Source organism: Saccopteryx leptura, chromosome 5 (genome assembly GCF_036850995.1).
Source record: "Saccopteryx leptura isolate mSacLep1 chromosome 5, mSacLep1_pri_phased_curated, whole genome shotgun sequence".
NCBI classification, from domain to species: Eukaryota; Metazoa; Chordata; class Mammalia; order Chiroptera; family Emballonuridae; genus Saccopteryx; species Saccopteryx leptura.
In genome coordinates, this window is record NC_089507.1 from 57,240,877 (window position 1) to 57,312,182 (window position 71,306).

The 71,306-nt window shown below is 44.0% G+C and overlaps 2 protein-coding genes and 1 non-coding gene across 5 annotated transcripts in view; all 3 read right to left on the reverse strand.

The window, feature by feature from the left end:
* Window positions 1-465: 465 nt before the first annotated feature.
* Window positions 466-32,281, reverse strand: PPEF2 (protein phosphatase with EF-hand domain 2). Of its 3 annotated transcripts, XM_066384725.1 has the most exons (16): window positions 32,154-32,281; window positions 26,328-26,455; window positions 26,118-26,175; window positions 24,859-25,034; window positions 23,416-23,530; window positions 22,402-22,448; window positions 21,412-21,578; window positions 20,519-20,555; window positions 20,279-20,428; window positions 16,006-16,392; window positions 13,250-13,435; window positions 11,223-11,365; window positions 7,707-7,813; window positions 6,626-6,789; window positions 5,170-5,257; window positions 466-1,021 (listed from the first exon to the last, which is right to left on the reverse strand). In XM_066384725.1, exons 1-16 carry the CDS (start codon window positions 32,206-32,208, stop codon window positions 768-770), a joined length of 2,262 nt encoding a protein of 753 aa, XP_066240822.1. In that variant the 5' UTR covers window positions 32,209-32,281; the 3' UTR covers window positions 466-767. The 3 variants fall into 3 exon arrangements, with proteins under 3 accessions (XP_066240822.1, XP_066240823.1, XP_066240824.1); XM_066384726.1 differs by lacking the exon at window positions 26,328-26,455; XM_066384727.1 differs by lacking the exon at window positions 5,170-5,257 and having other exon boundaries at window positions 859-1,021.
* A 13,547-nt stretch (window positions 32,282-45,828) lies between these two features.
* Window positions 45,829-71,306, reverse strand: part of NAAA (N-acylethanolamine acid amidase) — a 26,265-nt gene continuing 787 nt past the window's right edge. Inside the window, exons 2-11 of the mRNA XM_066385135.1 lie at window positions 70,957-71,118; window positions 67,436-67,562; window positions 64,541-64,631; window positions 58,306-58,382; window positions 52,454-52,626; window positions 52,259-52,321; window positions 51,034-51,100; window positions 50,562-50,590; window positions 47,057-47,169; window positions 45,829-46,443 (exon numbers count right to left, since the gene is read on the reverse strand). Coding sequence (XP_066241232.1) covers window positions 47,094-47,169; window positions 50,562-50,590; window positions 51,034-51,100; window positions 52,259-52,321; window positions 52,454-52,626; window positions 58,306-58,382; window positions 64,541-64,631; window positions 67,436-67,562; window positions 70,957-71,118 — 865 coding nt within the window. The 3' untranslated portion in view covers window positions 45,829-46,443; window positions 47,057-47,093. The remainder of the gene's footprint in view (window positions 46,444-47,056; window positions 47,170-50,561; window positions 50,591-51,033; window positions 51,101-52,258; window positions 52,322-52,453; window positions 52,627-58,305; window positions 58,383-64,540; window positions 64,632-67,435; window positions 67,563-70,956; window positions 71,119-71,306) is intronic.
* TRNAS-UGA (transfer RNA serine (anticodon UGA)) lies at window positions 60,329-60,404 on the reverse strand. The gene has a single exon. It is a non-coding gene; the product is annotated as a tRNA-Ser (tRNA).

Here is a 71,306-nt window from a genome sequence, read left to right on the forward strand (position 1 = left end):
CCCAAAAAAGGCTGGGGACCACTGATTTAAAAGATTTTTGTGGAACAAGCTATATGCACAAAATTATTAGCCATGGTGTTATTTATAATAGAGAAAAACTGGAAACAGTACACATGTTGAACAATTCACAAATAGCTGAATAGATTATAGTGCATTCGTTTGAAGGAAAATTATGCAGCCATTAAACTAATAATCATGAAGATTATGTAGCAACATAAAAAAGAATTTATAATTAGATGTGAATTTATAAAAAATAGAACATTAAATATATAATACTATAGTTATGATAAGAAAAAGTAAATAATGAACAGAATCTATATGTTTGGGTCATGTGTTTCTTTGTAATTATGTAATTCTGATTACATCAATAATTTTTTATAACTTTCTTTTACCAATATAACATTTTAAAAACAATAAATAAAAGGTATAAAATGGAAACAAAAACAATGGAAACAGTTATTCATAACAGGCATAGACTTCAGCATTAAAAAATACTTATACCTGGGTCCCACTTTGTGAAAATTCTGAGATGGGGTTAAGTCACCTATCTATTTAAAAACATACGATACACACACATGCGCGGGCACACACACACACACACACACACACCACCTTCCACCCACAAATACACAGGTGATTCTGATGCATGTTGGTCAGCAAATTCTCAGTATAAAGTTTCACAAATCTGTGGAGAATAAGGGGACTATTCCAGTGACAAGTTTGGCATTGCTTATGAGGCAATTTGGGTAACAAACACCAGACTGTCTTTAGTGTGCTTCTGGCCTACTAAAGTGACTGTCATTAGTGTCTGTGGCATGTGGGCAATCTGAGGCGTGGCCGTCTGTGCAGGATTGCTCCACAAGGCGGAAGGCCTCCAGGAACTCATTGATGTCGATGTGGCCATCCTTGTTGAAGTCAATGCTCCGGGCAAGGTCACAGATACAGTCATCTGTGACATCAATCTTCATATGAGAACTGAACAGCTTCCAAGTCTGCCTGAACTCGTCCAGTGAGATGAACCCTTACCAGAGACAGGAAGTCACGTCAGTTAGTTAGCTTAGTTTTCAATGTTTATTTCCTCTAACATTATTATAGGAACACCTGCTCCTGACTTTTAAACAGAGATAACCAAGGCCTAATATCTAATTTAAACCCCAAGGAAAAAGCACAAAACCACTGGATCACTAGTGGCTTTCAACTTTGAAAGCAACTTTGCTCTTCTTCAGGACATTTGGCGATGTCTAGAGACATTTCGATTGTCATGACTGGGGTGAGGGTGGGGTGTTACTGATATCTAGTAGGTAAAGGCCAAAGATACTACTAATATAATCCTCTGCATTATAGGACGCACCTCAAAACAATAGTGCCATTGCTGAGAAACCCTGCAATATTTCATCCCAATCATATACTAATTTTTCCTGTTTATAAAAAGCCTTTGGATCTATATATCTATGGTCAATTTATTTTTTTTACAAGGGTTCCAAGGCCATTCAGTGGGGAAAGAATAGTTTTTCAACACATGGTAGTGGGCAACTGGATATCCACATGCAAAAGAATGACGCTAAACTCTACAAAAAAAAAAGAGCTCAAAATGGATCAAAGACCTAGTTGTAAGAGTGAGAACTATAAAACTTAGAAGAAAATATGTAGCCTGACCTGCAGTGGCGCAGTGGATAAAGTGTTGACCTGGAGCACTGAAGCTACCGGTTTGAAACCCCGGGCTTGCCTGGTCAAGGCACATATGGGAGTTGATGCTTCCTGCTCCTCCCCTCTTCTTCCTCTTTCTCTCTATCTCTCTCTTTCTCTCTTTCTTTCTTTCCCCTCTCTAAAATAAATAAATAAATAAATAAAATCTTTTTAAAAAGAAAGAAAAATTAGCTTCTAGAAGCTTAAAAAAAGAAAACATAGGCCCTGGCCGGTTGGCTCAGCGGTAGAGCGTCGGCCTGGCGTGCGGGGGACCCGGGTTCGATTTCCGGCCAGGGCACATAGGAGAAGCGCCCATTTGCTTCTCCGCCCCCTGCCCCCCTCCTTCCTCTCTGTCTCTCTCTTCCCTCCCGCAGCCAAGGCTCCCTCCATTGGAGCAAAGATAGCCCGGGCGCTGGGGATGGCTCCTTGGCCTCTGCCCCAGGCGCTAGAGTGGCTCTGGTCATGGCAGAGCGACGCCCCGGAGGGGCAGAGCATCGCCCCCTGGTGGGCAGAGCGTCGCCCCTAGTGGGCGTGCCGGGTGGATCCCAGTCAGGTGCATGTGGGAGTCTGACTGTCTCTCCCCGTTTCCAGCTTCAGAAAAATACAAAACAAAAATTAAAAAAAAAAAAAGAAAACATAGGTATAAAATTTCATAACTTTAAATTACATAACCTTTATTTGATATGATGACACCAAAAGCACAAACAACAACAAAAAGACAAAATGGATTTTTTTAAGTCATAAGCTTTTGTACATGAAAGGACACACCAAGAAAGCAAAAAGATAATCCATAATATCAGAGAAAATACTTGCAAATCATATCCCTGATAATGGTCTAGTATCCAGAATACATAAAGAACTCTTACAGCTCAACAATGAAAAGACAAATAACCCAATTAAAAGATGGGCAAAGAATTTGAATAGATATTTCTCCAAAAAAAAAAAAAAATTACAGATGCTCCTTGACTTACAATGGGGTTATGTTCTAATAAACCCATCATTAAATTGAAAATATGGTAAGTCAAAATGCATGAAATACACCTAGCCCACTGACATCAGAACTTAGCCAAGCTGACCTTAAATGTGCTCAGAACACTTACATTAGCCTACAGTTGAGCAAAATCACAGAATACAGTGTACACTACGGTACTGGTTGTTTACCCTCGTTATCACGTGGCTGACTGGGAGTGCAGCTCACCACTGCCCAGCGTCAGAGAGAGCTGCTAGCCCAGGAAAAGATGAAAACCCAAAATGTGAACCTCAGTTTCTACCAAACATGCATTGTTTGTCACACCATTACAAGTAAAAAAATTGTAAGTTGCACCATTCAGGACTGTCTGGCCAGTAGTCCCTCCCTTGCCCACAATTTCACTTTTCCACAGTTCTAGTACCCTTAGCCAACCATGGTCCAAAAATACTAAGTGAAAAATTCAGAAATAAACAGTTCTTAAGTAGTTTTGTTGTTTGTTTGTTTTTTACAGAGAGAGAGTCAGAGAGAGGGATAGATAGGGACAGACAGACAGGAATGGAGAGAGATGAGAAGCATCAATCATTAGTTTTTCGCTGCGACACCTTAGTTGTTCATTGATTGCTTTCTCATATGTGCCTTGACGGAAGGCTACAGCAGAGTGAGTGAATCCTTGCTTGAGCCAGCGACCTTGGGTCCAAGTTGGTGAGCTTTGCACAAACCAGATGAGCCCACACTCAAGCTGGCAACCTCGGGGTCCCGAACCTGCGTCCTCTGCATCCCAGTCTGACACTCTATCCACTGCGCCACTTCCTGGTCAGGCAACAATTCGTAAGTTTTAACATGCATGCCATTCTGACAAGCATAATGAACTCTCTTGCCATCTAGCTTTGTCCCATCCAGAACATGAATTACGCTTTTGTCCAGTGCATCCACACTGTGGACACTACCTGCCCGTTAGTCACTTAGTAGCCACCTGGGTTATCAGATTGACTGCCATGGTGTCACAGAGCTTGTGTTCAAGTAACCCTTATTTTACTTAATCATGGCCCCAAAGAGCAAGAGTAGTGATGCTGGCAATTTGGATATGCCAAAGAGAAGCCATAAAGTGCTTCCTTTAAGTGAAGGTATTTTTATATAGAGAGCAAAACACAGTATATATAGGGTAAGGTACTACCCATGGTCTCAGACATCCACTGAGGGCCTTGGAATATATTCCCTATGCATAAAGGGGGACTATTATACAAATTTCCAATAAGCATATGATAAGATGCTCAAAGTCATTAGTTATCAAGGAAATGCAAATCAAAACCATAATGAAATTCATACCCAGGAAGATAAAAAAAGAAAAAATGACAATTTTTGGTGAGGATTGGAAAAACTGGAACTGATACATTGTTGGTAGGAATGTAAAACAGTATAGCTACTGAGGAAAACAGTTTGGCAGTTCCTCAGAAGTTAAACATAGTTTTACTATATGATCCAGCAACTGTACACCGAGGAATATACCCTAAGAGAATTAAAAACAAATGTTCACACCAAAAGTTGAACATGAATGTACACAGCTGCATTATTCATAATGGCTAAAAAGTGGAAACAATCCAAATGTCTATCAACTAAGGAATAGGTAAATAAAATGAGGTCTCTTCATACAATAGAATATTACCCACTATAGAAAGTAATAAAGAGCTGACACATGATACAACATGGATGAACCTTGAAAGCATGCTAATAAGTGAAAGAAGCCAGGTACCAATGGCCACACATCACATGGATCCATTTATATAAAATGTCCAGAATAGACAAATCCATAGAGATGGAAAGCAACTTAACTGTTGCCAGGGGCTGGTGGAGAAGGAACAGGGAATAGAACGACTTCTAATGAGTTTCTTTTTAGAAGGTGATGCGAATGGTCTAAAATTAGATAGTGATGATGGTTACACACGTTTGTGAATATACTAAAAAAGTGCTGATCTGAACATTTTTAAGGTGTAAATTATATAGTATGTGAATTATACCTCAAAAAAAATAGAAGAGTAATAACATTGAAAAAAGGCCTGTGACCCACTGAGAGAACAGGGTGAGGGTAGATAGGAGCTCCCTGTACATTCTCTCTAACCTCTATGAATCTATACAGTAAATATTTCAAAATAAAGGTTTTTGAAAATACTTTGGGAGTTAGACTGTACAAGCCTTTCCGTTCTAGGCACTCTGAATTACTTTGTGACTATCTTAGATAGAACTATAAGGGATAGCACATCTATTCATAATTATTCTTCCAATAAGATTTTCTCATTCAGTTTGTCTTCATTCTTCTCCACCCAAACCCTCTTCTACATAGACTGCTGGTATTGTTCAAGGACTTTTCTAGTTTCTCCCACTTACAAGCATTGCCATTACTTACTTGACTCCCCAAGTGCTTGAGTAGAGAGCAAACTTATCAGGAAGGAGACCAAAGGGTGGGAGGTGTAATACTTGCTATGTGCCAGACGTGATAGGATAATGAGCGCCTTTACCTGAATGATCACTGTCTATGATCCTAAAAATGGTCTCCAGGTTGGATCGGTTCCGATACAGTGTTTCCAGCAAACTTGACTGTATGTTCTGCAAGAAAACAACTCATTTTCCTTCTATATATTATGTTTAGCTTGTCTTAATATATAATCAACACACAATCAATTCTGACAATAAGACACTCTTGAAAAAACCTGAAGATGTTTTACTGTCTCTTCACCCTCAACTCCCTTCAGCCTACCAAACAATTTAATGTAGCACATGATAAAAATGTTCTAAAATTGACCATGGTGATAGCTGCATATATCTGAATACTAAATATACTAAAACTCATTGAATTGTATACTTCGATGAATGAGTCACATAGAATGCAAATTATATTGCAATAAAGTAACTAGCCCACAACTTCACATACATTACACATTCAGTAAGTATTTACTGGATAAATACTTCTTTTTAATGGAGAAAGCAGCATGAAATCAAGGAAATCCGACCTGGGTTTGAGTCTCAGTTCTCTAACTTAGAAATTCTCTGATCCAAAGCAGGTAACTCAACCTCTGTGATCAGTGTTGTCATGGGTATAATGGGGCTGACAATATGTATCTCTTGGGTGATTTTAAGGATAAATTGAAGCAACATATGTAAATCTCTTAACCTAAAGTCTGACACAAGGAAACTCAGCAAATACACTGCTCACCAAAATTAGAGGATATTTGCCTGACTGGTCAATGGTGCAGTGGATAGTGTCGGACTGGGATGCGGAGGACCCAGGTTCAAGACCCAGAGGTCGCCAGCTTGAGCGTGGGCTCATCTGGTTTGAGCAAAAGCTCACCAGCTTGGACCCAAGGTTGCTGGCTCGAGCAAAGGGGTTACTTGGTCTGCTGTAGCCCCCCCCCCCCGTCAAGGCACATATGAGAAAGCAGTCAACGAACAACTAAAGGTGCTGCAACGAAGAATTTATGCTTCTCATCTCTCTCCCTTCCTGTCTGTCCCTCTCTCTGACTCTCTCTCCGTCACAAAATAAATAAATAAAAAAAATTAAAATGCTTTAAAAAAATTAGGGGATATTTAAAAATAAATATGAAACAAAATATCCCTTAATTTTTTAAGCAGTATAGCTATTCCCTTTTCTTTTTTAATCATTTTTTATTTATTTATTCATTTTTTAGAGGAGACAGAGAGAGGAGGAGGGGAGAGAGAGAGAGAGAGAGAAGAGGGGAGGAGCAGGAAGCATCAACTCCCATATGTGCTTTGACTGAGCCCAGGGTTTTCAACTGGCGACGTCAGCGTTCACGTCGACACTTGATCCACTGCGCCACCACAGGTCAGGCCGCTATTCCCTTTTCTCACCCCTTTTCCTTTTTGGGTTCTCAATACTTGGTTGTTTCTGACTCAAAGTTCTCCATAAGGGTTTTCATGGTTTACAATACACCTCATCCACCATCTTCTCATCGTTACCTCGTGACTCAGTTGTCCTTTGGCCAAGTCTTCCAGCCAGGACTTGTACTCCAGCATGTTATTGGTTGAGCTGTTTACCAGCTGTGGCCTCAGCATCCGCCACGGCAGTCCCAGATGCAACACGGACTCCACGGCCACTGCCCAGTCACTCAGGGTGATTAAATCTACAGGAAAGAGCTAACTTGTTGACCTGTCACCTACAAGTCCAGTTTCCTACCCAACAGTGCCTACCTTTTTATTCTGACATGCTTCTTACCATTTGTAGGTAATAGAAACTATGGGCACTGTCACTATTTTTGTTGGTCATAATAGAGAAAGTAGAGTTTCCAGATAAAATATGAGATATTCAGGTAAATCTGAATTTCAGACAGACCACAAGTATGTCCCAAATATTGCATGGGATATATAGTCATATTTTAAAATTGTTATCTGTCTGTAATTCAAATTTAATTAGGCATCTTGTTTTTACTTCCTAAATTTGGCAATACTACTAAAAATCACACAAGACCCTTACAAATAACAGTATAAACCATTATACGTCTACAATATCAGTTGTTCATTTGTATAAGAAAAGATATTGCTATGACTATGTGATGGTTAATTGCTACTTTTTAATATGGGTACATGTAGCCAATGTCCATTACACATTCCATTGAATTGAGAAAAGACAAAATTTTTAGCTTGAACAATAGAACCTAAAACAAGATAATTATACACTTGATACTTTGCTAATCTTGGATATACTCTTCTAACCTGCCCCACCCGCCACTTTTGCTTAGCTGTGGCCTTGTCAGCCTTCCCTGGCCTCCATTTCTTCTCACCATCTCCATCTATATTTAGCCAAGTTTATATTCTGTTAAGAGCATAGAATTTTAAAATTTAGAAAAGATAACTGGGACATTAAGTTGAATTAAAAAGAAGGAGGAAGTAGTCAAAGAGGTCTTTTTATCATATGTTCCTTCAACAAATATTTATTTGCTAAGTACTGTGAAACAAAGTATTATTTTGTTTCTGGCCAGCTTATTTCCCCTGTGAAGATTTCTAGTTTTATCTGGAAATAAAACAATTTGGTAAGTCTTACCAGTTTTATCTTTATCATGCTTCTTAAATGCATCGAGAAGATCTGAGGAATGAGCAAATAACTTTTCCCGCAGAGCTCTTAAAGCTGACTCCTCTACTCTGCTAATCCTAGGAAAGGAGGAAAGAAGGAACATTTTAAAAAATGAGTAGAGAAGAAACAGTCAGGAGCTTTTACTACATTTCACGTCTCTTTCTCTTAATGTCTCAGCCTCCTAAGGGCTCAGTTTTTAAGGAAAGAGCTCTGACTCTTACGTCCCCCCATGGCTCCCCCACTTTTCTCTGCTGTGTACAAATAGGATCAGTCTGTGAAATGCTGCTGTCCTTCACGGTACAGGATAGTGGTCAGAGCAGGAGTTCCAGAGAAAGGCCACAGAGTTATACAACTGTGCCGTATCTCAATTTACCCATCTGAAAGTAGGGATAAAAATGGTACTTAACTCACAGGATTATTGTGAAGAATAAATGAGAAAATTCATATATTGTTCTTTTTTTTTTTTTAATTTTTTTTTCTTTTCATTTTTCTGAAGCTGGAAACAGGGAGAGACAGTCAGACAGACTCCCGCATGCGCCCGACCGGAATCCACCCGGCATGCCCACCATGGGGCGACGCTCTGCCCACCAGGGGGCGATGCTCTGCCCATCCTGGGCGTCGCCATGTTGCGACCAGAGCCACTCTAGCGCCTGAGGCAGAGGCCACAGAGCCATCCCCAGCTCCCGGGCCATCTTTGCTCCAATGGAGCCTTGGCTGCGGGAGGGGAAGAGAGAGACAGAGAGGAAAGCGCGGCGGAGGGGTGGAGAAGCAAATGGGCACTTCTCCTGTGTGCCCTGGCCGGGAATCAAACCCGGGTCCTCCGCACGCTAGGCCGCCGCTCTACCGCTGAGCCAACCGGCCAGGGCATATATTGTTCTTAGAAGAAAGTCTGGCCAGATATTGCTCTTAAAAAAAAGCACTCAGGGCCTGGCCGGTTGGCTCAGTGGTAGAGCGTCGGCCTGGAGTGCAGAAGTCCCCGGTTCAATTTCCGGCCAGGGCACACAGGAGAAGCACCCATCTGCTTCTCCACCCCTACCCCTCTCCTTCCTCTCTGTCTCTCTCTTCCCCTCCCACAGCGAGGCTCTATTGGAGCAAAGATGGCCCGGGCGCTGGGGATGGCTCCTTGGCCTCTGCCCCAGGGGCTAGAGTGGCTCTGGTTGCAGTGGAGCGACGCCCGGAGGGGCAGAGCATCACCCCCTGGTGGGCAGAGCGTCGGCCCCTGGTGGGCGTGCCGGGTGGATCCCGGTCGGGCGCATGCGGGAGTCTGTCTGACTGTCTCTCCCCGTTTCCAGCTTCAGAAAAATACAAAAAAAAAAAAAAAAAAAAAAAAGGCACTCAATAACTGCCATTATCAAAACCACACTTTTCTTGTAATTTATTGTTCCGTTAAACAATCACAAGCCAAGATTTATGAACAGCAAAATAACCCTAATTTAGTCTTCTCGTTGTTACAATATGATGCACTGAAGTAGGTAGGAATATTATATTCATTATGAGTAAGTTACAGATCCAAAGTCACACAGCTAATAAGGACTGGGGCCAGGAATCAATCTTGCCAGCACTCCAGGCTGTGAGACATGGATTTAAACTGGAAGTAAATGAATTCCAAATAAGGGCTCCTTTAAGAAAAACACATGATCTTGAGTTCATGTACATTAAGACATCAACTATGATTGGTGGGAGACATTTTCCCCATTCCTTCCTAGTTTTCTATTGTGGTCCAGGTAATTGAAGCTGTTGGACAAGTGACTTCTAGAGCAATTAGGTGATGCTGCACTTGCTTTGATGCAATCAATAGATATTTCAAGAGCTGAGTGATCTTTATATTATTATACATGTTATTTATAGGATTCCCTACAGTGACTCCTTTTGTAGTGATGACATTGAAATCATATGAAGTCATGGCGTTTCAGGTACCTGGGCCCTCCTTGGACACTCTAATGTGGTAGACTGGGATGGAGCTCAGATGGCATATTTTTATAAAGCTCCACAGATGACTTTGCTGCACAGCAGGTTTAACTATTATTGATGAGTTTCAATTTTCACATATTATTTATTTTTAAGTAATGCTGGCCTTGATTTTTTAAAAATAACTTGAGTATTGAATAACTCAAATGTTTAATAACTCCTGAGTGTTTCATAACTTAAGAGTCATTGAAAATAATGTACTTTTATAGCACTCACACACAGAAGTTGCTAAATATTCACTTGTTCTTTCCACTGGATTTATGCTTACTTTGTTTTGACTTCTAGTTTAGTTCATCTGATAATATAAAAAGCTTGTTTAGTACCACTAACACCATATTTGTTAGTAGCTTTATATTCTTGGGTCATCCTCTTGGTGGGAGGCAGTATTGCATAGCCATTAAGTGTGAGAGTTCTGAAATAGGACTGCCTGGATCAAGGCTAACTTTCTTTTTCTTTTTTATTAAGTGAGAGGCAGGGAGGCAGAGGCAGGGAGGCAGAGAAAGACTCCCCCATGTACCCCAATCAGAATCCACCTGGCAAGCCCCCTACTGGGCAATGCTCTGCCCATCCGGGGCTGCTGCTTTGTTGCTTGGCAACTGAGCTATTTTAGCGACTGTGGCAAGGTCATTGAGACATCCTCAGCACCCAGGACCAACTTGCTTGACCATTCAAGCCATGGCTGTGGGAGGAGAAGAGAGTGGAAGAGAAGGGGTAGGAGGAAGGGTGGAGAAACAGATGGTCACTTCTCCTATGTGCCCTGACTGGGAATCGAAACCAAGACTTTCACATACCAGGCCGACGCCATACTGCTGAGCCAACTGGCCAAGGCCAAGGCTAACTTTCATTGCTTATTAGCTGTGTGACCATGGGCCAGCTGATTTAACCTCTCTTCCTTAGTGATCACATCTGTAAAACTGAAATTATTAACATTATGTATTTCATAAGTTCATTGTTAGACAATAAATTCTTTAAAATAACACTTAATGTGTGGTATGTTCCAATTAAGATTACAACTCAGAATCACTCAACAGAAGCTATTTAAGTAATATTATATACTTTTTTGCTTGTGAGGGAAGGGCCATTGTTAATAAACATGTGTACTGAAATCCATCAGCTAAATGCCCATGTAGTGAAAGGATCTTTGGCTAGGGTTTATGGGGTAGCACAAATTCTTTAAGGATGAGAGAGATCAGAAGAGTGATCCTGGAAAGACCTGATGGTTTGCTCTATGCACTTTACCCGAGATGCACCCACTGAGAATAATTTCAATAAAAGCAAATTTGCAGGAAGCGGATTTGTTCCTTCCATTAATGATGGGTAAGTAGAGATATTAGAGTGTGCGGAGAAGGAAGAGACCCCTGCCTATAATGTCTGTTACAGATCGACCTTACTGCTGACAAAGCTAAAATTCTGAATTCTCACTTAAAATTTAAATAAGTATAATAACATTGACACTTCAAAGATTCTATACACACTATAATTCTGTTTTTCTGAAAATCATACACAGGAAAGTCTTGCCTTTGCCTCATGGTCAGCATGTGAGTAGCCTTGTTCGCTTGATATTGCACGATGTGTGGAGTCAAGGCTGGCCCCAGTTTGACATAGGCCCCTCTGTTACTGCCAACTTCATAGTAGTTGGAGGCAGAAAAGATGGTTAACACCTAAATCAAAGGAGAAGAGAGACAAGAATTCAGGTTCACTGAAGAACTCTTTGCCCTCAATCCTAGAGGGCCCAACCCAATTTCAGAGGCTGCTATTTTGTCCTTGAGCTCACCAATGGGTATTTTTTAAGTCATTAATCCTACTAGGACAGTTAGTTGTGATCAAGTAATAAAAACTTGGATTCTTTTTTTTCTCTTTTTTTAGAGAGAGCAATAGAGAAGTATCAATTTGTTGCTTTACTTAGTTGTACATTGATTACTTCTATGTGCCTTGACCAGGGATCGAACTGGTGACCTGGAGCTCAAGTCAGCAACCTCTGGATTAAGCTGGTCACCACAGGGTTGAACCAGCAATGCTGGGCTCACGCCATCAACCTTTGGTTTTGAACTGGTGATCTTGGCATTCTGGGTCGATATTATATCCACTGTGCCACCACCAGTCAAGCAAAACTTGAATTCTGATCCACAATATATTTTCTTCACATTTTTATCCCAAGTAAAAATAGTAGGGGTCATAGAAAAAACTTCGTCGATTCACCTTAGAGGCAAACTAAGTCTAATAAACTGGGACAGCCATTACAACTAGCAAGCAAATCAGTTACTAGCTGGTGTGAGGCCTCAAAGCATTGTGCCCCATAAAGTTGTGCCCCCTGAGATGCTCTCTGGAAAAGTTTCCATTGTCAATACATTGGGAAATGCTAGACACTGTATCTTTTCTTGGAAATTTACAATGCATATAGGAAATTAAAGATTCCTAGAAGTCCTGCAATAAAGAAACTTATATAAGCATTTAACCAAACATTTCTTACATTACTTGATCTTAAAAAATATATATTTTTCATGGAAACCTCTTATTCGCCTGCCGAGTTAGTATTCCTAGGAATACTCTTACCCTACAGCGGTTCTCAACCTGTGGGTCGCAACCCCGGCAGGGGTCGAATGACCAAAACACAGGGGTTGTCTAAAGCCATCAGAAAATACATATTTCTGATGGCTTTAGCCGCTGAGAAGCCGCGCTACTGTCTGCAGCAGCGCTATTCAGCTTGAACGCACGCTGTTATGGACGTGCGTTCCAAACTGAATGCCTGCAGTCATGCGCAGACGTGATTGCATCATTGTCTGGGGCCTAAGGGGTGAGGGGAGCGGGGGGACACCCCACAGTCCATAGCAGCACATTACGTCCGGTGCTTGCTGACGTCATCAGTGGGCAGGTACAGCAAGCGCAGGACAGAAGCCTAGGAGGCGGAGAGGCAATGAGAATACATAATGCATATCAGGTATTTACATTCCAAATCATAACTGTAGCAAAATTACAGTTATGAAGTAGCCACCAAAATTATTTTTTGGTTTGGGGTCACCGCAACATGAGGAACTAATTGTATTACAGGGTCACGGCATTAGAAAGGTTGAGAACCACTGCCCTACTGGCATTAACCTAGGCAAACATTGCAAAATTTAGAGATGCCCAAAGATCAATCATGACATTAATAAGACTATGAGAAGACAACCCAGAGTCCCTGCCTGGGCGCAGTGCAGAAACCCTGGTGCCCTGGAGTGTTATTTGAGACACGTGACAGTGAGCAGTGTGACTTAAAGAACAGAGGTGTGGCTGGGAAAACTCCAGGCCACATCTCCGTCCCTGGAAGGGGAGCACACTTCCTCCTGCTCTCCTCTCAGGGTACTGGGGAGCAGTGACCTCAATCAAACCATGAGTTTTAAAGGGGCTATTTTCAGGGATCAATGACTGTGAGAGACTAGTTACTTGAGCAGGTGGATAAAAAATATAAGGCACAGTTGATTGCGAAACGCCTTCGTTCATCCAGGTCTGGAGGAGCAGCAGAGCAATAGGGAGCACCCTTGCGATACTGCAGAGCGTTTTCCCACCTTGCGATTGTGGCAGAATTCATAGCCTTCCGGTTTGCACTCGTGTGAGCGGATCAGATATTGGAGGTTGTATTTCTGTAACAACTCTTTTGTCACATTTGGCCCAAAATAACAGCCTCCTCCTCGAACAGTGTTGGCCTTGCAGCCCTCCTGAGCCATGGGATCACTCCACAGTATATCTACAACCTGGAGAGAACAAGAGATGGTGTCTTTCCTAAAAACTAGACAGATATTCATTCAATCATTCCTATAGAAAAGGAAGAGGGAGGAGAGGTGGAAGAGCAGGAGGAGCAGGAGAAGAGGAAGAAGGTAAAAATACTGGAATAAAAATAAGTGAATAAATGTTCTTACAATCAATAGTTGGCATACGTTTATATTTTGGACTTCTCTAGTTCCTGAATTTTTTATTACTCACAAAATGAACATGTGCATGTGCATATTATTTGACAAGTATATACCCACTCTCTTTAAAATAAATTTATTTGGGCCCTGGCCAGTTGGCTCAGCGGTAGAGTGTCAGCCTGGCGTGCAGGGGACCCGGGTTTGATTCCCGGCCAGGGCACATAGGAGAAGCGCCCATTTGCTTCTCCACCCCCACCCCCTCCTTCCTCTCTGTCTCTCTCTTCCCCTCCCGCAGCGAGGCTCCATTGGAGCAAAGATGGCCCGGGCGATGGGGATGGCTCCTTGGCCTCTGCCCCAGGCGCTAGAGTGGCTCTGGTCGCGGCAGAGCGACGCCCCGGAGGGGCAGAGCATCGTCCCCCTGGTGGTCAGAGCGTCACCCCTGGTGGGCGTGCCGGGTGGATCCCGGTCGGGCGCATGCGGGAGTCTGACTGTCCCTCCCCGTTTCCAGCTTCAGAAAATATAAATAAATAAATAAATAAATAAAATCTTATTTGAAAGCTCAATACATAAAAGAGATTTCTAAAAGGAGCTGCTCTGATAGAAGCTTTGACCTTGGCCAGTAGCCTTCAGTCAACACCAGTTCTCCAGGCTCCAGGACATTTGTCCCAAAGAGAAGGCAGAAGTCCTGGGACTGACAAGGGGGTCCCTCCTGCAGCCTTCACGGAACCCAGATGTGGTCCTGGTAAAGTACAATGGGACATTTTATTTCTTAAGTAATTTCAGAATCTATAAAAGAATTTGCAGAAGAACTGAACAATTTTCCTAGCAATCAGATTCCAATCTAGTCTATTGTTACCTCCCAGGAAACACTGGCAGCCAGTCTCACACAACTCATGAACTAATTGGGTGCATTTTGGTGGTTGACACCTAATACTTTCTGAAATGTATTTTTAAGGGAAAGAATGCATTTGATTTGTAAATATCAGTGCATTATTATTGAGTCATGTTTTGCAAAACAAGAAGCTTGCATTTCAGAATGTTGGTTCTAAGCGGATGTTGAAGGCCATGTTGATGACTCAGGGAGAGTGTAACTTAAACTCACCATCTCTCCTTCTGAGGTTTTCAGAGGCATTGTTGGCTGAAGCTCCACCTCTTTCTCACCATTCTCTACCCAATCAGCAAGTTCTATTCTTATTAGCCTTTAAATAATTCTGAATTCTTCCCTTTTTGTTATTGGAAGAACCATAAGAAATTACTGGTTGAATACTAGCAAGTTTACATAGTCCTATTAACCTACTACACAAGATCACCATCATCATCCTCACTTGGATTACAACAGTCTCTTATGAGGTCTCTGCCACAGTCCTGCCCTAGTGAAATGGGCCCCCACTTGGCTGCCAGTCAGCCGCAGGCCTACTTTAAAGACACTGCGTGTTTGGTTCTAGACTACCACAATGAATCAAGCTGTAATCTTTTTGCTGATGGAGGCTCTTGCCTTCAACTGGTAAAAAAAAAAGCAACATCTGTGGGGCACAATAAGGTGGAGTACACTAAAAATGAGGTGTGCCTCTATTTTGGCCAGCACTGTGAAGACCTCTTCAGTATCCATTCTTCTTCCTTTTTATTTTTTGTGACAGAGACAGAGAGAGGGACAGATAGGGACAGACAGGAAGGGAGAGAAATGAGAAACATCAATTCTTCATTGCGGCTCCTTAGTTGTTTATTGATTGCTTTCTCAAATGTGCCTTGACCAGGGGACTACAGCAGAGTGAGTGAGCCCTTGCTCAAGCCGGTGACCTCGGGGTTTCAAACCTGGGTCCTCTGCATCCCAGTTCGACACTCTATCCACTGCGCCACCGCCTGGTCAGGATTCGCTCTTCTTCCTTGCTAACAAAATTCTGGTTGTATGTTCAGGATGGCAATGTGCCAAGCTAAATACCTGCTTCTGCAGCCTCGCCTGCAGCTAGGGGTAGCCATGCGACAGGTTCTGCAGATTTGGCCTCCGGCTGCCTGGTTAGGAACAGAAGCTACTGACTTTGGCTTTGAGCTATAGCAGCCATCTTTCTGATATATTAAAACAAACCAACCAACCAACCAAAACCAAAACATATAATAGCATCCAAGAAATCTTGGCTTACCTTTTACTCCAGAGATGCTAGGTCACTAAGACAAGTTTATTCAGGCAACAGAGCCTACCTACTGTATCTTCCCACCCTTCATAAAACTCTAAGCTATATGAGCCAAATACTAAGTATCTTCTGGGTTGTTCTAACCCCAGGGATAGAGAAAAAGAGGCCAAAAAAATAATACCCTGAATTTACATGGAAAGATGGGATTTGATCTGTTTTTTTTTAAACCCATGGTCCCTCCTGATGGCAGCCAAATTCTAGGGAGCAGTGCCTGGCCACACCCACCTGCCTCCACTCCTCCTGAGTGGGCCCCAGCAGCTCCCCAGCCTCAGAGTCGGCTCCGGACGTGGACACCCAGGGCTCCTCCTTCTCCTTGATGGCGGGGAAGCCTGCCTGCTGCCGGCACCTCTCCAGCTCCAGGTCCACGGAGCGCCTCACCCGCCGGGAGAGCTCCCGGGGGTCCACGGGGCCGCTGCAGGGGACGCTGGAGGAGCGCCCGGCTTTGTGGGCCTTGTGGGCGCTGAGGCGAAGGGGCGAGGACGGGAGAGAGCGGCTTTGGGGGAGAAACCACGGGGCCGGTCTCGCTGCAGAGCTTGTCCGCTTGGCTTTTCCCTTCTTCTCCTCCTGCTTCTTGTTCTCTTTTCTTGTTTTGTACCTCAAGGTGGAAACAATCTACAAATAGCCAGAAGACACACAGATGGGGAATGAGACCAGAGGTCCCTTCTGAGGAGCACTTCGCCTCAGCTCACTGCTTCTCCCATTGGGGCCCACAGACAAGGGCTGGTCTGTGAGCAGCTTGCCCTCGCCCGGGACAAGACAGGCACAGAACGTGAGAGGGAGTCTTTAGAAACATTTATAGCCATTTGATATTGTTATGACATTCAAGCACATGATCAGTAGGCTTATAGTTTTTGTTTGAATTTCATTTTTCTAGTAATCACATATGTTGTAGTTTACAAAAGCCATCAACCTGGGACAAGTTAGAAATTTATAAAACCTGGTCCTTCACCACAGATGATGTGATACATGTAACCTACATCATGATTTCTCTCTGGGAGTCTAGTGAGTTTTAGACAAGGATGAGAAAGGGCGCCTCTCTCGGGAAAGCGAGCCCTTGCCACCTTTCTGTTGTTTCACAGACATTAAAGGAGAGGAGAAGAAATGCAGCTCATGGTTGGGAAATGTTGGAATAGGAAAATCTTGACACTTGCTATGGGGTCACATTTTACAGGAAGTGCTATCTTACCTGTTATCTCACCTGTTGAGGAAGGACAGGGCAGGGGAAGGGAATAATTCTTTTAGCCTAACCAGGAAAGGGGACTGGAGTACGGGCCCTCTCACTGACTCAGAGCCATCATGGTACTGAGACCAGGCTGAGTACATAAGGGACACAAGCAGAAAGAATTCTGACCACAGGAAAGAGAGGAGTCAGGCCACAGAGCAGAGATGTGGCATTAAGCAGCCATTCCTGGCATGTCTGAGTGCCACAGTGAAAACTGAGGGACACGACTTCCACAAGGGTATCAATGATAAAGGTCTGGTTCACAGCAGGATCTCTGTGCAAGCACATAATCAAAGAACAAGAACCTTCTGCAAAAAGATATAAGAACTGCCACACCACACCAGAAAGCCATGTCCTGGTGTAGACTGGCTTAGGGTAAGATCAGGGAAGCACACTCAGAGAGGGTCAGCAGAACCTGAGTGATGTGTGAAGGGAATTCAGAGCAAAGAGAATAGAACAGAGATTACTAACATTGGACAAGAGCTGCTTATTTCCTGAGCAGTTCCAGCCCTGGGCACTGAGAGAGAAAGGCCACAAAATGTGGACAGACTCATAATCACCTCATGCTCTTCTCACTGCCAACTTACATGGAGGGCCAGACCATCAGTCCCACCCCTTCTGACCCTCAGGTAACTTTACTTTAAGAATGTTATTATTTGCTCTAAGAGGCATCCTTAACTTTGAATCTTAAGGAGAATGACACTGTTAATATTGAGAGAGCTCTTTCCAAATAGGTGCTATCCTGGGGACTTTACATGAATTAATGGATAATCCCCAGGCCATCCCTATAAGACAGCATCCTTATTTATAGTTTTACCTGAATTAATTGATTAGTCCACACACGCCTATGAGATAGCATCCTTATTTATAGTAGAGATACGAAAATTGAGGCACAGAGATACCAAGACTGTACCAGGACTGAATCCAGATAAGCAACCCCATAACTAATTTTCTTTGTGCTTTCTTCTCAAGTGGTCCCTGGACTCTGTACAGATCACTACATCACCCCTCCCCAGAGATCTGCAAACTAACTGGTAGGCAGTTAGCTTTTTGCTAACTTACAGAAAACACACTGTCCTCTAGCATTCTTTGCCAAAATTCCTACTTCTCCTATGTTTACATAATTAAATATAATTCTTCCCATGAGATAATCTGCTCTGCTGTGACTTGTTGTCCCTACCTGGATGCAACTGAGTAGAACGGTTTGAATTGAAAAAAAAAAAAATTGAGGTGCCAGACAACATGCAGAATTGACAAAGGAAATCACTAAGAGCTGGTTTTATATCACCTGGGACCCTCCTTCTCTGTCAAGTACATGAAAGGGTTGAGGGGCTTTTGGAGAGAACTACTGAAAATTCAACAGGCCTCCCCTCTTCCACCTCTGCCAAGGGGTTCACCTTTTCCCTTTCTGACACTGAGTTTGGTATGCGGGGACACCTAACTCCTCTTTTAGTCATCAGACCATGAGGAGCCAGAGTCAAACCTAATAGATAGGACATGAATCCAGAAACCTCAGACCTGAAGCCGGATGCAAGTATTGGATGAGACTTGAGTGTAGACTCCCTTGGAAAAGGGATGAGCATGGCTCTATGTGTGGGAAGAAAAGCATGCATCAAAATCTGGGGAGCCACAGGAGAGACTAAGGAGTATTGCTACCCCAACATCTGTCTGCCCTTCTTCCTTAGAAATAGAAACCCACATTCTTACAGATACCGCCTGAAATAAAGATGACACTTTCCAACCTGCCTTTCAGCAAAGTGTTGACATATGACAAAGTTCTGAACAGAAATATGAACAGAAATCATGTGTACAAGTAACAGCCCTTAAAGGGAAGAAACATGCCTTTCTTCCGCTCTTTAATTTATGCTGGCTGGGATGGGGTCGTGATGGCTGGAGCTCAAGTAGCCATGTTGGTCCAGGATGCAACATGGTGTAGCAGCAACAGACCAGGAACCTGCAGCTCTAATAGCTTTGGGGTGTTATTCTACCAGGGCTGGACTACTTGCCTCCAGCTTTTATTTACATGAGAAAGAAATGAACATTAAGCCATTGTTATTTGAAGTTTTCTGCCACTTAAGCCAAATGCCATTAATATTATTTCCACTTCTTGAGTATAACTTTTGTAAGGCAGATATGCACATATATTTTCATTTTATTCTCACAACATCTATGATATAGTTATTCATATCCCTATTATACAGATTTGGAAACTGGGGTTACACTAAATTTAGTAACTTGTTCAGTTCACATAACTATAAGTAACAGAACAGTCTCCTTTGAATCTTAGACTCTTACATTTTAATAGTATCTTATGGCTTCGCTACTCCAGTTGTGATTGGATTGGGGATGAAAACACATGGCTCTAGTTCTCCACTATTGTATCCATAGCAAATACCACTAGTTGGTCATAGCACGCTTGCTCCCTGAGCCTGGCTGTGGATTCTCAGTCTTTCCTTTTTTAAATGGTCTAATGCAGTGATTTTCAACCGGTGTGCCACAAGAATTTTTAAACCATGCAATACGTGGCCCTGGCCGGTTGGCTCAGTGGTAGAGCATTGGCCTGGCGTGTAGAAGTCCCAGGTTCGATTCCCGGCCAGGGCACACAGGAGAAGCGCCCATTTGCTTCTCCACCCCTCCCCCTCTCCTTCCTCTCTGTCTCTCTCTTCCCCTCCCGCAGACGAGGCTCCATTGGAGCAAAGATGGCCCGGGCGCTGGGGATGGCTCCTTGGCCTCTGCCCCAGGCACTAGAGTGGCTCTGGTTGCGGCAGAGCGACGCCCCGGAGGGGCAGAGCATCGCCCCCTGGTGGGCAGAGCGTCGCCCCCTGGTGGGCGTGCCGGGTGGATCCCGGTCAGGCACATGCGGGAGTCTGTCTGACTGTCTCTCCCGGTTTCTAGCTTCAGAAAAATACAAAAAAAAAAAAAAACATGCAATACGTGACTATTTAGTCAGGGGTACTGACCTCTTTTTCCTTCCATTGTCAAATAAAGAAATGACAACAGCCAACCCAACAACAGCCTTCTAGTGTGAATGCATTAAAATTATACCTATTTTTTCTCAGATCAGTAAAAAATGTATTTTTTGGTGTGTTGCAGAATTTTATTAACTAGTTTATGTGTGCCATGAGATGAAAAAATTGAAAATCATTTGTCTAATGGTTTCTCTTAACAGCCCTTTTTAGTCAACTGGAGTCAGAATGCAAGTTGACATTTATTTTACGTTGATAGTGACACTGGGCATTTTGGTAAAATTTGCACTATTTCATTAGCAGGCAGTACCTTGTGCCTGTCTAGTTTAGACAAAAGCTCTAGGTCAGTCGTGTCTGACACTCCACCATGAAGAACCAGGACTTTCTCATCAACCAGAGTGGCCAGCGGAAGCCAGCAGAAAACATCTTGCAGTATCTTTAGTATTTTCTTGCCATGCGTCTGAAAAATGATATGAATAAGATATTAAATTAAATAATTCACTCAGCTTTTCTGAACTAAGAGAAGCTTTTGTTTTTAGTGGCAGCGCACCTTATATTTATGCATTACTTCCTTGGTGAAGCCGTATCTAGATTTAGAAGCAAAAATAGATATTAAATTTAGCGACAAGAGTTATGAGACAATTGCATTTTTATAAAATGCATATTCTATATACATGTACTTAACTATATAGAAAAACACTAATCACCAAAATGTTTACAATTATAACATTATCACTGGGTAGTCAAATTATCATACATTTTCATTTTCTTCCTTTTGTTTACTATATTTCTTATTTTTTCTATAGTTAACTTTTATTGTTTCTATAATGAAGAGTAGGGATATGTGAAAAAATTTAATGGTTTTATTTGAATAGTAGGATAATGTATACATTTTTAAAAAATATTTTTAAATGTTATATGTTGTGTATTATATTTTACAAAATTGAAAAAGTACTTTTAAAAACATCCAACATAGCCCTGGTCAGTTGGCTCCGCAGTAGAGTGTTGACCCAGTGTGTGGAAATTCTAGGTTCAATTCCCAGTCAGGGCACACAGGAGAAGTGACCATCTACTTCTCCACCCTTCACCCTCCTCCTCCTTCTCTCTCTCTCTCCTTTCTTCTCCCCAGCCATGGCTTGAATGGTTTGAGAGAGCTAGTCCTGGGCACTGGGGATGGGTCCATGGTGTCACCTCAGGGTGCTAAAATAGCTTGGTTGCCAAGCAACAGAGCAGTGACCCCAGATGGACAGAGCATAACCTCCTAGTGGGCATGCCAGGTGAATCCCAGTTGGAGCACATGTGGGAGTCTGTCTCTCTGACTCCCTGCTTCTCACTTAATATTTTTTAAAAAAAGCATCCAACATATAAGAAGCTGTGACAAAAATAACTTTTAACAATTGCAACAAGTAAATATCAAATACCCAAGCTTGTTTTTGTTTGTACCGTAAGTTCACCATATGGTCTTCATGGTTTCCTCGGTTAAGATGGAACTCTTTTGGGTAAACCAACATGAAGGCAAAAAGAACCATCAGGATCTCTACAGAATCCTTGCCTCGATCCACAAAATCACCGTTGAACACATAGGCTCGCTCTGGTGATGGGAGGCCATTCTTCCCAACAAGGAGGTAAGTCCAAGAAGAGGCAGAGAAAGAAGGGAGTAGGAAATCAGATTAAGCCAACATGTAGCTGACGGTTACATCTTATCTAACACCAGTTCTGAGTTTTCTGGCTCTCCTCCAAACGTGAAGTATCAATAGAAACTGGAAATATTTTCATTAGTCTTATATCAATATTTCCTTTTCAACCAGACTTAGGTTATGACATGCTCATCAAAATAAACGCTGTATACAAAGCGAGAGTGTTGCCATGCGGTATGTGCAAAGGGCACTGAACTTGTGATCCAAAAGTCAATTTTAAGTTCCAGCTGCACTATCTTTAATTAACAATAACAATTGCCATAAATTTCTTCAGGATTAAATAAGACAATAAATGGCAAGATGCTTTGGGAAATAAAGTATCTATGTGAAGTTATATTACATTAATATAATATTCATATGTACTATTATATGCTCTACATTTCAAAATTAAAAATGATACAAAAATAACTTTCAATTGCTTTGATAACAAGTAATTTTCTTAATTTGAAAAAAAGGAAATCAATTGTTGAATAATGGTTCTTTCTCTTTATTAACCTCAGATTTTGTATTTTTTGAACAGTTTACAAAAATACAGTAGAATATAATGCAATGCTGGCTTTTATATTATATATTTGCTACTATGTATTCTAATATTTCCTATATGTAAAAATATACTATGTATATTTAATATTTTTTAAATCCTAGCAATACTTAATAATTTATTCAATAGAAGCTATAATACAAGTACTAAATTAAACCTCAGAGCAAGACAGGAACTTAAACTGAACATTCATACCTTATAAAATATAAATATTAAGTCATCCAACTGGCCGTGTAGATCTCCTAACAAAAACAGAAAAAGAATAGCAGTTTTGATTGGTCCTTACCACTGTTTCTCAATTTTTACTATAAAAAAGGAAATACCCAGAAAAATATGGCAAGTTTAAGAAACGTATGGTTCCTCACTTTTTCATGTTTCCTTGTTGCAAGGATAGTTAATATTGAAAGCAGAAAGCACAATAATTTTCCTGTGTGATTATCCTAAACAGTAAACAACCTATGTTCTTATGAAGCAAAGATGGGACGGGACAGCACAGGGTTGCAAATCCAGGTGAGAACGGGGGACATTTTGCCCTATTCAATACAGGATGCTACAACTCACTGATGGGCCGGTCTGACAAGATATTTCAGGAGAAGTTGGAAATCTGGATTTTAAATGAAATCCTTTAATTTTCAAATATTGAAAACTAATTTTAAATTTTTTAGACCATTTCAGGACCAACCTATAGGCTGTATATAGCCTAGAAGGGCCTTATTATGACCCCTGATGTACCCCAGTCGGCCTCCCTTAAGTTCCAGTTTGGGGCGTCAATCTCTAAGGGATGTAAAAACATCACTGAAGGTATAAGGAGATGGAGAAAATTGTCAGTACCAGGATTTCTGCCTGGGCAAACATATGTGAATGGCAGGAATAATTCACTAGGCCTTCGGCCTGGTCAACTAACAGTAAATAAAACTGTTCTAACAAGGGAGGGCCTGGCTATTTGCAGGGCTTTTGTTCTGAATGAAGAACATGAGTTTGGGGTCAGATACGAATTGCTTGGGACAATCAAGCAGAGGCTGGGCCCTGTGGCCTCACAGTCCTTCAGTGCACCACCTCTACATCAGTGGAGCAAACACGGGATTGCTCTCGGTGTGAAGGAGGGCACTGGGCTATTGAGCCCCCCCATCCTCTTCCCTCCTCCCCATCACAGGCAGAGATTTCCTGTTCGCGTCTAGCATATGAATCCATTTCAGAAACAGCTCTTACCGCACACTGTGATCTCCTCGCTGTAGCAGGTCGAGACCCGGTTGATGTTCGGCAGTTGCATCAGATGTTTTCTGGTTTCATGCAAAAGATTCAAGACGTAGCGAGCATGTAGCTGCTACTAGGAGGAAGAAGAGGAGGCAATACAGCACTGATATTTCTGAGGGAAGATGGGCCCCACAATCATCTAAGACCCCAAAAGTGACCCTAGTCAACTGCCCCTGGGACCCTAAGGCCAGATCTTTTCTTCCACCTTGTTTCTGCTTTTCACCATCACACAAACGTTGAACTAATTTCCTTTATCTGCTCTATGAAAGCTTCCCTTGCCTTCAGCTGGGGGGAAGCACATGATTGTCTCAGCGAAGAACGAATAAGTATATGCATGTTGATGGTACTGAGCCATGCTGACATGAGTGGGGAAATCTCCCCAACTCCTCCTGCAGTGAATAAATTCATATGAAAGAGAAGGATTAGAATCTGGCCTAGAGCCAGAATCTGACCGCTTCTCACCCCCTCTGCCTCTACCACCAGCGTTTTAAGCCGCTTCACCTTTTGCCTGGACTATGCAGTCAGTAGTCTCCTGATTGGTCTCCCTGCTCTAGCCCTTACTCTCTATGCTCAGAATGATTATTTTAAAAAGAAAGCTGGAAGATAGCATTCCTGTGCTCAATGTCTCTCCATCTCTTTCAGAATAAAAGTTCACTCCCTTTCCTCTTTGTCTCCACCTGCAGTCACAGTGGCCTTCCCGAGGTCCCTGGGCAGTCCAGGCAAGGTCCTGCCTTGTTGTTGTTCCCTTTCCAGTTGTTCCCTCTGCCTGAAAGCTCTTCCTCACGCGTCCACCCGCGCACTCCCTCACCACCTTGGACCTCTGCTCAGAAACCGCCTTCTCAGTGCCGGTTCCCAGACCGCTCTGCAAAATCGCCATCTCCCACCCAGACCTTACTTTATTCTTCTGCATAGCTCTTACTACTTCCTAATACACATAATTTACTTGGAGGCTGGTGAAGTAACAATAAGTACACTGTTCTAACAAGGGAGGCTCTGGCTATTAACAGGGATTCTGTTCTGAATGGAGAGAATGAGTATATAATTTATTCATTTATTGTTGTTTTTATTTGTGTGTCTGTCCACTAGAATGTCAGTCCCATGAGGGCAGGGATTTGTGTCTGTCTTGCTCACTGCTGTATTCCCAGTGCCCAGACAGTGCCGGCTCACAGTGGTGCTCAATAATTGTCTGCAGGATGAATGAACAGAGGAGATTAAATGACTAGGAGAAGTTTTCAGTGCACAGGAACTGGTCCTGGCTAAGCAAAGGGGGAGCAGAATCTCTCTAGTGGACCCATGACATAAACACCCTAAATTCAGGGCCATTCCCTCTGCGCTGGTCTGCTCTCCCTCTGCACATGCTGTGGAGTTGGGGTAGCTCAGGTTCTCAGGTGAGCTTACTTGTTTCAATCTGAAAGCTTCCACCAGGGCAGTTGCATGGTCAGGAAGGAGTGGGAAGGAGAGGCGTGGCCCTGGGTAATTGTCCGGCACCTCTATGGATTCATAGTCGCTGTATTTCTCCATCTCGGAGTCTCGGGGGACTCTCTCCTCAGTGAACATGCGGTTCAGGAAGTCCCCTAGTCAGGACAGAAAGGGTGGCCGGCTTACAATCAGGCTCGCAATCAGTCCACAAGCAGGACAGAACAGTCTTGGACTGTACGGTAAGTCCTCACTTAATGTTGTCGATAGGTTCAGTGACTTTCAGTGAAACATACAAGAAAACCAGTTTTACTATAGGCTAATTGAAATAAATACGAGTTAAGTTCCTACAGAATCTTCTCAACCTTATTTCAAAAGGACATTAAATGAAACAACATTATTTGAGGACCTGCTGTACTTAAGGTGGGACCCGGCCAGTCTGGCATCAGCCCCCACACAGGAACAGGAGAGAAAAGGGGAAAGTGATGACACGTTAGGATGGGCAGGGGCAAAGGTTATGTCCGATGGCAATTCCATTCTACTTTTGTTTGTAAAGATTGAGATTTGTCAGACTTAGAAAGGGAGGACATTTAGGGACCTGGGTTTGTTAAGAAAGGGGAAAGTCATGGTGGGAAAGTTCGCAGTGAATGTGGCAGGTGCCTCCCTCCTCTCAGTGCCCTTCAGGCAATTCCCACTGCCTGGCCCTGCATCTCCAGCCTGAGGGGTTTTTCCCGGATCCACAGGGAGTCCTCCTGTCTGTCCCTCCCAGCAGCCTTCAACCAATGACTTTCAGGAGCTGCCATATAAAGTTTCCAGTTCCCTCTGCCTTCAGGTGGGATCATTCCCAGGCTCTATTACACTATTTCCCAGGCAGACTGACTTGCTGGCTTAGTAGCCCACCCTTGCTTGGCTCCCTTCCCTTCCCTTCCCTTCCCTTCCCTTCCCTTCCCTTCCCTTCCCTTCCCTTCCCTTCCCTTCCCAGAATCCCTTCCTACTCCCTCCCCACCCACCTTGTTTCTTAAATTTAACAAATAAAATCCTTGCACTCAAAACCGTTGGTCTTCAGGTGTGCTTCTGGGAGAACCCAGGATACAAGTCCACTCTACCATTGATTTGTTGTCCTTCCTGCTGTGCTGGACTGTCCCCAGATTCACTTTTTCACTCCCTGTGCACGCCCCACCGCACCTGCAGATCTGTGACCCAGAGAGAGGAGGACATGCCGTGTGGCAGCTCATACTCACTCTCATTGTGGCTGCTGGGGGTGAAGCGATCCACCAGGTAGCTGAAGAAATCGTGCAGCTGCGGAAGAAACCAAGGAGACACGGCGTTAGAGATGAGTGAGAAGAGCACCCAGGAGTGAGCGGTCCAGACTGGCTGCGCCTGGGCCTTGCCGCCCAGGGGCTGGAGGCAGAGCTGGGGGCAGCCCCACCGCACACCCGCCTCCGCCGCACCTGGCCCTGGTCCTGCTGCACAGCGTACTCGATGGACTGGAAGATGCTCCAGGTGCACTGCCGCCTCATCTCCAGGCGTGCCATGTAGCGCCGGTACCACCGCTGGATCAGGGCCGCTGCCTTGAAGGCTGTGTGTGACACGGAGGGAGAAGCAACCCTGTGAGCTGGGCTCCTGGGCCTGGGGGGAGGTGAGGGGCGCCTCCCCGCTGTGATGTGGGGACGAGGTGGTGGGGGAGCACTACGCGTTGCCGCCGGTAGGGAGACCGTGCCTTCCTACTGGCCGGGGTGCTCTGTGCCCTATTCATGCCTCCCCCACTTCCATTCTGACCTCTTATACTCATATCCCTGCAGGGTTATTGGAATTCCCACTTTTCAATGAGAACATTTATGAGTAGAGGTAAAAAGGTTGGACCGTCAGGACTGTGAGGCTATGAAAACTGGAGAGATTGCAAGGATGCAGCATCCCTGAAGAGCGGGATAATGCAGGGCTTGGGGTAGGGGACATGCTGACATTATAACAACAGACTGGCTGTCAGGAGGTCTGAGTTCTGCGTCTGAAACTGTTCGGACCCTCTATGTGGCCTCAGGTGAGGCACCCTCATGGGCTTCAATGTCCTCATCTGGAAAAGGTGATGAGCTAGGTGATGACTGGGGAAAACAAAGAATAAAAACACCCAAAGTACTACATGCCGTCAGGTCGGGTGGTGGTAAGTCCTTGCTGGGCTCTGCGCTGGATGTCCTACACCCTGTGGCTGCCCTGCACCCTGTGGCTGCCCTGCACCCTGTGGCTGTCCTACACCCTGTGGCTGCCCTACACCCCTACACCCTGCGGCTGTCCTGCACCCTGCGGCTGTCCTGCACCCTGCGGCTGTCCTACACCCTGTGGCTGTCCTACACCCCTACACCCTGTGGCTGTTCTACACCCTGTGGCTGCCCTGCACCCTGCGGCTGTCCTACACACTGTGGCTGTCCTACACCCTGTGGCTGTCCTACACCCCTACACCCTGTGGCTGTCCTACACCCTGTGGCTGCCCTATACCCCTACACCCTATGGCTGCCCTACACCGTGTGGCTGCCCTACACCGTGTGGCTGCCCTACACCGTGTGGCTGCCCTGCACCCTGTGGCTGTCCTGCACCCTGTGGCTGTCCTACACCCTGTGGCTGCCCTACACCGTGTGGCTGCCCTACACCCTGTGGCTGTCCTACACCCCTACACCCTGTGGCTGCCCTACACCCTGTGGCTGTCCTATACCCCTACACCCTGTGGCTGTCCTACACCCTGTGGCTGTCCTACACCCTGTGGCTGTCCTACACCCCTACAACCTGTGGCTGCCCTACACCCTGTGGCTGCCCTGCACCCTGTGGCTGCCCTACACCCTGACATCCCTGCAGGCGGGAAGTGTCCCCGTCGCAGCACTTCCATGACTGGGCTGACTTCAAGCACATGGCAGCCTTTGTGCTTCTCCTTTTGTCAGGACCTGGTTTAGGTGACTCTTACCACAGGAGGGCATGAGTACCTGTAACTCTTCATGTGGACTTTAGGACCCGTGGTCCAAAGAAGAGGACTGCTAAATACTAAATAACTAGAGTCTTCCTAAGCTCCAAGGCCTGGGTGTGTCACCACTGATAAATGAAGTATTTGTGATAAAGCTGGATTACAAAAGAAAGCCTGCAGGTTCACTCAGGTCAACCTCATGGACAGTAGACAGATTGATTTAATATATTTAGCTTGCATTAGAGAGCTAATACAATTCTTGCTGATTTCCCTAAGAAGGAAGGTGATGGTGGGATGGGGGGGAGGAACCTGGGAGGAATTTAAGCAAAGCTGTAGCTGAATTTGATTTCTTTTTTTTAAATTTTTTTTTGTATTTATTCATTTTTGAGAGAAGAGAGAGTGAGTGAGAGACAGAGGGAGAGAGAGAGAATGGGCGAGGAGCAGGAAGCATCAACTCCCATATGTGCCTTGACCAGGCAGGCCCAGGGTTTTGAACCAGCAACCTCAGTGTTTCAGGTCGATGTTTTATCCACTGCACCACCACAGGTCAGGCTGAATTTGATTTCTTATGAAAAAAAATAACAATGTTCTGCTGTAAATCTTTCTCAAAAGCACTTACTAAATAATAAGTGGTGAGGCTAAAGCTCTATCAATTGAATTCTGTAAATCCATGATCAAATAGTGGAAGAAACACCCAGGATAAGTGCTACAGACTCTTTAGGAACTTGTGGGAAACACACAGATACCTGGACCTCGCCCTAGACTTACAGCACCAGAATCTCTACAGGGAACCCAGAAATTTGCAGTTTTAACAAGCTCCACTTGTGGCTCTTACTTACACTAAAGTGTGAGTGACACTGAGAAATACCACGTCATCAAGGTTCCCAGAAAATGTTGTTTGCTAACAACTTGCCTCAAGCATGTTAGGCAAGGGGAACAGGCAAAACCTCTCTTTCCCTCTTTCTTCTCCCTCCAGGTCTCTCCCTGGGGCCTGGGTTATCTTTAACTGAGATAGGCACTGTGAGGGACAGGATGGTTTTAGATCCTCTACCCCATTCTGCCTTCCCCACAGCACAATACAATACACTTGAGCTCCTCTTGCTCCGGCCATGTGCATACTAAATGCAAGGGTGCAAGTTATAAATGCACCCAGTTGCTAAAACCCCAGATTAAGAACAAGGCAACTACCCGGGGAGAGAGAGGCCAAAGGGCACCAGAGCATCAGATACTGAGTGAAGAGCTGTCTTAGAAATAGAGCCTCCAGCCCCTGAGAATCAGACAAATAACCTGGCTGGGCCCTTTGCAAATCAGACCCACAAAATCATGAGTTTTAGGAGAGTTGGCTATGCAGCATTAGATATTTGGAATAGATATAATAAAAATGTTTTATAAAATTATAAAACAAACAAATCAAAGTAAAAAACATCAATCTCTAAAAATCAAAAGCAAAAGTTAAACCAGTGAATCTGACCATGTATGTGAGTTGGCAGCCACACTGCACAGAAAGGAGTTATTTCAAATGACTTAAAAATTCAGTAATTTGTACATCCCTAGTGGATCTATCTGAAGAACCAGAGAACTATAAGGAAATCTTAAAAAGTTTTCAGTAATCATATTGCTTATAGTATTATTATTATTATTATACTGAAATGATTTTTTATATATTATGGGATAAAGTATATATTCATTCATTAAGGATAAAGAGAAAAGAGATATAAAAGCAATATCAAAGTTGTTAAGTAAAAATATTGTGATCCTAAATATAAATTGGTCATGATAATTTTTTTCCTTTATTTTTTTAATTTTAATTTACTTTTTGTATTTTTCTGAAGTGAGAAGCAGGGAGACAGAAAGACTCCTGCATGTGCCCAACCAGGATCCATCTGGCATGCCCACGGGGGGGGGGGGGGATGATGCTCTGCCCATCTGGGCCGTTGCTCTGTTGCAACTGGAGCCATTCTAGTGCCTGAGGTGGAAGCCATGGAGCCATCCTCAGTGCCTGGGCCAACTTTGCTCCAATGGAGCCTTGGCTGTGAAAGGGGAAGAGAGAGATAGAGAGAAAGGAGAGGGGGAAGGATGGAGAAGCAGATGGGTGCTTCTCCTGTGTGCCTTGGCTGGGAATCGAACCCAGGATTTCCACACGCCAGGTGGACACTCTACCACTGAGCTAGCCGGCCAGGGCCATTTCCATTAAATAATATATATATTGATTTTTTTTCTGGATCTGTCACTAAAATAATGTAGAAACAATAACCAACCAGTAGCAATGAATATCCTACACCTTGGAGAAATAGCTATTCTTGGTATGGGGCCAACAATGTACAAGTTGAGCCTGGAACATGTTGCCAGACTAGGAAAAAAGGACGCCACAAGCTTTCAGAGATGTTCTCATGTAAACAAGGTGCTGTCACCATTTCCTCCCACACCTGTGGCTGCCTCTCCTTGGCCTCCTTTGCTGGCTTAACCTCTTCTACCTGATGCTTAAGTACTGGCTTAAGCACGGCTCTGTCCTAGGCCCTGGTCTCAGATCTGGCTTTACTCTCACCTAGGCTACTTCAGTGACCCTCATGGCTTCAACCACCACCTACACTCTAATGCCTTCCAAATGCACATATCTCTATCCCAATGTTTCCCCCAATTCCAGATTTGAATATGCATATCTGAATATGCCTGTTGAGCACATCCACCTGCATGTCTCATGGGCACCTCAAACCCAGCATGTGTAAACTCATCACCAGTGTGTATAAACTCATCATCTTTCCTCTAGTCAAACTTGGTTCTTCTCCAGCATCAGTAATTTGTAATATTATCATCTGCCCAGTTTTGCTAGCCAGAAAACTGGAGGTCATTCTTGATGCATTCTGCTCCTTCATCCCATACATCCAATCAGTTGGCTTCTGTCAATTCCACCTCCTGAATATTGTGGGAATTTACCCTATTCTCACCATCTCTCCTGCCACCAACTCAAGACATCATCACCTCTAGCTTAGATGACTTTGGTAGCTTCTAAACCAGCGGTAGTCAACCTGGTCCCTTCCGCCCACTTTCCAGCTTTCATGGTGGGCAGTAGCGGAGGAACCAAAGTATAATAAAAAGATAGATTTAACTATAGTAAGTTGTTTTATAAAGATTTATTCTGCCGGCCCTGGCCGGTTGGCTCAGTGGTAGAGCATTGGCCTGGCGTGCAGAAGTCCCAGGTTCGATTCCCGGCCAGGGCACACAGGAGAGGCGCCCATCTGCTTCTCCACCCCTCCCCCTCTCCTTCCTCTCTGTCTCTCTCTTCCCCTCCCGCAGCCGAGGCTCCACTGGAGCAGAGATGGCCCAGGCGCTGGGGATGGCTCCTTGGCCAATGCCCCAGGTGCTAGAGTGGCTCTGGTAGCAGCAGAGCGATGCCCCGGAGGGGCAGAGCATCGCCCCCTGGTGGGCAAAGCATTGCCCCCTGGTGGGCATGCTGGGTGGATCCTGGTCAGGCGCATGCGGGAGTCTGTCTGACTGTCTCTCCCTGTTTCCAGCTTCATAAAAAAAAATTCAAAAAAAAAAAATTTATTCTGCAAAACTTAGCGAAAATCCAACATAAAGTACTTGGTAAGTAATTATTATTATATGCTTTAACTTGCTGTAACTCTGCTTTATAAATTTTATAAAGTAAAGTTACTTCCCTACTTTATAAATCACCATTACTGTGGAACTGGTGGGCGGTTAGAAAATTTTACTACTAACAGAGATACAAAAGTGGGTGGTATGTATAAAAAGGTTGACTACCCCTGGTCTAAACTGTTCTTCCATCTTCTCTATACCCACTCTAATCCTTTCTTTATGGAAACCAGCAGGATCTTTTAAATAAGTGTCTTTTAAATATGAAAATCTTATTATAGAACCCCTATTTTGAATTCTCCAGTGGTTCTTCATGCTTTTAGAATAAAGTTTAAAATTTTACAAGATCTCAGTGATCTGGGCTCTGCCTACCTCAGAGCCTCATGTCATGCCATCCTATCCCATTCACTTCAAACCACTCAGTTCCTTGAATATGCCTCTCTCTTTCCTACCTCGTAACCGTTGTAAGTGCTGTGCCCTCTCCCTGGAGTGCTCTTATGTCCCACTTTTGCCCAACCTATTCCGCTCGCTTGTCCTTGAGTAAATTTTAATTCTGTCAAATACACTTCACCAAGTCCTAAGATACTCAGCTGAATATTCTGCTATTCACATCACAAGAAGAAGCTAATTTTCAAGAATAAGGACAAAAATGTGGTTTCTTGCTTCTGTCCTTCCGTCTTATGCAACATGAGCTTTGGAATACCCAGAGCTAGTTTGGGAGGTGAGAAACACATACCTTTCTCTGCATTCGGGAAAGCAGGATGATGTTGGGTTGAGGTGCCACTTCCCATGGTGTAAGGACAATGTTTCTTAAGGACACAGGTAGCAGGTCCAAGGGAAAGTGAATTGTTTGCTGACGGAAGAGGGAATCTGCAATAGGGAGATTCAGGCAGAGTATTACTAGTTCAGGTGGAGCAAATTATCTATGGACCTTGTCTTCCACATCCTAAAAATATTTGAGACTATCACCTCTCCAGGCTCAGTGCATGAGGTGTTTCTCACCTGAAAATTCCGTTTGTCATTGCATATCACCTATGTTTTCAACCTTTCTGCTAGCTTTCCCCCTTACTGTCTAGAAGCATACTGAAGTCTCTTCTCTTCCCAAAGCAATTCATCCCCATCCTCCTTTGATCTCCCACATCCCTCTACCTATAACTCAGACTCTCTTTTCTTCTCCTTCAGGAGTAGACTTTATGTTTTTTTCCTTATTTCCTCTTCAGACCACTTTTTACATCCTCACTGTTAATCAAAACTTTTCGTGCTGATGTCTCCAATGCCTTCATCTTTTCATTCCTGACCTTGTCAGAAGTGCAAGGCCATCCGCCTCCACAAGTCACCCCTTGGCCTTCCACGATGCCAGACTCCCTTGTATGTACTCCTGCCTCCCTGACTACTTACTTTCTCTCCTTCTTGAGTTCATTTTTCTTTGTCTCATTCTCAAAGATTGATTTTTATTTGTTTTCTAGTTTCAGATGTCAGCTCTTACTCTGTATAAACTCCCTGGTTGATTTAATCAATTCTTATTTTCAGCTATCATTTCCCACCTCTCAAATCTGTACATCATCCCAGGCCATCCCTAAACGTCAGCCCCATGTACCCAGCTTCCTGCCAGACGTTCACTGGAGCACCTCGGATTCCATGTACTGCAAATAGAACTAACTCATCTTCTCAAAAGCCTACTTTTCGCCCTGGCCAGTTGGCTCAGCGGTAGAGCGTCGGCCTAGCGTGCGGAGGACCCGGGTTCGATTCCTGGCCAGGGCACACAGGAGAAGCGCCCATTTTTGCTTCTCCACCCCTCCGCCGCGCTTTCCTCTCTGTCTCTCTCTTCCCCTCCCGCAGCCAAGCCTCCATTGGAGCAAAAATGGCCCCGGGCGCTGGAGATGGCTCTGTGGCCTCTGCCTCAGGCGCTAGAGTGGCTCTGGTCGCAACATGGCGACCCCCAGGATGGGCAGAGCATCGCCCCCTGGTGGGCAGAGCCTCGCCCCTGGTGGGCGTGCCGGGTGGATCCCGGTCGGGTGCATGCGGGAGTCTGTCAGACTGTCTCTCCCTGTTTCCAGCTTCAGAAAAAAAAAAAAAAAAAAAGCCTACTTTTCTAGCCTTGTCTCTCTTCTCTCCTTTCTTCAAACTTGGCTTTTTGATCACTATGACTGTGTGTTTTTGCTCTTAGCTAAAATATTCTTCCTATTCCACTCCTCCTAACTTGGCTAACTACTCATTCCTTATGGCTCACTTTAGGCATCACCTTTTCTAAGGAAGCTAGTTTGACACGCCCCCTCTGAGCTCTTGAGTGTCCTATTCACATCTCCATCACTGCAACATCACATCAAAGTTTTCTACCATTAGACTGTGAGTTCTTTGAAGCAAAGACCCTGTGTAAACAAAGCCACCATTTTTATATTCTGACACACAATAGGGATTCAATAACTATTAATTGAATTAACTTTATGCCGTATTTATTTTTACACAACAAAGATGAATCTTTCTCTAGCTCTTCTTTAGGAAGCAACATGAGATGTACTGGCAATGTCAATGGTGGATTCTATTTCAATCTCCCCCCAACCCCTTTTCTTCTACCTCACTCTCCTTCCCCTATTTTTGAGGGTATTATATTGGGGATTGTCAATGAATTGTTATCTTTTCTCTTGCAAATCCAAATGAAAGGCCCACCTTACTTTTGCTGATTCACTTTTTAAAAATACATAGTCAAAGAAAAAAAGATTAATTTTTTTCTTGTGGGCAAAATAGTTTCCAGATGTAAAAGATGCCATGTCACCAGAATCTGAGCATAAGATCAAGTGACAAGCCATCATGAACAAATCAACCAAACTCCCACACAGTTTTAGAGCTGGAAGAGACATCAGCGAAGACTGAGCCCCCAGTGACTGCTAAATTGCTTTGATAATTAGTAAACTGCCTATAGAGTCATGTTGTATATTGAAGCGTTTGGATTTTGGAAGTATATAGATAAGTGGAGAATTCTCACTCAGCTTCCTACTGGATCTTTCTACTTAACTTCTCATAGACTCTGTTTCCTCATTTATATGTCTCAGAGAATAATAAACAATATATTTAAAGTGCTCTCAGAGGCCCTGGCAGGTTGGCTCAGCGGTAGAGCGTCGTCCTGGCGTGCGGGGGACCCGGGTTCGATTCCCGGCCAGGGCACATAGGAGAAGCGCCCATTTGCTTCTCCACCCCCCCCCCTCCTTCTTCTCTGTCTCTCTCTTCCCCTCCCGCAGCCAAGGCTCCATTGGAGCAAAGATGGCCCGGGCGCTGGGGATGGCTCCTTGGCCTCTGCCCCAGGCGCTAGAGTGGCTCTGGTCGCGGCAGAGCGACGCCCCGGAGGGGTAGAGCATCGCCCCCTGGTGGGCAGAGCGTTGCCCCTGGTGGGCGTGCCGGGTGGATCCCGGTCGGGCGCTTGCGGGAGTCTGTCTGACTGTCTCTCCCCGTTTCCTGCTTCAGAAAAATACAAAAAAAAAAAAAAAAAAAGAGATAAAGTGCTCTCAGAATATAGTAGACTCTCAATATATGTTGATGGACTGAATTTGACATCGTATTTATTTAAAATATCAAGAATCAAAAACATGTCCTTGGCTCAAATTTAGCAGGCAGTAAAACACATACTATTTTAATACAGAATTGTTATGAGCTGAATATGTCCCCCTAAACCCACATGTTGATGTCCTAGCCTCCAATATGATGGTATTTGAAGGTGGGGCCTTTGGGAGGTAGTTAGGTTTAGATAAGGTCATGAAGGTAGAGCCCGCAAGATGGGATTAGTATCCTTATAAGAACAGGAAGAGAGACCAGAGCTCTCTCTCTCTTTGCCATGTGAAGGTGGCTCTCTGCAAGACAGGAAGAGGTTCTCATCAGGAACCAAATTACTGGCACCTTGATCTTGGAATACTCAGCCTCCAGAACTTTGAGAAATAAATGTTTGTTGTCTAAGCCACCCAGTCTATGGTATTTCGTCACAGCAGCCTGAGCTAAGACAAGCATAACCATGGGATGGCTACCGATTATTGCTGGGTCAAGAATTATTGTTATTATCTAAGTTCTCCTTTACCTGTCAGGTACTTTGTTTCTTATGCATTTTTTTTTTTTTAAGATTTTACTTATTGACTTTTTAGAGAAGAGAGAAAGGGGGGCAGGGGAGGAGTGGGAAGGATCAACTCATAGTAGTTGCTTCTTGTATGTGCCCTGACTGGGCAAGCCTAGGGTTTTGAACTGGTAACCTCAGCATTCCAGGTCGATACTTTATCCACTGCACCACCACAGGTCAGGTGTATTTATAAATCCAAATACAGTGGTAGAATAAGACAACCTTATCAAATCATCTGCCCTATAAAAGAGTGTTGAAGGTAGAAATATGACACTGCTATAGAGTGAGAAAGATATACTATCATGGGCCAATAAGCAATTTAAAACAACCTCCTGGGAGTGGAAGAAATAAAGTTTCCCATTACGCAGCATATCCAGTTGTAACTAACTGGGTCCCCAAGGACAAAAAGGATGTATTTTGATATATCTGGGGAAGGGGAAGGGGCACCCAGCTATCACTGTAACAGCACAGATGCCCAGGATCTGCCCTGGGGCTCCGTAGCCTTGTCTGTTTCTCTATTGTGTAAGGATCATGGTGACTCCATTACAAGGTTGTCATGAGGGTGAAATGAGGTGACAAACTTTGCAAATGTTTGTCATTGTCATGAAAAACATAAAGGAACTTCTTAAGTGATTCTTCAAAATTGTCTTCCTTCAAAATAAAAAGCACCTTAAATATTTATCAGTATAGAGTTGACAAAATACATCATTTTACATTGAAAACAATGAGATAGCATTTAACCATGATCAGCCATGACAAAAATATCTATATGTAATAGTACAAAAAATTTCCAATATTATATTGCCACATGAAGAAAAGCAAATTGCAGAACAGTATGCTTGATGTGATCACATCTCTATAAAAACAAGTCAATAACTGCATAATCAAAAGCATACACTCAACTGTTAACAGTGATTACCTCTGGAAAATGAGGTTGGGTGGAAATTTTCACTGTTAACTTATATAGTTCTCTTATAACTGTTTATAATTAAAAATCTGTAAATTATATTTTGCAAAATTTTATGGATAAGAAAGAAATTAGAAAGTAACTGACTCTATAGGTATCATATTCACTGCCTTAAGAAAGAGGTGTAGTGTGAAGATCAGCTGAGAATGTTTTAGAAGTCTTTAAGAAAGATGAATAGCCTGACCAGGCGGTGGCACAGTGGATAGAGCGCTGGACTGGGAGGCAGAGGATCCAGGTTTGAGACCCCGAGGTTGCCAGATTGAGCGCGGGCTCATCTGGTTTGAGCAAAAAGCCCACCAGCTTGAGCCCAAGGTTGCTGGCTCCAGCAAGGGGTTACTCAGTCTGCTGAAGGCCCGCGGTCAAGGCACATGTGAGAAAGCAATCAATGAACAACTAAGGTGTTGCAACGCACAATGAAAAACTAATGATTGATGCTTCTCATCTCTCTCTCCGTTCCTGTCTGTCCCTGTCTATCCCTCTCTCTCTCTCTGGAAAAAAAAAAAAAAAGAAAGATGAATAAAAAAGAGAAATAAAATAATTCTTAGGGCAAAAAGTAAAACATGAAAAATTAGCTGATGTAGCCTTAGACTGTTGAATTGTTTGGCACTTTTCAGTAACAAACAACTAGCTGCTTCTGCTGGTGGGACCCCAGCTGAGCCTGTTTCTCCACTAACCAGCCTGTCTACACTGCATAGGTGAGAATCGCGGTCCCTCTAGGATTTGACTTAGCATCATACATGTCTGACATTATCATTAAAAAATGTAGGTAACTGTTTCTCTTTCCACTAAGTGAATCCCAAAAATAGAAGGAAGATTCAGCACCAAGGCCTTAAAGACACTTTGCTGGGTCTGTCAATGAGATAACAAAGGGGCTTTCTCTGTCCCAAAACCAAATTTATGTGTATTTCCTGTATGAAAATATATTTGCTACCCTCATGGTCTCACTCATTTCTGTACTTCAGGCTAGAAAGAAAGCTCTTACCTTCTTTGGTATTTTTTACTATAAGACGCGAGGCGGGAAGCCCTTTAACACACAGGTGTGGTCCACAACCTGTTTTCAGAGTTGGCTGAAGGGTCCAGGGATTGATCTAATTTCTTCCAGATCTAGAGTCCAATAAATGAAGTGCAGACCTCGTCTGACATACCTCCTGCCGGAAAGGCAATGATGACGTGCAGCGCCCGGGCCAGGAGGCAGGGCTCCCCGCGGCATGGCAGCAGGCGGCCCTGGGCCCGTCAGCCCGGCCGGGAGGGAGGGTCTGCAAGGGGACACTGCACAGTCGGTCCCGCCCTCACACTCAGGCGCAGCTCCCGGGACAGCTTCCCCGCCGCTGGCTCCGCCCGCGCAGAGTTCTAAGCCTGTTTACCCTCCTGGATTAGGAGGCTGAGTTTCTCAAGCCACGTCTGAGCAGCCTGAGCTCCTTAACCCAGAAATAGAAGGGTGCTGACGAGGCAGACGCTCTGGGGGCTCCGGAAACGGAGCCGGAGGGGTCCACGCCGAGGCCGAGCGGGAACCGCGGCGTTCTTCCTCGTGGCTGGCTTTTCTCTGTTTGCAAAACTTGAGTAAAGCATCCTGCCCTTTCTCATTTACTTCTGTCATGGATACTTTTTCCACTGTTGTACATCACTAGTCCCAGACAACATAGTTTTAAAATATATCTAAGATGTCTATATATGTTCTGGTAGGTACTAAAAGTTCTATGGGAATTTGCAAAGAAACGGATACTCTACTTACTTATATGTAGGTCAAGCTTGTTAATTATGTTATCCAAATCCTCTTCATTCTTAGTTACTTTTCCTGATTTTCCCATCTTTGAAAAAAAAATGTTTTAAAGATTTCTATAAGTACAGATTTAGCAAGTTATCCTTGTATTTCTGAATCTTTGCATTATATATTGAAGCTATGTAATTAAATAATTAGATTAAACCATATGAAATTGCCATAGGCAAATATATAATTATAATATATAAATATAAAGGTTTATGGTTGCTTTATTTCTTGGTAGAAAATGACTTATCAAAATAAAATAAAACCCTTAAGTATCTTTTTGTCCTGAATTCTCTTTTGTCTGTTGTTAACATTTTCACATTGTCTCACTGCTTGTTAGTGGTTGACTAATAACATTATTTTCTCTAAATTGACTAAAAGTTAAAAGACTAATACAATGCCCTATTATTATTGAGAGTATGAGAAAATGGGCCCTTTCATACACTACTGGTAGGAATGTAAATTGTTTTTACCTTTTTTGGAATTAAACTTGATTAACTTTTGTGACTTATTAGATTATTTCACTTCTTTATTAAGTTACAAATTTGAAATATGTAAGCCCTTTGGTCCATAAATTTCCCTTAGAATTTGAAGTATCTCAGAAAACTATATAATACACACAAAAACGTATATCAAGAGTTTCCTTCCTTGCCTGACCAGGCAGTGGCGCAGTGGGTAGTGCATCAGACTGCGATGCAGAGGACTCGGGTTCGAGACCCCAAGGTCGCCAGCTTGAGTGCGGGCTCATCTGGTTTGAGGAAAAGCCCACCAGCTTGAACCCAGGGTCGCTGGCTCCAGCAAGGGGTTACTCAGTCTGCTGAAGGCCCGCGGTCAAGGCACATATGAGAAAGCAATCAATGAACAACTAAGGTGTTGCAACGCGCAATGAAAAACTAATGATTGATGCTTCTCATCTCTCTCCGTTCCTGTCTGTCCCTGTCTATCCCTCTCTCTGACTCACTCTCTGTCTCTGTAAAAAATAAGTAAATAAATAAAAATTTTTTAAAAAAAGAAAGACTTTCCTTAACATAGTTTGTGGTCATAAAATAATAGAAACAACTTAAAAGTTCAAAAATTGTAGAATGGTTAAATAAGTTAATACAAAAGAATACTAGAGTCTTTTTTTTAAGTAGATCAGTATCCTGTCATGCTAAGATGCTCACATTTTTTAAGTGAGAAGGCAAGCTGCTGAAATACAGGGGTGGCAAAGTAGGTTTACAGTGGTAGTACAAATAACACATAATGAATGAATAATAATACAAGAATAAACTGTGTGTTTTGGGTACTCATAACTATAAACTTACTTTTGCCAACCCTCATATTACTGCATAAGCCTTGTCAATTATCTATTGACTATATCTCAATGATGGTAATTTTTTTTTAAAAGCTTCAAATGTTTCCTGTTGGGCACAAGCACAGAAGCTGGGCCTACTGTTATTCGCATGCTCATCCAATTGACTTTAATGGAGATAAAATAACCATTAGGACCATTTCCAGGCCCTTGAGTGTCAAATGAAATAAATTTTTTTTTTTTTTGCAAGTAATGCAGCAGTAGCTTTTGAAGTCCCTGCAGCCATAAGTTTGACTTGAAGCAGCTGATTACTTTCTATATTAGATTAGATGACTTCTGTGTGTTTCTTATAATCACATGAGTTTTTGTTGTTTTTATTTTTTTGTAGATCTTCATTTATTCAAGGTCTTCTTGATAACTTGCCTCAGCCAGAATTGGCTATTAGGTTTCACCTTGTAGACAACTTGGTATACTGGGTTGAGATCGTGAGATCACATTTTGCTCGGTGAAAAACGATATCCTGCTCAATTAGTGATGTCTGCCATGGAAAAGAATGGGTACCAGTGATGGGATGTGCATCTGCCATCAAGAAAGCACAATAGCCTGACTAGGCGGTGGCGCAGTGGATAGAGTGTCGGACTGGGATGTGGAGGACCCAGGTTTGAGACCCCAAGGTCACCAGCTTGAGTGTGGGCTCATCTGGTTTGAGCAAAAAACTCACCAGCTTGAGTCCAAGGTACCTGGCTCAAGCAAGAGATCACTCAGTCTGGTGTAGCGCCCCACCCCCCACCCCCCGGTCAAGGCACATACAAACTTAGCGAAAGTCTGACATCAAATACTTGATGAGTAATTATTATTATATGCTTTAACTTGCTGTAACTCTGCTTTATAAATTTTATAAAGTAAAGTTACTTTCCTACTTTATAAATCACCATTACTGTGGAACCGGTAGGTGGTTAGAAAATTTTACTACTAACAGAGATACAAAAGTGAGCGGTAGGTATAAAAAGGTTGACTACCCCTGGTCTAGACTAAGGTTGGGGGCTTATATACCATCTTAAAGGAAAAAGGATTATAAAGTGTAGAGAAGTGACTGGGAAATTTATGGGAGAACGAATGAAAGATAAGGATTATTTCAGTCAAGTCTGTGTATGCAAACTCACCTCTCTGTCAACTCTGGGTCCCTGGTGACAGGGGCGCTCTTCTCTTCTTGGCGCAGTGCAGTGTGGGAACAGCTTCTCAAAGGGGAAGCTATGCCCTGCCTTCAGGCAGGTAAGGGGAAGGCAGAGAACTCTCTCTGTAGCTGTTGATGCTCAGTTGCCTTCAGCTCAACATAATCCTCACAGCAAAGTGGCATGTTTTGGGAGGCACATTCTGACATTCTGATCCCTGTTGAATGCTAACCCCTTTTTCAGAGTAGAAGGTTGCAGAAAACAAGTAAAAGTAATTGTTTCCCCAGTTCTTTAACTTCAATTTTAAGAATTTTTTCTAAGATAGCCCTTGAAAGTCAGCAAGTTTATAGAGCAAATGGATTAACTTGCATTTCTAAGTTTCCTGTCTCACTGCAGGAGTTTTTGTGATGTTTAAGGCTCTGAAGGACTAAGGGTCATTCCAACCAGGAAAGGGCCCCGTGAAACCTCCGGGCTGCTGTTTGCCCAGCTGCCCTTTCTCTTCCTTACCTCCCAGGTACCGTCCCATTCCAGCGCGTGCTCTGGTGAAGACAGCCCGTCTGTCTGAGAATTTCCTTTTACGTTTTCCTTCTGGATTCTTTACAAACATTCATGCTTTCCCACATGCAGTGCAGTGTGGAAAAGTCCCTGTGGTACTTTACAACTGTAATCACCATGATTTCTGTTGGAATTCGTGGGAGTCCGAAAGACCAGAGTAACAGGCTTTAGTGAAAGGAAGAAGGGAACCCTGCCGGGCACTTCTCCGGGGGAGGAGAAGAGTACAGGTTACAGACTAGGGGCGAATTATATAGCATTTGGGAGAGCCTGAGGGGATACTGAGGCAAAAGTTCTGGTATGTTCCCTTTTACGGTTTTAGGATTTCAGCTTTCTGGAATGCTCCTTCTTGGGATATGTTGACCAGCTTCTTGGAATTCCTCTGTCTCAGGGGCAAATAGTCCAGTAAGGGTGAGGTCTGACAGATAAGCGGAACATCAAGAGGGCAGTTTGGAATTCCTGTATCTATCAATTTCTATTTCTCCTTCTATTTTACAACTTTTCTTAATGTTTCCGTGCTATGTCTAGAACTACAATACACCCATGCTTGCTGCACAGTTCCTGTGTGTGCCTCTGTCTTCTGATTTCATCTTCGTGCCTACTGGTGGGCTGGAGCTGACTGCTAATCTTTCAGGGATTCCGAGGGTCGGTTTATTTATTTTATATGTAATGCAAAATAGTACCTGCCAGGCTACTCTAAGATCCCTCACTTTTGACATTTAGAGACAGCAAAGAAGCTGACTTTGTGTGGCCACTCAGAAAGCTGGCTGGAGGACAGGAAGAGAGCCCCTGGCTTGTCAGCCACACAGAGAGAGGTGTGAGCGAGCAAGTGTTTTTCATGCTTCACCTGTAGGGAAGTGGACAGCAGTTGGCCTTTCCACAGGGCATCAGTCCTGAATCTTAGAAGCCCACAGATTTCTAGAAGTTCTGCTTAAAATTTTATGCAAAGTGTATGTGTGGGTGTGGAAGAGCCACTGGTGGGCAAATGAGTTTGTAAAATCTGTATTTTGTGAGTTTGCTCACTTTTAGTGTTAAAAAGTGGCGCTGGGCGGTGCCAGGTATGTGATCTGTGAAACTGCAAATTACCTTCCTGCTTGGGAAGGGCCACTGTCTTGCTAAGTGTGCTGGAGGACAGATTTTTGCACCAGAAAAGTTTTAAAAAGAAAGGAGAGGAAGGAGGAGAAGGAGAAAGAAGCCAACATGTTGGCAGAGCAAGAGAAGCCAGCTTTGCAGAGTAAGAAGCCATGCTGGCAGAGGGGGAACCAGAAGTGAGGCGCTTGGGGACTGGTGAGGCCTTTGATTCTAGGAAAAACCAGAGAAGATTCTCCTGGTTGTGGAACTGGATAATGTGTCAGTGGCTTTGGGAGTCCTGTGTGTGTGTTTGCTCGTCGGCTGGTGCGAGTATTAAATAAGGGAATGGCCCACCATGTTTTGGGTCCACTGTTTCTTTACCGTCTGCCTGAATCTAATGAGAACCTGCGTGTGCATGGCCACGACAGCGGCGACTACTGGCCTTACAGCTGCATGGAGCCCCAGAGGGGTGTGCTGACTCTGACAGAGGTGGAGAGAGTGGCCGGAGCACCTCAGATAGCCCTGGCCCTCACCATGTCCTCAGACCCTATGTGGTGCCCCCAAAGCGCTTCCTGCCGATTCTTCCCACGATGACCAGAATGAAGAGCCTGGACTTGACACGAGCGAAGGCTCAGTGAGTGAGTGAACCCGTGAACTAGGAGGTGCTCAGCTGCCCAGTTTCACCGCAGAACCCTTATTTCCTTATCTAGCAGAAAGAGGAGAGGCATCTGTGCTTTATTCACTCTGTGCCTTTAAAGGATATTTTAAAAAAGAGAATATAATCATGTTTCAATACAAACATAAAGGGAATAAGTATCAAGAATTATATTTAACTCATTAATTAATGAGGGAACTGGCAAGATGTTGCAAGTTTTAATTTTTTTTATTTTATTTTTTTTAGTGAGAGAGACAGAGAGAAACAGATAGGGACAGGAAAGAGAGAGATGAGAACCATCAATTCTTCACTGCGGCACCCTAGTTGTTCATTGATTGCTTTCTCATATGTGCCTTCACGGGGTAGGAGTGGGGCTTCAGCAGAATGAGTGACCCCTTGCTCAAGCCAGCAACCTTGGGCTCAAGCCAGTGACCTTGGGCTCAAGCCAGTGACCTTTGGGCTCAAGCTAGGGACCATGGGGTCATGTCTATGATCCCATGCTCAAGCTGGTGAGCCTGTGCTCAAGCCTGTGATCTCGGGGTTTTGAACTTTGGTCCTCTGTGTCTCATTCCAACACTCTGTCCACTGCACCACTGCCTGGTCAGGTGCAACAGTTTTAAATTTTAAAGTTCTGTTTTAGTTAGCTCAGGCTACAATAACAAAATACTATAGATTGGATGGCTTACATGACAAAATTTTATTTTCAGTTCTGCAAGTGGGAAGTCCAAGATCAAGGTGTTGGAAAGGTCGGTTTTCCTCTAAGGCCTCTTCTCTTGGTCTGTAGGCAGCTGCAATCTTGCTGTGTACCTAACTTATACTACCTGATATACCTGATAAATCATAGCCAAGAAATTAGCAAACACATATCTTGTCTGGGGGCAGTGTACAATCACCCCAGGCCTTTAAGATTTCCAGGGAACCAAGAGTTCATAATTCAAAATTACAAAACACCATGAAAGCCTCCATAAGGAGAGTCAGCAAAAACAAACAGCAAAACTGGACACCTGAGGACTTGATGATGGAATTTAGAAGCAGGATGTAATATAAGTATGGGGTGGGTGAGAAGCTTAACAAAAGATATCAAAGCAAGGAACAAGATGCTATATAAAAAAAATAAAAAGATCCTGGCAAGTTTGAAAAAGTCCATTTAAAATAAAAAATATATTATCTTTGATAATAAAAATTCAATAAAACCATTGAAGAAATATTTTTGATTTACAGGTAAATTAATTTTTTTTTTTTCTTCTTTTTTTTTTTTTTTTTTTTCTTTCATTTTTCTGAAGCTGGAAACAGGGAGAGACAGTCAGACAGACTCCCGCATGCGCCCGACCGGGATCCACCCGGCACGCCCACCAGGGGCGATGCTCTGCCCACCAGGGGGCGATGCTCTGCCCATCCTGGGCGTCGCCATGTTGCGACCAGAGCCACTCTAGCGCCTGAGGCAGAGGCCACAGAGCCATCCCCAGCGCCCGGGCCATCTTTGCTCCAATGGAGCCTTGGCTGCGGGAGGGGAAGAGAGAGACAGAGAGGAAAGCGCGGCAGAGGGGTGGAGAAGCAAATGGGCGCTTCTCCTGTGTGCCCTGGCCGGGAATCGAACCCGGGTCCTCCGCACGCTAGGCCGACACTCTACCGCTGAGCCAACCGGCCAGGGCCTAATTTTTTTTTTTGAGAGGGGCAGGGAGAGAGAAAAATGAGAAGCATCAACTTGTAGTTGCGTCATTTTAGTTGTTCATTGATTGACTCTCATACGTGCCTTGACCAGGGGGCTCCAGCCAAGCCAGTGACCCCTTGCTTAAGCCAGCAACCTTGGCCTCAAGATCTTGGGATCATGTCAATGATCCCGCCCTCAAGCCAGTGACCTTGGGGTTTCAAATCAGGGACCTTAGCTTCCCAGGTTGATACTCTCTTCACTGTGCCACCATTGGTCAGGGATGGGGGAAAAATCTTTAAATAAATACCTGAAATACATCATTGAGAGAGAAATCCGCTCCTGTCACAACCCTCACCCCTGCAAATTCCAGAGAAGTTAAGAGACAGGACAGAGGTGTCGCATACAAACTTAGAGTTCAGGAGAAGACACTGGAGAATGTAATTCTTAGGTGATAACTGAGCGTTTTCCAAAATTGAATCAAAGCAATAAATTTGAACTTGAGAGAGCACGACAAATCCTAAGCAGACTAAAATACCAGCAATCTATGTCTAGGCACATCACAGTGAAACCATGTGGCAAAGGACAAAGATCTTAGAAGCAACGGAGATTTAGATTCTTCAGTGACTGTCCTACCTCAGAGCTCTCAAGGGCTTCATTTCACATGGTTAAACTTAGGGTCTTCCCCAAATTTCCATCTAAAAGTCACAGTATATTTTGAAGAAAACAAGAATGAAATGTGACTGATGAGTAAAATTTCTGGTCTCAATTGCAGTGTGATGTGTCTGGCAAGAGGAAACTACTCTTGATATTTGATTTTTAAAAGGGCACTGGATGACAGAAATTTAACAGTGTTGATGTAACAATGTCCATTGGCAAGAATATTCTGGGTGTGGTAGGACGGGGCAGGGATGATCTGTCCTGGCTAACATTTCCCTTCCTTTCGCTGGTCCACGAAACAAGAATAGCCAATCAACTCCGCTGCTCAGACTTTTAGCCTTTTCTGACTTTGTCCCAAGGAAGTTTCTTTCATATACATGTGAAAAAAAAATCAAATTCTACAAAGTGACTGTATACTCCTCTGAATCCTGATACAACACCTACAAGAGCTGCTTCCTGAAGATAGCTATTCAGAATTTAGGCAGAATACGGCCCTAAATACCTTGGAAATTTTTATTTTTCTTGCCCACATCTTTTTCAGCATTTTATTAACTAAAGATAAGTGACCATCAGAAATGATTTGGTTGCATATTACTTTCAAAAACAGTAAGAAAATAGCTATTTAGAAAAACGAGGTACATCAGGTTATAAACCTTATAAAAAATAAGAATCCCACATCATAGAAATATATGATCAAAGGTTAGACTAACAAACATTCAAACAGGCTCTATTCAAATGAGAGCTCTACATTTTTTTTAAGATAATTTTTTTATCAGACTCTTCCAGAACACTTCATAATGAACAAAGAGCTCGCTTCTTTCAAAGCTGGGGTAGGCAACATAGCTATGTCACAGTACGAGGCTGAGAGACGGTCTGACCTCCGGGACCAGTTAGCTCGGAGTCAGTTGCTCAGGCCAGACAGACGAGGCTTGGGCAGGGAAGCGAACGCCAGGCGCCTGTTACCCGCCTTATCAAAACGAGCTCCAAAGGGATCCTCCTGCCCCACCGGCCACTTCATGAGGTTGAAAAGTGTAATGAGGAAAGAGCCTGCGTTGTTCATAAAATAATACGATCCTTCCGCTTTGTTTTATTTTTAAGGCGCAACTCTTCAAGAATTTCATTTTTTTATATAAAACAAAAAATCACCTGTAAAGGAAAGAAAAAAAAATGCACTCAATTCAAACACTAATTTTTAACATTCCTATGACAAGTGAATGACCAAAACATCAGGCCAGGTGTACAAACACCAGCAGATCCCGGCAGCAGGGAAAGGTGTCCTCGCAGTAGGTCCTGCCCAGAAGGTTTCCATAACAGCTAAAGGACTTCTGCTTTCTCCCTAGGTCCTTCCTCTCATCCACGAGCTCCCTGAAGCCTACAGTAAATTCTGGAAGTGTCCTTTACCCTCTGTACCTGTCTTATGCTGCAGAGGGGATGGGGCCACCTCACTATTATTCTGGGGACACGTAGGTCTTGCCAGATAGTTTCCTCTCTGTATCAGTGGAGAGCTAGCACCTTGCCCTGAGAGTAGGTTTTCATAAGGGAGCAACCAGCACTGGGCACCAGATTAGCTCTCATACAAATAATTCAAAATAAATACTTAACAGTGACATTCGTCTGATGCAAATGACAATCATATGTCAGATGCCTGTCCAAAAATATCAACTATGTATAAATGTTATGTTGCCATCTTCTGTGAGAAATACCAGCACACACCCACCCTTTGCTCCCATTCCCCCTCCCCCAAACAAACTTTATCAACCTTTTGTAGCTGGTGAATTCATTCTGCTTACTTCCTTTTAACCCAGGTTCCTGATCCTCGTCATGTACTTGTCTGGGTTGGCAGCACTCATTACTGTAGTATAAACTGTGTAGCTGAAAATAATGAGAAATTTTTACATACGCATCATTTTCTCTAATATCGCGAAGAAAAAAAAAATACCATTCCCTTCCTTAACACTTGAGACCTAGGACAATAATACAAATAGAGGCCACAGGTGTCAGAATATTTAACATTTATAGTTCAAGCGACCACACACTCGAGTGCTTTTTTTCTTATTTTGACGACACGGTGAAAGGCGCTGTGAGCACATGCAGAGCTTATCCAAGCATACTGGCTGTTCCCTGAATAAGCACCTTGGCTGCTTATTTACCTTGTCATAATTCTATTCATCATGGTTTGAAAATGTCTCTGCTTTTAGCCACAGCAGAGGATGGAGTTCTGTTGCAGGTGATTGTAATTTTGTAGCACAGCACGAGGGGGCAGCATAGAGGCAAATTCTGTTCAGACATGTCTATTAACCTCATACATGTTACAGGCCTCAGAGTCAGGGATCTATCTGCGTTAATTCTGGTTCAGTGGTGATTATCCTGTAAATGCAATTCCTCTTGAGCTTTCAATTATACAACAGAGAAAAATGCTACTCTAAACTGTTTATAATTTCTAACAATTCTATTTCAACTAAACATTTCAGATGCCATTTAAACCTTAATAGCCTTTGACTCATAACCCCACGTCTGGGAATTCAGGCAAAAGAAATATTCAGTAGCAGGGTTGGGGGTGGGGGGGTGGGGAAGAATGAACAAACATGTTCACTTCATAGCTTTCATAGAGAAAAACTAACAACTGGAGAATGCTTTACTGAGCTATACTACATTCAAGTGGCTATGCAGCTATTTAAAATTATAAGGCTTATCCACAGCATGGAAATGCTTTATCAAAATAAATGTAAGTATTTGGGGGAGGAGGGAGTTAGGGGGAAGGGGGGCAACGGGGGAGTAATGGGGAACAAGGGGGTGGGGTTGAGGGAGTTATATTGAGTGGGACACTTGAATCCATGTTAACACAATAAATTAAAATTAATAAAAATTTTTAAAAAAAGAGAAAGCTTCCTCTAACTTTTGTAATAATTACTTCCCTCTGGTTTCTATAAAATAATGACAGAATCCAGAATCTTCCTTTCAAGAACATCTGTGTGTGCTTATTAGAAGAAAAAATAAATTTAAAATGTATTCATAAAATTTCAAATGCAAGCTATATATTTCTAAATAGAGCCACAGGTATATTAAAAATACCAAAAAATTAAATAAATAAATAAAGTATTTTATTATAACACTAATTTGAAAATATATATTCACAATTTATATAATTGTTTTCAAAACTATGGGAACACAGAAACAAGCTTTTATCCTTTATTTTCATATAAATATTAAAAGGGCGAAATCTTGTCCAACCAGAAGGGGTCCCATCAGTGTTGCATTTGGAGCTGGCTCCACGGGCTAGTGAGAGCCAGTTGTTAAATATGTGGGACGTCTGTGAGCCAACTGTAAGCTTGAACTAGGCCAGGTAAGTGTGTACACCATGGAAGCTAAAAATACTGCAGATCAAGGGGGTCTTTTGTTTACTGCTCCCGCAAACAGCCAGTTTACTAGCCTCACACCTGTCCCCCAAGTGGCTCATTTAGTAGAGTGGTATAACACTAGGTTATTTGGTTTTTCTGTATTTGGCTATTAGAATATTGTTTATGGAATAAACTTTTTAGCATTTAAAAGAAAAAAACTTTCAAAGGGGTATTTTGAAGATATATTCCTATTACTATGAAAAGTAAAAAAAAAAAAGTAACATCAGTTTTGAGCATGTCATTGTACATAGCAAATCTTAAAGCACCCAAATATACCATCAGAAAAACTCCTATTTTGTGTTTCTGTAAAAGGATTTTTTCAAAGAAAAAGATCAACTGGTTATTTGAAACTAAAAACCACGGCCCTGGCCGGTTGGCTCAGAGGTAGAGCGTCGGCCTGGTGTGCGGGGGACCCGAGTTCGATTCCCGGCCAGGGCACATAGGAGAAGCGCCCATTTGCTTCTCCACCCCCACCCCCTCCTTCCTCTCTGTCTCTCTCTTCCCCTCCTGCAGCCGAGGTTCCATTGGAGCAAAGATGGCCCGGGCGCTGGGGATGACTCCTTGGCCTCTGCCCCAGGCGCTAGAGTGGCTCTGGTCGAGGCAGAGCTACGCCCCGGAGGGGCAGAGCATCGCCCCCTGGTGGGCAGAGCATCACCCCTGGTGGGCGTGCCGGGTGGATCCCTGTCGGGCGCATGCGGGAGTCTGTCTGACTGTCTCTCCCCGTTTCCAGCTTCGGAAAAATACAAAAAAACCAAAACACTGATTTTATCTGCATTCGCCTATTTCTTGAAGAATATTATTATTTTTAAAAATATATTTATTTTTAATTTTTTCCTTGATTTGAGGGAGAAAGAGAGAAGCATCAACTGGTAGCTTCACCCAGTCACTCTATCTAGCTGTGTTCTCATTGGCTGTTCCTCATACGTACCCCGATGAGGGCGTGCACGTGTGTGTGTGTGTGTGTGTGTGTGTGTGTGTGTGTGTGTAACCCGCAACCTCTGGAGTGCTGGATCAATGCTTTAACCCACTGAGCCACCCGGTCGATGCTTGAAGAACACATTTTTATATTCCTGTCTTGCGGAACACAGAAGTGAGGATGATGAATAAGCAGGAAATGCTGGGTTTTGGAACTTATTGAAAAGAGGGAGCTAAGACTCTGTATTGACTTGCACAGTCTTCCTCTTTCATTTCAGTAAGCTAAGTCCTACCACTTCAGGAAAAGGTGTCAGCACCCCTAATGAGCTGGCCTTCGGTGCGGGGAAGGCAATCAGGCAAGCCCCACAATGACGAGCAGTGACCTTCAGCGTTTTCTGTACACGTTTGGTGGGGGCTGCCTCTGAAATGTTAGAGCTCCCTGTGGCCGTGATAGCGCTGCCCAGTGGTTCACTTCAGAAGAGTAGGTGGGTAAAACCCCAGGCTGTAGACCACCAGCAAGGGCACAGGAACTGAGATGCGGAATTCTCTGCGGAAGGAGCGTGGGGCAGCAGGGCCACCGCAGGGAGACGAAGGAAAGCCAAGCTGTCCACAGTTTGGTTCTAACAGTGAATTAAGGAGCTTCCCACCAATGAAGGCAGCCCCCAGCTACCAGGCTGACTTAGGATCAAAACATCTTTTCGTTTTTTTTACCTTTGTTTTTCTTCCTGGACTTCTCACCTGACTTAGAATATATAAATATTTGTCTATCTGCCCTTGTGGACCAGTGGAATGCTAGTCCCCTGAGAGCAAAGATTTTATTTTGTTCACTGCTGTTGCCACAGCATCTAGAAACCTGCTAATGGGAGCCCTCAGATCCCTGCCGACCCAAAGCTGTGAGTCCCCTTCTGGACTGACAGATGAACACGAGAGATGTGAATGGGCGGCACTTACTTGTTATAAACTGGAAACACTGACAAAACCTGCAGAGAAAAAAAACCATATTATAAAAACCATTAAATCAGAGAAGAAATATATGCAGAATAACTATGGGAATAATAAATGAACACTTTAATGTATCTCAGGGTGACAGAGTTACAGACTTCTGAATCCTCTCTCCTTTGAACAATGCACATATGGGGCCCCGACCAGTGGCTCAGTAGAACTAATGAACATATATTACATCTGTACCTTTTCCTAGCATGCAGAAAATCTTAGGTGAAGACAGATACTTTAAGCTATCCAGAAACAAGTCCAGAAAACATCATCTGACTTTTTTTTAATGTTTTCAACCAGGTAAAGCTTTTAGTCTAGCCTTCACTTCTATCACATTCGCTTGATTTCAGAGGAGAACATTTTCTTAAATCACTATCAACAATGACCCCACACATCCTAAGCAAAAACTGTACATCTCAATACAAGTTACCTGGAAGAGGGTTTGCAGGCTGAGGTTTGCCTGGCCTGTGGCATTAAGGGCTTTGATGGCAGGTGTTCTGTAAGGAAAATGGTGAAAAGTCACTTGGTGTTTCAGGAAGCACTGAACCCCACAGTTCTCATTTTGGGAGATTCAGTGTGAGGCTTAGCCTCATTATCTCTCTTTCCTCAAAACAGAGTCTGGGCCCTGGCCAGTTGGCTCAGCGGTAGAGCATCGGCCTGGCATGCGGGGGACCCGGGTTCGATTCCCGGCCAGGGCACATAGGAGAAGCGCCCATTTGCTTCTCCACCCCTCCTTCCTTCCTCTCTGTCTCTCTCTTCCCCTCCCGCAGCTGAGGCTCCATTGGAGCAAAGATGGCCAGGGCGCTGGGGATGGCTCCTTGGCCTCTGCCCCCAGGCGCTAGAGAGGCTCTGGTCATGGCAGAGCGACGCCCCGGAGGGGCAGAGCATCACCCCCTGGTGGGCAGAGCGTCACCCCTGGTGGGCGTGCCGGGTGGATCCCGGTCGGGCGCATACGGGAGTCTGTCTGACTGTCTCTCCCCGTTTCCAGCTTCAGAAAAAAAAAAAAAAAAGAGTCTGACCCCCAAGCATGTCTCCTCCCTAGAACTAGACCCCATGGTGAAAGTTGTTCAGCGGTGGGGCCCACTGGCCCCATCTGCTCCAGGAAGCTGGGCTGGCGAAGATGTATCACTGCAGAATTGAACAGTTGCCACCAACCCCAGGGCAGTAAAGCCAAGAGGAAATATTCGCTCTTTGGGGACACAATGACTTATAATTATAGAAGTTTCAAAATTAGAAGGGACAATGAGAGCTCCTAACTGGTTTATTGATTTATTTATGAAAAATATTTTCCATCCAAAATAAAAAGTCTCACATGGAAAACACTGAGTCTTGCTCTGTCTTTTCCTTTTACAGACGGGTGACCAGAGGCCCAAAGAGGCCACTCAGTGAGATATTAACAGCTGGTGGTGGAATCCAGGGCTTCTGACCCTGAGGCCAGGGCCAACCTTACCCTCCCAACACCCAACCGACCGCCCAGAGGCTGTCCCTCTGTTCCCCAGCACACGTCACACTGCCCAGCCCAGCCTCGCACTGGCAAGGGGCCCGGGCACATCTTCTGGGAGGGGATCGCCTCTGTAGTCCTCCTCAGTCCCTGTAGGAGGACGGGCACACTCTCCTGGCCACAGGAAAACACTGCAGACCAGGCAGAGCCCTACCTTCGGTCATCCTTCTCGGGTGCTGGCTTCCAGTGGTCGTAATTTGTCTCAACTCGGAACCACCTACAACAAAGCACATCATTTTATCTTAAGGAGCGGACACATAACTAAGGAAAAAAGATTAATATGTAAAAATTGAAAATACCTCCAGTTTCACCAATTTAAAAGAAGACCAGAGCTTTTAATTCTACTTACGCTCCATTTAAAGGATCTAGAGGCCAAATGTCCACCGGGCCACTCCTGCTCCTCGTGATGACCACTCCTTCCCGGGAGGACATGCCACCAACAATATAATACACATCAGCAATAAGGGGCGTCTTGGCCAATTTGTTAACAGCTGCTTCAAAGTTTTCTGATTCGCTCAGGGTCTGAACAGGAAGACAAACCTGCATCAGCATCATCATATTGGTGGCTACTCACAGCAACTGATGGACAAGTGGTCCAGAGCACGCTCTCCTGACACAGGAACCCACGATGACAATCTTGCACTACTCGGATTTCATCCTCTTGTCATCAGGGCTCCTGAAATAGGAGAAAACTCAGTGGGGAGCCAACAGCAGCAGCACTGTTCTCTCAAAAGGAAAGAGCTGCTGACAAGTTCTAGGCTCAGCTCAGAAAACACGGGCTGTGCGCTTTCTAGGCAGGTCGCCTCACAGACGGCTCCCTATGTTCCTTCATTCATTTGTTCTTTCAACAGTTGTTTCTGGAGCACCTACTGTATGCTCGACACTGTGCCGGTGTCGGGACAGAGCAGTGAATGCGACTGAGCCAGCCTTGTTCTCCTCAAACTTCTAAGGGTGACAGGAAAGTCAACAGAAAATGGTGGCGCAGTATAATGAGTGTCAACAAGGAAAAACGATGCTATGTAAGTCAGAGCAAGGGGCCCATCCTCACCCAGGGCGTTGAGCAGACATCGCGAGAGCTGAAGCCAGAGAGAGAAGCAGAAGTTAGACTGGGGGAAAGGTGGCTGCGGGGCTGGGAGTGGGGACAGGGAGAGAGGTCTAGCTTGACGGAACAGTTGGGCTAATGCTCAGAGCTGGACGAGCACGCTTTACCAGAGCAGTGAGCTTAGCTGGAGTTCCGTCACCCCTGGGGGTTCACGAAGACTTCCAAAGGTCTGTGGCGTGGTGAGCTAGGGGATCGTTTTCTAAAGCTGCAGCTCCCAAATGAGATCCCTCCTCAAGCTGGTCAGCACAAGAATGCCCTGCAGTGGAGGGCCTGCCCTTCCCCCCTGCACCCCCACAGCCACCCCTCTACCCATTTTGGGGAAGAAGTGTATTTTCTGCTCACCCATCCTGAATACTACCGCGGCACAGCATCAAGAGTAGGGTGAGGATATGGTCCAAACAAAGAACAATTCAAAATATTAGTGTCTGCAAAGGCACCACATTCAGCACCTTATACCCATCAACCCTCGGCGGGGCCATGCGGACGTCCCCCTGCCCCATACATACTGCTGTGAGGGGTGAGGTATTTAGACTTGAGTAAACTTGTTTGGAATTCAGCAAAATTATAAAGTGAGGCAATAGGAGTGATGAAATATTTTCATTTTTCTATTCGTTGCCTATATCATCCCCATCTACTACCACAGAATTCATTGCCTCTGGTGAAGTATAGGAGAAAAAAAGGAAAAGTACATCAGTGAGAAATACTGAGGGCAGTGCTGACTTGCCACCCCCAGAGGCAGAGCCAGGGCGAGACAGGTGCCTTCTCTGGGTATCTCAGGAAACGCAGGAATGGACAGTGATCGCTGATGAGTTCAGAGTTTCTTTTAATGGGAATTTTAAAAGTTCTAAAATTGATTGTAGTGATGGTTGTACAACTCCAGTGAGTTGTATACTTTAAATACTTATATACCTCAATCAACTATACATCCACCTTATGGGCCATCAATTCCATTCTTAAGTACTGACTTAACTGAAATCAATATGTATGTTTACAAAGAGACTTGTACAAGAATTCTAGAGCAGGTTATTCACAATAGCCCCAAACTGGAAACAACCTAATGTCTATCAACAAGAAAATGAATAAATTGTGGCATATTAATAGAATTCAATGTTTTTTAATAATAAAAGTGTGGTAGGCAATTAGATGTAGTGGAGCAAGGACAATGAACCAGATACAGAAGACCACCAGGGTGGAAAGCCCCAGGTGCCCAGCAATGGCCAAAACTGGGAAAAGAAGGATCTCACCTCCAGGTGACCTTTCCTCCCTGGTCATAAGGTTTTAGACGTCCCTAGAGGAACAAGGGGCAGAAAAACAGCCTCCTATGACCCCCATACAAGCTCTTGCAAGACCACTCCCTTAAGCATTAAGCCCTAGAGATAATATCTAGGCCTTAGTTGTGTTTCACCTCCGAGCTCAGAAAAACAGCAAAACTAGACAAGCCAGGTCACGGCCGACCTCAGGACCAACTGCATTGACTAATAACGCCCTGCCCCAGTGCTGACCAGTCAGTGGAGATCATGATCCTAAGAGGACACACTGAGAAAGCTGATGAATATTCTATTGAGATGGTCCCCTGGGACCTCCCCTAAAACCTAAAGGTTAAAAGCCCTTACGGTGGAGGACCCCAGTGCCTTTCCCTTCCTGCCCCTCCTGCTCTTCCTTCCTCACACCCAGGTGTGTTTTCTTTCCCTCTCTGTACAAGGGACCCCATGAAACTTGCAATCAGGGAGCAGTGCGCAGCAGCAACTCATCCTGGGCTAACCCCCCGAAGCTGTCTCCAAGGCCCGCTTTTTCTTACTTTCTTCCTGCATGGCCAATAAATAAAGTCTTCCTTTTCTTGCTGTACTGTGTCTCTTGATTGAATTCTTTCTCTGAATAAGACAAGAACTGAGGTCTTATCATTTTGCCAGTAACAAAAGGAATGAGCTAGCAACACTAATAACATGGATGAATCTGGAAAACCTTACACTGAGTAAAAAGAAATAAAGTCCATATACTATGATTTCATTTATATGAATTCTAGGACAGGCAACACTTCTCTGTAGTGATAGAAGTCAGAATGGGGGTCAGGTATCAGGGGAGGCTGGAATTTGATGAGAAAGGATACTAGGGAAATTTCCAGGGCTTAGAGATGTAGTGTATCTTGTTTTGTTGGTGGTTACAAGGATGGCTATATGAGTGTGTACAACTGGCAAAACATGTTGAACTCTTAGTATCTGTGCATTTCATCTTGGATAACTTCTATCTCAAATTTTAAAAAATCATTTTGGTATTTAGATTCCACTGGATAGATTTAAATTATAGTTTTATTTTTAAATATACAGTTCACTGGATTTTTCGCAGCTTTTTATTTTTTATTTATTTATTTTTTTTCTGTATTTTTCTGAAGCTGGAAACGGGGAGAGACAGTCAGACAGCCTCCCGCATTCGCCCGACCGGGATCCACCCTGCACGCCCACCAGGGGGCGATGCTCTGCCCCTCCGGGGGTCGCTCTGCAGCAACCAGAGCCACTCTAGCGCCTGGGGCAGAGGCTGAGGAGCCATCCCCAGCGCCCGGGGCCATCTTTGCTCCAATGGAGCCTCGGCTGCAGGAGGGGAAGAGAGAGACAGAGAGGAAGGAGAGGGGGAGGGGTGGAGAAGCAGATGGGCGTTTCTCCTGTGTGCCCTGGCGGGGAATCAAGCCCAGGACTTCTGCACGCCAGGCCAACGCTCTACCACTGAGCCAACCGGCCAGGGCTTTTCGCAGCTTTTTAAATTCTGATGAAAACCTTTGGAGGTCATTTTAAGAATGTAAAGGGGTGCAGAGTTTGTCAACATCTTTAGGTGGTGTCCAAGTAAAAAAACTTAGGGAAAAGCAAGTCTGGAGCTGCTAGGTCATTTAAAGCAACACAAAGAAGGACCGACAGGCTAAGCCAGCAAGGCCAGATCCTTGCACCACAGATGTGCTCTTGAAGAGAAGCTTTTGTGGTCAGATTTATATGTGGCCTCGAACTCTGCTGTCTAATAGGTCCTGCAAAGCAGATGTTCCTTTGGTTTTGTGTAGAGCTACCTTCTAATGTATTTGTTAATTCAAATATTTGCCAATGGGAGATTCTAAAGGGGGAGGGGGACATCTATATCTGCAGGAAAGCATAATGTTATTGCTTATCTCAATCAGTGATTGTGGTCAAGTCTAGCCTGTGACAAAGATTCTCTCCTTGACCAAATTCTAGCCAGCCACCTCTGAGCCTTCCTCTAGGCCTTAACCTGGGCCTATAACGACCGGAACGAACACGAACGGTTTCTAGCAGCTCAAGGCCTCATCCCTGTGCTGACCTTAGCCCCCCTTATTGTGACTGCCTGAGAAAATTCAAGGCTGCTATAGGGGAGCAGGATTTGTTACCCTAAAATATGTCTCTTTGGCATAGGATTATTTTAGACAGGTTATTTAAAACAAAACAAAACAGCAGACATGTAAGAAGCTCTGAAAACCAGGTAGAAGGTACCCTTTGTAAGAGATATTTCCAGTTGTAAGGGAGAAATCTCCATTTGGGAGGGCATCACCCTAACTCTATCAGGATGAGGATATCGAAATCTCTAAACACTGTTAGCAATGGGGAAGGCTTGAACTTAAATCTGCATAAAAGTCTTATTTTTTAAAAAAACTTAAAAAATATTTTTCAATTAAAGTTTATATTCAATATTATTTTAGATTTGTTTCAGGTGTACAGCATAATATACTGCTCACAAAAATTAGGGGATATTTATCACTTCATATTCATTTTGAAATATCCCTTAATTTTTGTAAGCAGTATAAACAATCACATACTTTACAAAGTATTCCCCCTGAAATTTCCACTACCAAACCAGCACCATACAGTTACCACAATATTACTGACTATATTTCCTGTGTGGTAGTTTACATCCCCATGACTATTTTGTAACTACTAGTTTGTTAAAAATCTTACTCTTGTTTGCTGTGCTTTTTCCTGATTACCTCCCATAACTGACTCTCCACACCCAGCATCTACTTTTGTCTTTAGTTGAATGTGGTATTTAAGATAATGGCTTTCATCATTTTGGTGAGAGTTACTCAGCTTTCCTGGGTGTCTTTCATGTATATAGGAGGTATAGAAGTTAATAAACTACTTTTTTTTCTCCTGCTAATCTGTCTCATATCAGTTTGATGATTGGACCAGCCAGGAGAACCTAGAAAGGTAGAAGAAATTTCTCCAGGGCATACAGAAGTGCCCATCTGCTTCTCCACCCCTCCGCTCTCTCTCTCTTTTTCTCTCTCTTCCCCTTCTGCAGTCATGGCTCAATTGGAGCAAGTTCGCCCTGGGTGCTAAGAATGGCTCCATGGCCTCTGCCTTAGGCACTAAGAAGAGCTCAGTTGCTGAGCAATGGAGCAACAACCCAGATGAGCAGAGCATTGCCCCCTAGTGGGCTTTCCTGGTGAATCCCGATCAGCGTGCATGTGGGAGTCTGTCTCTCTGCCTCTCTACCTCTCACCGAATTAAAAAAAATTTTTTTCTTAATTTTAAAAACATTAAATTCTGTCCTTACCACTTTAGTGTCTAACTTTTTTATCTTTGATATTTATTATCAAAAACGTTGACATGCACTTTGTAAATCTTTAAATGCTTATCTTTTTCAGGAGCTTCTTACATTAAGAACATTTTTTTTATTATTATTATTTTTACAGAGACAGAGAGAGAGTCAGAGAGAGGGATAGATAGGGACAGACAGACAGGAAGGGAGAGAGACGAGAAGCATCAATCATTAGTTTTTCATTGCAACACCTTAGTTGTTCATTGATTACTTTCTCATATGTGCCTTGACCACGGGCCTTCAGCAGCTGGAGTAACCCCTTGCTCTAGCCAGCAACCTTGGGTACAAGCTGGTGAGCTTTTGCTGAAACCAGATGAGCCCGCGCTCAAGCTGGCGACCTCAGGGTCTCAAACCTGGGTCCTCCGTATCCCAGTCTGACGCTCTATCCACTGCACCACTGCCTGGTCAGGCAAGAATGTTATTAAATGGTACAGAGCATCACAGCAGGAACACAGTTTAGAATATGAAGTTAGTTAGGCTCAGGAGGGCCCAGCCATCGATATACTCACAGTGCGGATAAGCCAGCTGATTGGAGAGTGTTTCTGCAAAAAGGCAGCGATCACATTCTCCCACCACCAGCCTCTATCTGTCAAATGGAAGGAACAATAAATATATACACAAATTGCTGCCACTTTAAAAAATTTCTTAAGTCTTGTTTCTTTCCCATAGCACAAGCTGATTGGGGAGCAAGCTTGGTGGATGAAGAGTGATCTTACTACTTCCTCCAGAGAGGAAGCTAAAAGCATTGTTTCCAGACACCAAAGATTCTGTGTTCAGTGTATATGTGTGCATGTGTGTGCATGCATGTGCATGTGTGTGTGTGTGTATCATGTCTATACAAAGAATTTCTGGTGCCTGGAAACAGTGATAATTGTGTCAAAGGAGATCACTCTATTAATTACCTCAGGCAAAATAAAGTTATGGAGCTATCAGGAGAAGTGGCTCAGTAAGTATTAAGAAGATTGCAGAGAATATATATCTTTAAGAAATTTAAGTTTGATTTGAGGTCACATTTTTTTAAAAATACAAATTTAAGATCATTTGCCAAAATTACTTTTTTTTAAACACCTCGAAAAATCTCTGTAGAGAATTTATTTTCAAAGAACAATTTTCATTCAATAAATAAGCACTGACTCTCTTCTACATAACTGTTCAGATAGAGCTGACTCTTTGAAAAGCTGACTCCATTTAAACTCTTGACCCCTCCCCCTTTCCCGGGGTGGACTGTGTAACGTGTACAGAGGCTCCAGGTTAATCACGAACTGCCACTCACCTTCCCCCACCATTTAGCCCTTCCTCTGGGGAAGACATCTTCAATGCAATCTATCTTTTTTTTAAATTTTTTTTTATATTTCATTTATTGATTTTCAGAGAGAGAGGAGTGACAGAGAGAGAGAGAGAGAAGGGGGAGGAGCAGGAAGCATCAACTCCCATATGTGCCTTGACCAGGCAAGCCCAGGGTTTTGAACCAGCAGCCTCAGTGTTCCAGGTCGATGCTTTATCCCGCTGCGCCACCACAGGTCAGGCCCAATCTATCTTTTAACTCACCCTGGTTCCAGAACCCCTGGTGTCTGGCCCCTTTGTTCCTCACAATTACCCTCACATTCCTTTTGGAGTACGTGCATTTCTTAGAGGTTATAACACAGGTGGTTCAGGAGATGATCCATTTATTCCTGCTGCCGCCCAGGACTGTGTTTCTGTAAGTTTCTTATTAAAACTCTTTACACCCACAAGCTGACCTTGTCTGCTTCTTCCTCTGGCCTTGCAACTCCTTTGGCATTTGGGGCCGCTTTGCTTATACAGCCTTTTCACGAAATAGTGCCATAGCCTGACTTGGTCCAGACCCTTGGAATTTAACAGAAGTTAAATTCGGCGAAGAGAAAAAACTAGTATACTGAGGAAAGAGTAAAGAAATAAAATGGAATCACTATAGTCAAGATGCTAAATTACTAAAACCAAGTAGGCCAAAGCATGAGTTTCCCTGCTTTAACTAGCCAGGGAAACTTGAACTTTTAGTAGTGTATTAATGCCTGGTTAGGTAGGTATGTAGGTAGGTAGTTGATAGGTAGGTAGATAGACAGGCAGATAAATAGATATAGATATATCCTATAGATTACCCACGAAGAACTTAGGAAAGAATGTTGACCTGTCTAGGCAGCCTGACATCTCTTCTCCATTGCCGACCAATCCAGAAGCTAAGAACACAGACTCACTCTTCTCAAGAATGTACTTTTTTTTTTTTTTTTTTTTTGTATTTTTCTGAAGTTGGAAACGGGGAGGCAGTCAGACAGACTCCTGCATGTGCCCGACCAGGATCCACCCAGCACGTCCACCATGGGTGACGCTCTGCCCATCTTGGGGCGACGCTCTGTTGCAACCAGAGCCATTCCAGTGCCTGAGGCAGAGGCCACAGAGCCATCCTCAGCGCCCGGGCCAACTTTGCTCCAGGGGAACCTTGGCTGTGGGAGGGGAAGAGAGAGACAGAGAGGAAGGAGAGGGGGAGGGGTGGAGAAGCAGATGGGCGCTTCTGTGTGCCCTGGCTGGGAGTCGAACCCAGGACTCCTGCACTCAAGACCGACGCTCCACCACTGAGCCAACCGGCCAGGGCCAAGAATGTACTTTTTATTATAAAAACTTTTAGCTTTTCTTTCTTCTTCAGAACACTCTGGGCATTGCCTACTTGTTTATCTGGTTTACAAATCCTAATACCCTTGAATAGATTTTTGCCATTTATTTCTAGCAAAACCTCCTGACACTTTGTATTTAGTGGACCACACCATTTAATAAACTATAAGAAAGACAATAAGATAGGATTAGGTAATCAGGAGTGACAAGGGAAGAAGATGGTAAAGACAGCCTCAACTGTGGACATTTGAGCTAAGATAGGTTGAGTATTCCCGGCAGAAGGCCTGGGTGCCAGGGACCTGGGCAGGAACGAGCTTGCCAGTTGTCAGGAATAGAAAGAATGTGGGTGAGGTGCTGATGGAGTGAGGGAGAAGGAGACAGACATACAATGAGATATAGAAGGAGGTGATTGTGTTTTTTTTGTTTGTTTGGTTTTTTTGGTGATTGTGTTTTGAGGTCAGTCAGGACTTTGGATTTGTTATCAGTGAAATGGAAAGTCATTGCAGGTTTTAAACAGATGAGCAACCTGCTAGGACTAGGTAAAGAATTATAGAAGTTTGAGAAGCAGGGAGGCCAGATGAACAGGGACAGCTGCAGTATAGGTGTGACAGCGGCCAGCCTAGCAGCGAAAGTAGACAGATGGACAGGAACAGTCTTGTTTGGTGGTAGAGTTGACAGTCAGACTTGGGGAATGAGGTGTCAAAGAATTCCAGTACAATCAGTTCATTAGAAGTACCATTTTCTAACACATGAAAAGCCAAGAAAGGAACAAATTTGGGTGGAGGAAAAATGAGGGCAAGAAAAGAAGGAAAAAGGCCCTGTCTGGTTTGCTCAGTTGACAGAGTGTCAGACCGGCCTATGGACATCTTGGGTTTGATTCCCAGTGAGGGCACACAAAATGAGCGACCATCTCCTTCTCATTCCCACCCTCTTCCCCTTCTCTCCCTCTTCTCCTCCCGCAGCCAGTGGCTCAACTGGTTCGAGTATTGGCCCCAGATGGTGGTTGGGGCACAGGAGGAAATCTATCTCCCCTCCTCTCACTTAAAAAAAAGAGAGAAAACAAGGAAAGAAAAAGGCGCCTGACCTGTGGTGGCACAGTGGATAAAGCATCAACCTGGAACACTGAGGTTGCCGGTTTGAAACCCTGGGCTTGCCTGGTCAAGGCACATATGGGAGTTGATGCTTCCTGCTCCTTCCCTCTCTCTCTCTAAAAAAATGGATAAATAAAATCCTTGAAAAAAAAGGGCTAGAGATGTGACAGTAACAACAAATGCTTCAATGGCCCGAGCTCTGGGCCAGGCACTGCTCTGAGTATTTCACATACAGAAATTCACTTCATCTTCACAACAGTGAGCATCATCCCTGCCTTCCAGATAAGGAAACACAGGTTAAGCAAGTGACAGCAGCTGTCAAGTGAGAGCACCAAGATACAAACCACGGCAGGCTGGCTCTGGGCCCTGAACCTTAACTGCCAGGGGTCAGCGGAGGCTCCTCACCTCCTCATCCTCTACCAGGTGGTCCGAGGCACTTAACTGAGTATCTTATCTTCATTAATCAAGAGATGTTACATTATTGTTCAGGCATTTCAATTTAATCTTAGCAGATTAAAATATAGTTTTCATTCAAATAAGGTTTTTAAAGCCTTTAAAAAGCAGTTTGACAGTATTTAATTAAATGTGTGCACTATGAATAACTGTTATTTCTAAACTGCTCATACCTTAGGTTCTAATAAATCTGTTAACAACTTTGAGTTGGAAAATGATGGAAACAATGCCCATCTCTTCAATAAATATACATGTGTTTAAAACAGTCTGAGTAAAATCTTAATAACTGTCATGCTGTGGTTGGAGTACCATTTGAGAACCAGTTTCATTCATAGCTGACATTTGAGAAAATGTTGAAGAAATACAATGCATTATCCAGATGATGTATTGTAGAAGTGTGCACCTGAAACCTGTATAACTTTATTAACCAATGTCACCCAATAAATTCAATAGGAAAAAGAAATACATTAGGATGAAATACTGACTGCTATAGACATTGAGATATACTCAACCAGTTTCTTCTTTTTTTTTTTTGGATTTTTCCGAAGTTAGAAGGGAAGCAGTCAGACAGACTCCTGCATGTGCCCGACTGGGATCCACCCAGCATGCCCACCAGGGGGCGATGCTCTGCCCATCTGGGGCATTGCTCCATTGCAGTGGGAGCCATTTAAGCTCCTGAGGTGGAGGTCATGGAGCCATCCTCAGCGCCTGGGCCAACTTTGCTCCAATGGAGCCTTGGCTGTGGGAGGGGAAGAGAGAAACAGAGAGAAAGGAGAGTGGGGGGGGGGGAGAAGCAGATAGGCACTTCTCCTGTGTGCCCTGACAGGGAATCAAACCCAGGACTTCCACACCCTGGGCCAATGCTCTACCACTGAGCCAACTAGGCCGGTAAAGTTTTATTTATGTAAAAATGTAAGTGTAAACCTAACCATAGGAAACAACTGGAAGTCAACTGGGTTCATCAATGACCAACACTAAACTTTCAAAGACTTCTTGTGTTACCCTCTTTCACTCAGCTGTAAGTTTTGGGGGACAGAGCCAAGAATTCATTTATCTCTGGGTTCTCCACACATTGTGAAATCGAATGATGCCCCTGAGATTTGGGGAATGACAGTGGGGCTGTGTAACAAACAGACCTTTGGGCCAGGACCCGTGAGACCGATTTGAGAACTACCACCCCCACCCACTGTCACTTCTTCTCATAGCCTGTGTCCTCCTCTGTATAACGAATGGGGTTAATAACACCAGCCATGCCAATGTACAAGACTCTTGTGAGGCTCTAATCAGAAAACGTGTGAAAACGTGCACAGTAAACTGTAAAGTGCTTTACAAATTGCCTCTGGAAAGCCACCAAATAACCTATAGAATACCACAATAGCTTCTTAACAGTCTTCTGCTTATTTATAAAAATATATATAAATAGTTTAGATATATATATATATCAGATCTATTTACTCTCTAGCCTAAAATTCTTCTTTTTTTATCTTATTTTTCAAGACTTTAGTTATTCATTTTAGAAAGAGAGAGAGAGAGAGAAGGGGAGAGGAGCAGGAAGCATCAGCTCCCATATGTGCCTTGACCAGGCAAGCCCAGGGTTTCAAGCTGGCGACCTCAGCATTCTAGGTTGATGCTTTATCCACTGCGCCACCACAGGCCAGGCTAAAATTCTTCTATTATTAATAGAATATATTGGGGTACAGGTTTCAGGTGTGTAACTCAATAAAATATCTGCACACTGCATCGTGTGCCCATCACCCCACGCAGACTCTTCCGTCCCCATTTGCCCCCTTTGCTCACCTCCACCTATCCTCCACCTCCTTTCTCCTTTCTCCTTTCGTGTATATATATATATATATATATGCGCTTTTTGGCTGAATTCCTTCACTTTTTGCCATCTGGTCCCCCAATCCCCCTCCCCTCCGACCGCAGTCTGCTCCTTGTATTCATGTCTCTGTTTCTAATTTGTTCATCAGTTTAATTTGTTCATTAGATTCCACATATAAGTGAGCTCCTATGGTATCTGTCATTCTCCGACTGGCTTATTTCACTCAGCATAATGATCTCCAGGTACATCCACCTTGTTTCAAAAGGCAAGATTTCCTTCTTTTTTTACTGGCCTACAATTCTTAAGGGCTTCCATTCCACTTAAAATCCAAACTCCTCCTCACGACCCTCACCAAGGCCTCAGCGTTCCTCTCCACCTCCCAGGTCCCTCCCTCCTCACTCCATGCTCTAACCACACCACTGGAATCCGTCAGGGTGGTCTTCCCGCCGCTTCTACAGACCTGACTCCTGATCACGGGAGGCAGGCCTTCCCGGACCCTCTAGCTGGAGCGACCACCACGCCCCCATTCACTCTCGCATTGCCCGTTTTTGCTTCTTTGACAGCACTCAGACCTCCCTGCAGTCGTCCTCCTTGCTGACACGCACACGGCCTGTCTAGCCCCGTGAGCAGGCAAGTCCCTGCCACGCAGTGTAGGGTGTTCTATGTGTTCTGTTGGGTGCGTGAATGGAGTACTTGGATAAAACTGAACAAGGATATGGCTAAAAATGCTTGGGAGTTCGATTTGATTACCTCGTTCGTCACCAGAAACTGTAAACTTGTGTGGCCTCTGACCAGTCCATAATCCTACATAGCCAACGAAAGTGGTTCCTGTGAATGCAATCTGAAATCAAGAGATAAGGTATCATTTTACCATTCCAACCAAAACTTCTTTTAAATCACCATATTTTGCCCCACAATTCATGGATTTTTTTTCTCTTCTGAGGTTCCAACATAGTAGAATAAAAACTCTGAAATGGCCTTCTAAAAGGTATAACCTTGAATAGAATTCAGTGAACGTGTGACTTTGGATAGGAAAAAAATGTACATCTTTATTTTCACTAAACCTCTTGTTGTTTTTTTTTGTATTTTTCTGAAGCTGGAAAAGGGGAGAGACAGTCAGACAGACTCCCGCATGCGCCCGACCGGGGACCCACCCGGCACGCCCACCAGGGGCGAAGCTCTGCCCACCAGGGGGCGATGCTCTGCCCCTCCGGGGGGGGGGGGGGGTCATCACTCTGCCGCAACCAGAGCCACTGTAGCGCCTGGGGCAGAGGCCAAGGAGCCATCCCCAGCGCCCGGGCCATCTTTGCTCCAATGGAGCCTTGGCTGCGGGAGGGGAAGAGAGAGACAGAGAGGAAGGGGGGGTGGAGAAGCAAATGGGCGCTTCTCCTATGTGCCCTGGCCGGGAATCGAACCCAGGTCCCCCGCACGCCAGGCCAAAGCTCTACCACTGAGCCAACCGGCCAGGGCCTTCACTAAACCTCTTACTGAAATTTTACTTCTTCTGTAATGAATACATGCAACAAGCCATGTCACCCTAGTGGTTCCTGAGATGCTGTTACCGGCAGAATCGGCCAGTATTTTCATGTACATGGTGAAATCATACCTATATTGCCACGCTATTCATACATATTTTGAAATACCATTAATACTTATAACTATTCTGAAATTATGGTAGTTATTAGAGCCACTGCTAAATTTTACTATTTAATGTGTTAAGAAAAAACTATAATATTAAAATGGCTGTATTTCAACAAAATGGGATTTCTGTGTAATCCTATGCATTTTATTTCATGTATTATAAAACGTACTTCTAAGAAGGAATCAACAGGTCGCACAAAGGGGTTCCCACACAAAGAAGGTTAAGAAACTCCATCTTAGAAGTAGCAATATGTGGGAAACCCTGTGTTGCTCAAACCTTTTTTTTTTTTAGTGCATACGTGTACTAGAAAGAGAGGAGACAGGAAAGGAGATAGATAAGAAGCATCAACTCGTAATTGTGTCACTTTAGTTGTTCATTGATTGCTCTCATACGTGCCTTGACTGGGGGGCTCCAGGCAAGCCAGTGACTCCTTGCTCAAGTCAGCAACCCTGAGCTCAAGCCAGTGACCTTGGGCTTCAAGCCAGCGACCTTTGGGTTCAAACTAGCAACCATGGAATCATTCTTTTAATGTTCCCATGCTTAAGCCGGCGACCCCGTGCTCAAGCTGGTGAACCCGTGCTCAGGCCAGTGACCTTGAGGTTTCAAACTAGGGTCCTCAGCATCCCAGGTTGACACTCTATCCACTGTGCCACCACTGGTCAGGCTGTTTGAGAAAGAGTTTTTGTTTGTAAAAGCAGATGACCAAATGAGTACTTAGTAAATGAGTTTTTCATATTTGTGACTCAACCCCTAAATGCAAAGAACAAATGACATATAGTCCTTGTCCTTAAACAATGTGTCCCAAAGCCAAAATCTGCCTTTGGCACGTTCTATTCTGTTTCATAGCAATAGCATGCTATGTATGCCCAACGAACATTGGTTAATGTCGTCTCCCTAAAAGTTTACTCAGAAATGTGGTAACACTATGTAGTAGAGTATACTTTTAAATAACACAAGTTGACACAGCTCATCAGTGTTTTTTCAGTGTTACTAGACCTTACTATGATGAAAATAAAATGATCTCAGTATAATTTCTCAAAGACCATACATCAGAGAATGGTGTAGGTCAGGGGTCCCCAAACTTTTTACACAGGGGGCCAGTTCACTGTCCCTTAGACCACTGGAGGGCCGGACTATAAAAAAACTATGAACAAATCCCTATGCACAGTGCACATATTTTATTTTAAAGTAAAAAAACAAAACGGGAACAAATACAATATTTAAAATAAAGAATAAGTAAATTTAAATCAACAAACTGACCAGTATTTCAATGGGAACTATGCTCGTCTTACTGACCACGAATGAAAGAGGTGCCCCTTCCGGAAGTGCGGTGGGGACCGGATAAATGGCCTCAGGGGGCCGCATGTGGCCCGCGGGCCCATAGTTTGGGGACCCCTGGTGTAGGTCAATCATACTTGCAGAGTGAAGGGCCATTTATTATTTGGCCGCATTCATCAAACATCAACCACATGCTTTGCATAGATTTCACTTCACTTAACCTTCACAGTTATCTCCATAACATAATTATTAAACTCTCTGAGCTGCAGTCTGCAAAATGGATTTAAGTGATTTCCCAGGTTCACAAAGGAAGTAAGTGGCCGAAGCAGGATTCAAAGCCAGGACTGCCAGACCCCAAAGTTTGGTGTTCCTAGCCATTACACTACACAAGTCCTCCCTATTCCAGAAGCAGCCTGAACACAGGAAAGCAGAGGAAAGAGCTGACTTGGCATTATAAGTTGGTGACAGATCATCCTCTCATAGAGATTTCCCTAAGGAAAATGGATTGACCTCTTTAAGTATATGCTTAATAATAATAGGTGATGCTTCTTTCTATAAGCATAATTGATGGAAACCTTTCTTCTGTTTTTGTTTTTCCAGGAGTTTGATGATAGTTATACTGTATCTTAAATTCATAACACATTTAAGTAGCAGCCCATCCTAATAATTGTTAACTTGGGGTAGCAGGTGTTGGATTTCTGAATCTTATGCTGTACGAACTATACCTGCCCATTCTTTAAGAATTGCACATCCACGGTCAACTTGCGTAAGAAATTCCCAAACGGATAATCCAGATTCCGGCCATGGTAAATGTGGCCTCTAGAATCTTGTGCCACAATACTGGTACAGAATCTGAGAAAAGGGGAAAATCCAACAGGAATGAATGAGAAAAATAAAAAAACGAGCTTTGCATTTTTAAGATAAGTCCTTAAAATAAAACACAATTATTATTCCTTATAACGGACATATATGCTCTGTAATTCTTGTACAAGACTCTGACTTTGCAATTCAAGATGAAAACATAGCCCTAGCCTGTTGGCTCAGTGGATAGAGCGTCGGCCTCACTTATGGACGTCCTGGGTTAGATCTCCAGTCAGGACACGCAAGAGAAATGACCACGTGCTTCTCTTCCCCTCCCATTCCCCCTTCTCTCCCTCTTCCCCTCCTGCAGCCAGTGGCTTGATTGGTTCCAGTGTCAGCCCCAGTGCTGAGGATACCTCAGCTGGTCCCAGCACATCAACCTCAGGTGCTAAAAATAGCCTGGCTGATTGAGCATCAGGCACAAATGGGGTGGCAGGTGGACCCCAATTGGGGCACATGTGGGAATCTGTCTCACTATCTCCCCTCCTCTCCCTCAAAAAAAGAAAAAGATTAAAACGTAACTGGATATAACTCATTAGTGTTCAGTGTTACAAGACCTTTGTCCTCAGCACATATGGCATCGAAACATACTGAAGGAGAATTTCATCCTAAATCTAAATCTGAACTTGACCTATTCTGGGCTCAGCTAGAACTGAACTTTGCTTATTCCTCCACATGACAGTGTAGTCTATTTGGCACGTCATTCACAGTTTGCTCAAGATCTCCTCTCTGTTCCCTGAATTGCTCAGAGTAAACAGAATGGCACTAAACCATTCTGTTCACAACTGTTTTGTTTTGTCTCGTTGGACAAATGGTCAACTCTTCAGGGGCTTGGCACTTTTTCCGTCCCCTTTAGGTCTCCTTGCACAGAGCCAATAACAGAAAAGGATCCTTTTGAAACTGTCAACCAGAGAGAAATTGTTTGAGGAAAAGAGGAAGAGATGTGATAAGATATCTAAACATCCCTATTTTATAAGGATATGAAATGTTATGTGAAAAAATATTTATATACGTCACATCCAATGCTGGGGGAGAAAGATGTTTATCAACTCAATACTAAAGGAAACACCTTGAAGAACTGATGGTCATTTCTGAGCAATAGGATGTGGTTAACTTCTTTTCACTTACATAAATACTTTTATAATTAGGAGAAAACCAATGTTACTTAATTTTTTGTTTAAAGAAGGAAGCTTGATCAAGTTTTAATTTTTTCCAAGATTTCTGATGTTAAAACTTCAAAGAGTTCATGTCAAGGAGAGGACTGATAAAACATTGGAGTGGCTAAAGCCAAGTTTGTAGAATCTCTCTGAAAGATGAGTTCTTATTTTATTTTTTTTGACAGAGACAGAGTCAGAGAGAGGGACAGATAGGGACAGACAGACAGTAAGGGAGAGAGATGAGAAGCATCACTTTGTTGCGGCTCCTTAGTTGTTCACTGATTGCTTTCTCATATGTGCTTTGACTGGGGGGCTACAGCAGAGCAAGTGACCCCTTGCTCAAGCCAGCGACCTTGGGCTCAAGCCAGCGACTTTGGGTTTCAAGCCAGCAACCTTTGGGCTCAAGCCAGTGACCATGGGGTCACATCTACAATCCCATGCTCAAGCCAGTGGCCCCACGCTCAAGCTGGTGAGCCTGTGCTCAAGCCAGAGACCTCAGGATTTTGAACCTGGGTCCTCCACATCCCAGTCCGAAGTTCTATCCACTGCGTCACCACCTGGTCAGGCACTTTTTTTTTTTTCAATTTTAGAGTGGAGAGAAAGAGAAGGGGGGGGGCAGGAAGCATCAACTCCCACATGTGCCTTCACCAGGTTTCAAACTGGTGGCCTCAGCTTTCCAAGTCAACACTCTACCCACTGCACCACCATAGGTCAGGCCGAAAGATGAATTTTCAAAATTGGCCAGACAACAGTATTCCTGTGTCATACCCAGATGTTTTTGCTTGAGGTAGCCCACAAGCACAGGGGACAATGGGCACTGGCTCTGCTCTGAAAGAGGCTTGCAGTGCCCTGGAGACACATGCTGTTAGCAGTAGCTCTGACACTCACCATGCGCCTGACTTTCAGCAGGTTGTGCCCTGAGGGTTGGGTTCCTCATCATACCAGGGAATACCATCTCCAGTGCCTGGCACCCAGCAGGGTAGCTAGTCTTATCCTGATTCCAAAAGCTTTACATCAGGAATGAGAACAAAACATTTCCTCTGTTAATGCTAGTGGAATCTGACTGTGTTTCGTATTGTCAGGCAATTCAATATATACATTAATATTCCATCCCAAAGTTAGAATGTTCTTACTAGAACTTTTGCTTCGATCAGTGACTCCAGCAAAAGAAGGTGAAAATGAATATGAAAATTGATTTTGTTCACTGAGAAAGCCACGTGTCAGTACAGGGAAAAGATAGGGGTAGATGAAAAATGGCAAAATTAACGAATTAAGTTAATTCATTAAGTTATTTGAAAAAGCACTTTAACAAGTTTCTGTCTTATCTGTGTCTTAAAAACATTTTCCTAAAGAGAAAGGCAGTCACAGTGCCCCTTAACCTACTCTGCCTAGTTGTTCTGGGAAGATGTCAGGCGGTGGGTGGGGGAGGAAGTAAACTGTCATTATACCAAGAACTTTTTTCATCACCTTTTTGGCTGTCAGAAGCAAGATATTACTAGATGGGGCCGGTCTGGTAACAAAACAATTAAGTCCTGAAAAGTACAAACCAAGTCAGACCTCTTAATTCCAGGTCTTGCTACTGAGCCAACGGAGACTTCAGGCTCCCCCTGCAGTTTGCCTGCAATCAACTGCTTTCACGTCTGTGCAGTGCATTTGCCCACTCAGTGCAGCAAATATTGGCCGGCCTTATTAGCTAGAACAGTGTACCTTGAGACCCCAGCTCTGAAGGGAACAGATTGGGAAAGAGGAGTCAGGGTCGCCAGCCACGACAAACATGGGCGGGGGGTTATGGGGTGGGGTGGATGGAGGAAATGCAGGGAACATACCAGTGCTGGGATGACTCCCTGCATTATAAGGTTATAAGCTGGGAGGGTCACTGGGTTAACTAGAGTCCAGATGAAGGTGGGGTTAGATCCAAAACCTTCCTAGAAAGGAACCTTGAGCAGAGTTTCAGAAGTGGGATGCTACCTGAATTGGTAGAGGGAGAAAAGGGAGCTTCAGGTAGAGGGAAAGTTTAATGTTGAGGTCAGAGAAGCTGCCTTTCTTCTCGAAGTCCGTGCATGATCTGCTGCTCGGATTTACCGAGAGAAGCAAAGAGGAAGTGCCGGGGCTTCTGGGCAGCCCAGTCACCACCCCGTTTTTACCACATTGAAAACATGTCTGCTCCCACTCAGATGTGCAGGAGGCCCTGGCAAGCCCGCGTTAACCGCGCTGCGCGGAGCACTCACGCCGTGGACTCGTAGGCCAGGTTAACCAGGATGCAGTCCGCCAGGCTGAGGTTCAGGGCGTCGCACATGCCGCGAATCTCGTCCGTGAAGGGCTGGGGCAGGAAGCCTTCCAGGTCCCTGACCGCCTTACGTATCACTGCGTGGACCCACTTGGGGACATTCCTAGAAACGACAAACCACGAGGATGTTTGAGCTCAGGGACTGGAGGGGTGCGAGTGTGTGTGTCTGGAAGAGGGGGGGTACCTAAGGCTCTCATCATTAGGGGCGAGTGCTCGGTGCCTCCGTGCCCCAGATAGCTGACAGCTCTGGTCCCGCGTCACCTGATCCACAACTTCCAGGAGGGGGGGGGG

Bases quoted from the DNA above. Each gene is read 5' to 3' on its own strand.
- PPEF2 (XM_066384725.1), bottom strand. From the start codon at position 32,208: ATGGGAAGTGGCACCTCAACCCAACATCATCCTGCTTTCCCGAATGCA. The intron at 13,436-16,005 runs GTGGGTGTGGCC...TGTTCTCTCCAG, and splicing joins CTCAGGAGGAGTGGAGGCAG to GTTGTAGATATACTGTGGAG. The intron at 7,814-11,222 runs GCAAGACTTTCC...CTCCTTTCCTAG, and splicing joins ATGCTGACCATGAGGCAAAG to GATTAGCAGAGTAGAGGAGT.